This window comes from Pinus tabuliformis, chromosome 8, assembly GCF_031772625.1.
Source record: "Pinus tabuliformis cultivar Carrire ecotype Pingquan chromosome 8, CPIR1, whole genome shotgun sequence".
NCBI lineage: Eukaryota > Viridiplantae > Streptophyta > Pinopsida > Pinales > Pinaceae > Pinus > Pinus tabuliformis.
This window is the reverse complement of record NC_142294.1, coordinates 1,861,020,212-1,861,092,300: the sequence shown is the minus strand read 5'-3', so window position 1 is coordinate 1,861,092,300 and position 72,089 is coordinate 1,861,020,212. Positions and strand designations below refer to the sequence as shown.

The 72,089-nt window shown below is 35.4% G+C and overlaps 2 protein-coding genes across 2 annotated transcripts; both read right to left on the bottom strand.

Moving 5' to 3' along the window:
• Positions 1 to 33,199: 33,199 nt before the first annotated feature.
• LOC149243747 (lipase-like PAD4) lies at positions 33,200 to 36,980 on the bottom strand. The gene is made up of 4 exons (XM_089374610.1): positions 36,825 to 36,980; positions 35,566 to 35,890; positions 34,686 to 35,417; positions 33,200 to 33,978 (listed from the first exon to the last, which is right to left on the bottom strand). The coding sequence occupies exons 1-4, from the start codon at positions 36,848 to 36,850 to the stop codon at positions 33,208 to 33,210; spliced, it is 1,854 nt and encodes a 617-aa protein (XP_089230736.1). The 5' UTR covers positions 36,851 to 36,980; the 3' UTR covers positions 33,200 to 33,207.
• A 1,705-nt stretch (positions 36,981 to 38,685) lies between these two features.
• LOC149243746 (uncharacterized) lies at positions 38,686 to 63,808 on the bottom strand. Its single transcript, XM_089371296.1, has 4 exons — positions 63,724 to 63,808; positions 39,247 to 40,277; positions 38,883 to 39,011; positions 38,686 to 38,763 (listed from the first exon to the last, which is right to left on the bottom strand). Exons 1-4 carry the CDS (start codon positions 63,806 to 63,808, stop codon positions 38,686 to 38,688), a joined length of 1,323 nt encoding a protein of 440 aa, XP_089227422.1.
• Positions 63,809 to 72,089: the final 8,281 nt, after the last annotated feature.

Here is a 72,089-nt window from a genome sequence, read left to right as displayed (position 1 = left end):
TCAAATCTAAGATAGAATTTATATCAAATTATAATCATAATATACCCTTTAGAATTATGAATTAAGTGAATAATTTGATCAATTCTATCATAAAGAATAATTGAATATGCTTGAATTGAAAATTTAGTCCACAGAAAATTTTTATTTCAGCATGATTTACATTGGTAAAGCATGAAATTTTATTTAGGCCTCACATTTAACAAGCATGTGATCTTTAATTTTATGCAGTTGTATAACCTGAAAATTTCTCTGAAATTCATTGTGATATCCCTGAAATTAATGGAGATAACTATAAGGTCTAGAAGGAGAGAGTTCTCCTTCATTTAGGGTGGATGGACATAGACTATGCTATTAGGAAAGATGAACCACTAGCACTCACTGATACCAACACTGCAGCAGACATCACGCTTTATGAATGATAGGAACAATCTAATTGCCTAAGCATGATGTTCATTAAGACTAAAATTTCAGCTGGTATTCATGGTTCCGTTGATTAGCATGAAAAGGTCTGAGACTTGCTAAAATCCATTGATGATCAATTCGTCACTTCAGACAAGGCACTAGCAAGCACCCTAATCATGAAGTTCTCATCCCTAAGGCTCACCAGTGTGAAAGGTGTATGCGAGCACATCATGCAAATGAGGGACACTATGGTTCAATTGAAGAAACTCGAGGTTGAAACATTGGAGTCCTTCCTAGTGAACTACATCCTGAACACCCTTCCGCACCAATACGAACCCTCCAAAATCTCATACAACACACATAAGCATAAATGGTCAATTAATGAACTCATGACCATGTGTGTTTAAGAGGAAGAGAGACTGGTGATGGAACTAGGAGAAAGTGCAATGCTGACAATGCGTGGAAAGGGAAAATCTCAAGCCAATAAGAAAGGGAAAGGTAAAGTACCTCCCCAAGCCGATATCAAGAAGGATTCCAAGTGTTTCTTCTGTAAAAAGAAGGGACACATGAAGAAGGAATGCACCAAATTTCAGAAATGGCTTGCGGACAAAGGTAATCCAATCTCGTTTGTTTGTTATGAATCTAATATGGTTAATGTCAATATTAACACCTGGTGGATTGATTTTGGATCAACAATTCACATTTCGAATTCCTTGCAGGGTTTGCAAAACCTAAGGAAGCCAGTGGGAAGTGAGCAAAGCATCTTATCAAGAAAAAAGATGGGCTTGCATGTGGAAGCTATAGGAACATGCTATTTAACTTTAAGTAGTGGCTTTGTTTTAGAATTAGAAAAGACCTTTTATGTTCCAAGTTTTTCTAGAAACTTGATTTCAGTTTCAAGGCTTGTACCTTTTGGATATTCCTTTAACTTTTCAGAAACATCCTTCAATTTATTTTAGAAATTTGATTGTGTTGGGAATGGTATTTTGTCTAATGGTCTTTATTGCATTAATTTACAAAACAATGTCACTTATGATTCAATGCATGTTCACACTGGCACTAAAAGATGTGTTATTAATGAAGATTCCTCTAAATTATGGCACCAGAGATTATGTCATATCTCCATAGAAAGAATTAAAAGATTAGTAAATGAAGGGATACTTAATACTCTGGATTTTACTGATTTTGAGACTTGTGTGGATTGCATAAAGGGAAAGCAGACCAACAAGTCAAAGGAAGGTGCCAATAGGAGTTTGGATATATTAGAGATCATACATATTGATATATGTAGTCCGGAAATGGACTCACATGGTCAAAGATACTTCATCTCTTTTATAGATGATTACTCACGATATATGTATCTCTACATGCTTCATAAAAAGAATGAAGCATTAGATGCCTTTAAGATATTTAAGGCTGAAGTAGGGAAACAATGCGGCAAACAAATTAAGATCGTGAGATCAGATAGAGGTGGAGAGTATTATGGTAGATACACAGAGGATGGAAAAGCACCTGGGCCATTTGCAAAATTTCTTCAAGAGCATGGGATTGTTGCCCAATACACCATGCCTGGTTCACCCGACCAGAATGGTGTAGCAGAAAGAAGAAACCGAACATTATTGGACATGGTGCGGAGTATGCTTAGCAGCTCCAATCTTCCTAAATCCTTGTGGACTGAAGCACTTAAGATGACAGCGTATATATTAAACTGAGTTCCAACCAAGGTTGTTGCTAAAACACCATTTGAATTATGGAAAGGTTGGAAACCGAGTTTGCGACATATGCGCGTTTGAGGATGCCCGTTTGAAGTTAGAATATAATAATACACAAGAGAAGAAGCTATACCCAAGGACCATCATTGGGTATTTCATTGGATATGCTGAAAGGTCTAAAGGTTACAGATTTTATCGTCCATCTCGCAACACTAGGATTGTGGAATCAAGAATTGCAAAGTTTCTTGAAAATGACTTTATCAGTGGGAGCGATCAAACCAGGAACATAGTTTCTGAGAAGGATCATTCAGAATCTCAACCTTCCACCTCAAGTGATAGATTGGTTATTGTTCACAGCACCCCTCAAGTACAAACTGGTGTTGAACAACCAATTGTTGAAGTTCCACAAGCTGTTGACGACATTCCAGTAGATCAGGTAGTTCAAGAGTTGCCAAGAACTTTTGAACAACGAGTTGAACCACATACTTCTCAGGAAGATGATGGTACAACATTAAGAAGATCTACTAGACCAAAGAGATCAGCAATTCATAATGATTATGTTGTGTATCTGCAAGAATCTTACTACAACATTGCAGCCGAAAATGATCCCGAGTCCTTTTCACAAGCCATCAGTTGGAAAGAATCAGAATTATGGTATGATGCCATGAAGGAAGAGATGAATTCTATAAAGAGTAATGAAGTCTGGGATCTTGTTGAGTTGTCTAAAGGTGCAAAAGCCATTGGATGTAAATGGGTCTTTAAGAAAAAGGAAGACTCATTGGGCAACATTGAGAGATACAAGGCAAGACTTGTTGCTAAGGGATTCACTCAGAAAGAAGGAATTGACTACACGGATACTTTCTCTTTTGTATCTAAGAAAGATTCCTTGCGCGTTATTATGGCATTAGTAGCCCATTTTGACTTGGAGTTGCAACAAATGGATGTGAAAACGGAATTTCTCAATGGAGATCTAAAGGAGGAGGTTTACATGAAACAACCTGAAGGATTCCCCTCTAGTGATGGTGAGCAATTGGTTTGCAAGCTCAAGAAATCATTATACGGTTTAAAACAAGCATCCCGCCAATGGTATTTGAAATTCCATAATGTAATTTCTTCATTTGGTTTTGTAGAAAACATTATGGATCAATGTATATACCTAAAAGTCAGTGGGAGTAAAATCTGTTTTCTTGTTTTATATATGGATGGCATTTTGCTAGCGACCAATGATAAGGGTTTGCTGCATGAGGTGAAACAATTCCTCTTTAAACATTTCGATATGAAGGATATGGGTGAGGCATCTTATGTCAATTGCATTAAGATCCATAGAGACAGATTTCGAGTCATCTTGGGTTTGTCTCAGGAAACCTATATTAATAAAATTTTAGAGAGATTTCGGATGAAAGATTGTTCACCAAGTGTAGCTCCCATTGTGAAGGGTGATAGGTTCAATTTGAACCAATGCCTAAAGAACGAATTTGAAAGGGAACAAATGACGAACATTCCATATGCTTCTGCTGTCGGAAGCCTAATGTATGCTCAGGTTTGCACAAGACCTGACATTGCATTTGTTGTGGGAATATTTGGACGATATCAGAGTGATCCAAGTTTAGACCATTGGAGAGCTGCAAAGAAAGTAATGAGGTACCTTCAAGGAACCAAAAACTACATGCTTATGTATAGATGGACGGACAATTTAGAAGTAATTGGCTACTCAGATTCTGACTTTGCTGGATGTGTTGATTCACGCAAATCAACATCAAGATACATTTTTATGATGGCCGGTGGAGTTGTATCTTGGAGGAGTGCCAAGCAGACCTTGATTGCCACTTCCACTATGGAAGCCGAGTTCGTCTTCTGTTTTGAGGCTACTTTACATGGTGTATGGCTTAAGAGTTTCATTTCTGGGCTTAAAATTATGGATTCTATCTCTAAGCCATTGAGAGTGTATTGCGACAATTCAGCTGCTGTTTTTATGGATAAAAACAACAAAAGTGGGAGTCGAAATAAACACATCAACATTAAGTATTTAGCTATAAGAGGACGTGTTAAAGAAAAGAAAGTAGTCATTGAGCACGTCAACACTGAGCTGATGATCACTGATCCTTTGACTAAGGGCATGCCACCATTGAAATTCAAGGATCATGTAATGAATATGGGACTTGGTTCCATTATGTAGTTTCTCATTGTATGGACGATGTTATTTTAATGAAATTATTAATTATTGTGATGTTTTTCTCATATTTATGTGCACCTTAATTTGATTTGAGAGAATTCATCTGTGTAGGACCAAGAATAAACATAAGGTTTATTCATTAAGAAATTGTTGCCACATAAATTTTAATAGAAATAAAGACATAATAATACATGGAAGATAATACTCGTCATTAGAGGACTTATCACCATGATTCATGTATCTATTACTTAATACAGGTTTTTAATGGGTTTTAAGATGAGACATTAGATTGGAAGTATGGACCAAGTGGGAGAATGTTAAGCTCCCTTTACGGCTCCCAACGGTCGCCGATAATTTGGAAAACAACTGCAGTCATTTCCTTCAATTACGGAAACCAACTGCAGTTAATTAATTTCTTGTTGGGAGCTCATGGAGTGGTCAATTACTCCTTCTGCAATTCTCTACCATGTTATGTGGAACACTTGACATATAGCCAACAGAGGCTTGATGGAAGCTTGGCTATAAATACTTCTGTTTGGTCCCCAAACTCACTAACTCAATCCCCTTCAGCCTTACACCATCAAGTTAGAGTGAGCAGAGCTTGGAAGTGCCACATGGATGAGAGATTTTCGGTGAATTTTTATCTATGTTGTTGCTGCTCCTCATTGTTCGATTCCTGCTGCAGCCTGCTTGGCGTATTTTTCTTAGGCGTGATCTTTGATGCTGTTCCATTTGCAGGCAGCTTGCTTGCAGTTCGTTTTTCATGCACCGCCTTTGTGGGTGTTGCCTTTTCGAGCAATCCCTTTGTTATTCTCTTTTCAATAACCTCGTTTTGTTTTCTATTTCCACTATCATGCACATGCTTTGGCTTTGGCGTTCGAGTCTTTACCGAACTACTAGGTCTTGATTTTCCATATTCGAGCAGCAGGTGGCTCATCTCTCTGGCATTCTAGATGTTCTAGAAAGGGCTCCAGCTCATCAAATAGAGCAGAGAGCAGTTGTTGAGGTGGTGTAAAAGATCTAGGCAGTTGTGTACGAAATACATCAGAGTGCGAGTAGCATCAATAGCCGGAGGTATGATTTATTGGGCATTAAAGTATTTTATTTCGAATCTTTTAAGTGTTTGTTCCGCATTATAGAATCGTTATTATGATAACATGTAAACCTTTTTATACTGGCACTATAGGCAATGATAATTATAGCATAGCATGGTTTAGGCTTGCGAACTGAAATATTCTATGGATCTATCTTTTAAAAGTTCTAAGTATCTTTATAATAATACCTATTTTGAAGTTCTTGTAAGCTATTCTTGATATAATTTTTAGCTTCTAAGTATCTTTATAACAATAGCTATTTTGAAGTTCTTGCAAGCTATTATTAATACAATTTTTAGTTGGAAACAAGACACTCTATGAAATTCAAATAGATTCCCAAATATATATTGAAGGTTGTAGTTGTTTTTGTGTAAGTCATCATACTTCCCGCTTGTTATGTGCATACATGGGAGCATCCAACTGGTCTCACAAAATATTTCTAGAGTTGGGTTAGCGGCTGGAATTTCCCTTGTATATTAGTTGTTGTGATATATTTGTTTCCTAATGCACTTGCTGCAATTCTTTTCTTGTTTCCTTTGCTGAGGCCATATGTAAAAAAATCGAACTGGCACATTTTTACTATTCTAACATGGTGGCAACAAACACGGCTCCATGTTGGAAGGGGAATGCATGAGAGTTTGTTCTCTCTTGTCAAGTACACAACGTTCTAGATTCTACTTGTAAGCAAGTTAGCTTTTAGCTACATATGGAGATAAGGCCTTTGGTTAAGCCTACAAAGGTGATCCTGCAGATGAGTATTGGGACTTATGTATGGCATGAGCTTTTCCCACTAGCAAGGAAGAACATTGGGGTGGTTATTTCAATAATTCTTGTTTATTTCATGGACACACAAATTTGGTATGCCATCTTATCAACTATATTTGGGGCATCTATGATGTCTTTGGCCATCTTGGTGAGATACGAATGTTGGGGATGTTGAGGTCTCGATTCCAATCATTTCCAGGAGCATTTTATGCACGCCTTGTATCGTTTATTTTGGTTTAAATTTCTTGGTCAATCTTAAACAACACTCGTCAGTGGTTGTTGATGGGAAAACTTATCTCAATTGTTTTGGTTTAAATTTATTTGGCAAATCATAAATAGCCTGATCGATTAGTTGGTTTTAAATGTATCAATTAGTTGATAGATAAATATTGTTTTGGTTTAAATTTATTTGACAAATCATAAATAACCTGATCGATTAGTTGGTTTTATATTTATCGATTAGTTGATAGATAAATAACTCTTTGAAAAAACCACCACAGAAATTTTATTTAATGCTTTTCCAGATTTGAATTTATTTATATATTATTTTAATAATAAAATTTGTAATTTAATAAAAATTATAGCTAAAATTAAATTATATAATATAATTTTAATATTAATGATTATTATTAAAGTAAATTTAAATAAGAAATTTTATTTAATGTTTTTCTGGGATTTGAATTTATTTATATATTATTTTAATAATAAAATTTATAAGTTAATTAAGTTAATTAAGTTAATTGCAAAAATTGGTCTGAGGTCTCAAGGAATTGATTGGGTGATGGCCTGCGTTGAGAACGTTCAATACTCTGTCATCATTAATGGATCCCCTTCATCTCCCTTTCAGGCGGAAAGAGGACTTCGTCAAGGATGTCCTCTCTCTCCTCTTCTTTTTATCCTAGTCATGAACACTCTCAGTTCGCAGATCAACAATGCAGTGGCGGAGCATCGATGTGTTCCGATAAAGATTTGCAAGAATATCCTTCTTTCTCATAATCTGTTTGTTGATGACATTCTTTTATTTTCTATGCTCTGTAAATCTAGCTAGTTATGCCTTTCAGGTATCTTTCAGAAGTTCCAATCCGCAACGGGCTTGGTCATTAACAGAGCCAAATCCATTTTATATCACAACGACTCAAATCTAGAGCTGGCGCAATGGATTGCTGCTCTATTTGGTGTCAATGTGGCATCAATTAAAGACGGCTTCAAATATTTGGGCTATTTCCTCAAGCCAAAAGCGTATCGCAACCAGGATTGGGCTTGGCTGATTGACCGGTATTACAAAAAAATCTCAAGATGGGAGCTGCGCTTTTTATCCCTTGGAGGCAGACTCATCTTGGTTCAATCTGTTCTCTCCCAGCTTGCGGTCTACTGGGCTCACCTCTATTTCCTGCCTGCTGCTATTGTTCGGAAAATGGTCTCTTTATCAGCAAATTTTTTATGGGGAGGGCGTTCTCAACATTCTAAGATTCACTTGGCAAAAATGGATTCAATCTCCAGACCGAAGAGGTCCGGCGGATGGGGTCTCTTACATCAGCGGTCTTTTGGCAAGGCCCTTCTCTGCAACTCTCTTCACAGAGGTGTCTTTGGTAATAGTAAATGGAGCGCCATTATTAATCAAAAATATTTGAAGGGTAGATCCATGGTTTACTGGTTCAGAAAGAAGTCTCTTGGCTCAAAAAGGGGGTCCGCTATTTGGCTCGGATTTAGAAAGGTAAAGGACCTCTTCTTTGACTTTCTTAGGTGGCGCTTTTCTTCCGGCTCCAGCATCCTCATTGGCATTGATCCTACTGTATATGGCCTGGAAAAAAAGCTCTCTCCCGATCTGCTTGCTTGTTTGCACACACGGGGTCTGTTCACATGGGATAAATTGATTTCGTCGTGGTCTTCTTCCTCGCCAATCTGGAAGGATGCTGAAGAACTTGGTCTGCCTCAATCGCTGCGACAGTCTTGGGAGTTGGCGACAAAGTATTTTGTTGACAAAGGAATCAAACAGACAGGTAACACTGATGAATTGTCATGGTCAAAGCAGAATTCATCTCAACCAGTTCGCGTCAAGGACTTATATGAAGCTGCCTCATCAAATCTTCAGCCACGGCCCTCTCCAATCTTCCCTTTAAAATTCTGGAAAGCATCTTGCCCGCTCAAGGCAATTTTATTCTCTTGGCTGTTCTTTTCCAATCGGAACCTCACATGGGAGGTCCTCCAACGAAAGGGATGGTCAGGACCAAGCAGATGTGTAATGTGTGGACAAGCGTCTGAATCCAATGTCCACATGTTTTTTCAGTGTCCAGCATCAGCTCTAATCTGGTATGATCTTTCTATATCTCATGGTTTTTCTCTACAGGTTTTCTCTACAGTTCAAGAGGGATTTAAGTGGTGGAGTGCCCAACGCCCAGAATGGCGATCCTTATTTATCATCACGTGTTGGTGTCTTTGGAAATGGAGGAATGCCTGCATTTTTCAGGACTCCAAGGATCCTATTAGCTCTACGATGGTGCACATATCAGCTATGCTCGATCCGGCTTGTCAATGATGGTTCTTCTTCTCATGTTTTCTTTCTATCCCCTCTCAGCTTTCTCTCTCTGTCCCATGCTGATCTTTTTCTACAGTATTTCCCTCTCTTTTTTGGAAGATATCCTGGATGTTTTGATATATTGGGTCTTCACAAAAGGATTTGTTCAGCTCTTTCTTGACATAGGCCCAGATTTCTAGCTTTTGCTAGGCTTCAGCTAATATTTTCTGCATTTTCAGAACTGCAGGCTGACATGTTTTGGCTTTTTTGTATATGCTCATTATATTTTCTTAATATAATACTATGATGATTTTCTCTCTGAAAAAAAAAAATTAAAATAAACTAAACCATATAAATAAATACATTGTAAAGAATTATGAATATATATAAGTATATGGTTTGGAAAAACATTGAGACATTTCATCTCCATGAAATGAGTCCCTGTGCATGCTATCCTTTGTTTACGTACAAAGAATTATGAATGGATTCGATGTTAATTATATAGTTTGGAAAAACACTGAGACAACGTTAAAACAATGCATCTCTATAAGATGGGATACTGTGCGTGTTCTCTCTTGTTTATGTACGCATTGTATTGTAAAATGTAATAGATTTATCGAATTAACTTTATTAGTAAGTTGTTACTGTTATTTAAATTTTAATGTTAATAAGGTAATTTTAATATTTTAAAATACTTTTATAGTTAAGTTAATATATAATTTATTTAATAAAGTTGTTACTATTAGTCAAGTCTTTAATGTTAATAAGGTAATTTTAATATTTTAGAATATGTTTATAGTTAAGTTAATGTATAATTTATTAATTAGTGTAAATTTATATTAATTTCAAATTTGTCATAATTTTTAAATAATTAAATATTTATAATATAATTTTTTTCTTTTATTAAAAAACTAAAGTTCCTTTTTTATATAAGAGATTCATGGTTAAGATTAATTTACATTGCATATTTTATAAGGTAGGAGGTATCTTAGTTTCAAGATTGTTTTTAACGATTTATTATTATTTTTTTTTATCGTAGAATGTTATTTTATCGAGGAAGAGGTGTATTTAAGTTATTTAGTTAGATAGATTTCAAAATTGACAACTCATTATTTTATTTTATGGAGGACAAGGTCAATTCAAGTTCAAGGTTCATCGTTTTGAATGGGCACGCTTGCAGGTTTCAAGGTTGAAGTCGGATCTAGCTTTTCTTAAAAGATGCAGAGACTTCTCCTAGCCGTTGGAGGCTCTGCTCAAAGCTATAACATGCAAAGCTGGATCTGCCTCTTCAACTTGTCTTGACGATGAACCACACTAGTTGGTTCGAAACGCGTTGACAAATGAGAGATCTTGTGATTTACGCTGAAAAATCTCTCATAAACCTAATATGGATCACAGAAGCCTCAATTCAACAATTGAATCCCTACACGGAGAAGCCATGGCATCCAAGGTTCATTGTTTTGAACGGGCACGCTTGCAGGTTTCAAGGTTGAAGTCGGATCTAGCTTTTCTTAAAAGATGCAGAGACTCCTCCTAGCCGTTGGAGGCTCTGCTGAAAGCTATTTAATATGTAAAGCTGGATCTCGCTCTTCAACTTGTCCTGACGATGAACCACACTAGTTGGTTCAAAACGCGTTGACAAATGATAGATCTTGTGATTTACACCGAAAAATCTCTCGTAAATCAAGATATCTTGTTTTTCTAAGATTATAAGTATCCATTAACAAAGTTGAAAAATAGCATTATTCTAAAAGAAGACAACTAATTGGTGTTATCTTAGTCTCTTAAATTAGAGTATCAAAGTGAAAACATTGTCATTATATAAGGAGGAGGTTACTTCAAAGTATCTTAGTCTCTTATATTACAAGTGTTAAATGTTAAAATTGGAAACTTAACATTAGTATACTGAGTAGGAGTTAAAATTGAAAACATATTATTATGTTATTAAGGGGAGTTGTCCAATTGTGTTTCCTTTTCATGTTAAGATCTCTATCGCCTACAATACTAATAGGAACACATTATTTTATTTGGAAAAGAACTATGTGGTTTCCTACTCTCATCACAAGTGAACCTTTCCAATGCCCAAACTTCTAATGACTAGTAGAGATGGCCCTTCTCCATTTCCATTTTTATCCCTTCTCCATTTCCATTTTTATCCATTGAATAAGAGTTTAGGAGGACAAATTCACCTATATTTCTCTCCTCCAATGGTCTACAAGGCAAGTTCACATGTATTTTAATTTCTCTTGTCAATATAGTTTTTAAGGACAATTTCACATGTATCAAAAGAGTTAACAAACCATTAAAAGATTATTGTATGTTCCTTCTATTAAATAGTGCTTCATTCCTATTTTTCCATATGAAATAAAAGATTTCAACACAATTAATTTTCCATGAGGATTGGTCTTCTAGAACCCAAGGTAAGTTGTCTCCTAAGTGCAAAAGTCTCCAAATAGAATTGCGTAAAGGTTCACCATGAAAGGAATCAAACTTTCCCTAAACACACTTGGCAAGGGAATAGAACTAGAAAACATGTTTTAGATTTAGGTCAACTATACCATTGATAATGACTATGTAAACTTTCAAAACCATGAATTTATTATCAATGAGTAAGATGAAACCATGCAAAGAAATATTTTATAAGTCACACTTGTTTCTAGAGGCTTTGCATCTTAAAAGTCATATTTTCAATTTAGACTCTACATTCTAGAGTTTATTGTACAATGTGATTTAGGATTGGCTTTAAAAATAACATGTTGTCCATGTTTGGAGGTTTAGCTTTGATGCAATGATTATTCTTGTTTCAATTCCAATACCTTCACCAAGCTCAAAGCACTTATAAGCCTAGCATGATAAGGGTTGAGTTAGGAAACATATTTTGGAATCCACCAAAGTTATCTTATTAGGGTTGTCTAATGCAAACTTGACATTTAGTCATGGTCATGGAATTCACTCCCTTTGTTATAGCCTATTTTACCTACATTGATTCAAATGTAGAAACCCTTGTCTTGTTGACCTTAATGCATAACTTTTTCCTTTGAGATTTTCTCTTTTACAATAGTGTTGTTGGTTTTCCACTTACAATATGCCACATAACCCTAGTTTATAGTGTATAACTACAATCCTGAACAACTTCCGTAATATGCATATACGACAGCCTCAAGAAGTTGCATAACTTTTGTGTATACATAACTTTCGTATATGCACAACTTTTGTATATGTGCATATATGAAAGTTGTACATATATAGAAGTTGTGCACAACTTTTGTATATGCACAATTTTTGTATATGAGCATATACAAAAGTTTTTCATATACGAAAGTGGCATATATACGAAAGTTGTGGATATCTGGAGAATGTCGTATATGGATATTACGAAAGTTGCACACAACTTCTATATATGTGCAACTTATACATATGTGCATATACAGAAGTTCCACACGTATAGTAAATATGTGCATGTACGAAAGTTGTACATATACAAAAGTTATGTATATACAGAAGATATGCGCAACTTCCCTATATGCACAAATTTTGTATATGTGAATATGCCATATATGTGCAATTTTCGTATATGCGTATATACAAAAGTTGTGCACAACTTCAGTCTCCATATATATATTTATATATATGCAGCCTCCATATATGCGCAACTTGCATATATGCGCATATCTTTTGTATATTCTTATATATTTTGTATATGCACAATTGCACATATACGAAATTTATGCATATACAGAATATATGCGATATAGAAGATGTGCATATATAGAGGTTGTGTGAATTTTTTATATGTGCAACTTCCGTATAAGCATAGCTTATTTTCCATATATGTTCATCTTCTATGTATGCACATCTATCGTATATGCACAACTTCCATATATGTGCATATATGGAAGTTGTGCATACTTTGTATATGCGCAGCTTCGGTATATGCACAACTTCCTTATATGCACATATACAGAAGATGTGCACGTGCGGAAGACCTCATATATGTGGTAGACATTATCTACTAGGCTAGCTAGGAAGGAGTGAGTTCCGCTCCCATCTAGGCATGTGAAAGCAAGCAGCTTTGACACTTAGAAACTTAGAGGAAGACTTAAGAACTTAGACAACATGACCGATTATGAAGTGGAAGTGCATGGGATGAGGGCGGGCTTGCTCAACTTAGCAAGCTAACAACAGAAACAAAGGAATGCTCGTGAGCAGTGTCTTGTATAAGGGTTGGTTGCAGTCGTGCAGTAACAACCGCAGGTCCATGTAGGAATACCGAGAAGGGTTGTGGTATGATTGTAAGAGTTGTACATTGGGAGTAAATGAAGGTTAAAACCGACCATTGTAACATTGTGTTGTATTATAGTTTTGTGTATAATAAAGAAAGGGTTTACCAGGGTGGGGGGTTGGGGGTTTCCCTCCCCTTTATGAAGTTGTTGCACAACTTATTCTTGCACTTGTATGGTTTATGGTGGATGTTAATGTTCTTATGCACATGATGTTATTGAAGTGAAGTGGAAATATGTTTGTGATGTTGAATGCATGTTAATTCCACAAACATAATAGAAGTATATATGTTAGAGGTGTAGTCAAGAAGTGATTAGTTGTAAGTTGGTCAAACTATTTTAGTGAACCTTACTCGTTCCACACCCCTAGGGGACTTGACGTGTCTTAACTCGAATGGATTCCCTGAATACATGAATGTAATGAATATAATGAAAGTTCTTTAACTACCAAAACTTAACCGATTGAACTAACTCTCAAATAAATATATATATGATGTGGTGTCTGTCTGACTATATATATGTATATATACATACATACATATATATATATATATATATATATATATATATATATATATATATATATATATATCAAATCGTCTAATTGTTTCTTTATCAGTTAGGGGCATCTCAAGCAGGGAAACTAATATTTAAAATTCTATACATCCATTAATATACCCTCTAAGAACCTCGAGACATGGGCACTCTGACATCTATTTACCAGTCAATCTATATCAGTAATTTTCACGCAAACACTTTCTGGTTAATAGTTATGGAGATGTGTATGATATGATCATCCATCTTGTTGTTAGTATTGATGGCGATTGAAACATGACGACATGTGTATCATATTCCCATCCATTCTGTTACTCATCCAAAAATTGTTATTGTTTGAACCATTATCGCCTTGACATTTGCACTCACCAGGTCCTGCATACCATCTCATAGGCACCCATACAATCCCTACATCATTCATTTTCAATTTTGTAATTGGGCGCGCTTGAGTTTTGAAATCTTTTTCTTCTGAAGAAGAAATTATGGGACTTACATTTCATAGCCCATCTTAATCAAAGTCTCAGCAAAGAAACATTGTGGCCTCTGAATTGGGAGTGCTCGGGATTTTGGTGCTTAGTCTGCGCTTGGACAGTGAATTCTCTAGACACAATTCTAATAGAAGTGCAGATACATCCCTTGGAAGAGGAATCATCAAGCTTAACACAGTGTCTATGGCTACTGGTTTATCTAAAGGTAATCCCTTGACATTTGAGGACGGTACTTTCTATCCCAATTTACTAGTAATCCCATAGGCTTTAATGTGCGCTCTAATATTCACATTATGTATAAATTTTATTTTTAAATGGTCGCTTTACCACAATCAAATGATTACAGTAAGGTCTTTAAGGGATGTTGCAGAGGAAGTGATTGAATGTCATGGCTTAGATAAATTGATTACATGATTATATCATTCAAGAGAGGAGTGTAGTATTGACATAAGTGGCAAGTGGAGTAGTGGTAACAAGGGTGGTCGAATGGCACTAAAAGCCTCTGTAACAGCCCTGGTGAAAAATTCATGTAATAAAAGTTAAATAAAGAAAATAAGACCATAGTTAAGGGACACTTATTCCAAGCTAAATGTTGGGCAAAGATATCCTAGTGGGCGTCACTGGATGTGTGTTTTGGCTAAGGAAAATTGGCAAAGGCTAAGGTTAAGGCATTAAAAGGCAAAAAGAAAATTTTGGCACATTTATTTATGAAAATAAAGGAAATTAGGAGAAAGGAAGGTAAAAGGTCACAGGTTTTATGTGACGAGGAAATTGAAGGAAATAATGGAAAATGAAGAAATTAGAGGCCTCATGCATAAAAAGGCTTCTGAGGATCAGTTCATGGCTTTTGTCACGTTCAAGTTCGAAGCTCTCTCTCTCTCTTAGAGTTTTCTTGGTGCACTCTAGTTTGGAGCAAGGAAAGGGAAAGCAAGGAGGGGAAAGGAAAAGAAAGCAAGGATAAAGGAAAGGAAAGCAGGATCAGGCAACTTCAGCAGGAATACTTGCAGGTAACCTTTTGCATGTGTGATTTCATAGTTGGTTTTGACATGCATGGTTTTTCATGTTGGTGTATGGTTCTCTTGCTTTCGGTAGCATGGTCTTGTCGGGTTATGACAGTGGTTTTCAGCTTAGCCTAGCCTTTTTTCGGATGTCGTGGTACATTGGGATGCTTATTTTGGTTTTGGAACTTTGGAATTTGCCAGATGGATTTCGGAATTTGGGGCAGAGGTGGTCTCAAGGTTCATTCCCAAAGGCCTAGGAATCCCTTGACCGGTTTTGGCGAGATACACAGTAAAGCCTGAGGGAGAAGTCTTAGTTTAGGGCCTAGTGATCTGGGTTTGGATTGTGGTAAAGCCTGAGAGACAAGGAGACATAAAATTCCTCAAGGATAGTGATGGATTCTGGATGGCATTCCAAGTTTTGTTCGGTTGTGATCGGAGCACCGGTTTTGGTGTGATCACGATTTGGTGAGGGTGGAGGTGATTTATCCTATGGATTCCCTTAGTTGTTCTGGGATTGTTTGTTCTATGAGATCCCACATCCATGCTTGGAATATCAAATGGGGGTGGCTAGCTGAAATAGAGATTTGGTTCAGCCATGTCTATGGTTGGATGGTATGTGGAAGTCCTGAACCTTGTCGGATTTTCCTATGATTAATAAAAGCTAAGTTCTCTTACTTTTTTACTGATTTATATATGGATTTAATGGTTTTCCTATCTCTATTATTTACATGGTTTAATGATGGTTATAAGCATGGTTATATGGTTGGTTTATGTCATGGTTATTTCACGTATTTACTTGTAATTGTTAAATGGATGGATGCAAGACCTAATTGATGATATAGTAGTTCAATGGAGAAGGAGGTGATCCTTCTGATGATGTGTCATAAGTTTTTTCAATCATTTATGCTTTGTCTTGTATCCTAGACCTATAGGTTGCATTGATTCCAAGTGTTTGATAGAATGTGAGTCCTGGATGGGGATGCTCAGGCCTAGTATTGAGGGTGATTTGATTGATCAACATTATTATTGTATTTTTAATTATTTCTGATAGTTACAACAAGTTCTAGGTAGAGGCCAGGATTCTGGGCTAGAAGAGTGGCTCAAATCCCAGAGTCGCTGGCACAAAAATGGAAATTCTGGACCACAATCACTAGCAGGTAGGCATATGAGAGCGAATTTGAGTTGTTGGTTGCTCCCTTTCCCATAGCATGAGAGCGACTGAGGGCTAAAGTTGCAAAATAGCAGTGGAACCTAGGGACACGCTGTCTGAGCGGCTGATCATCTCCTAAGGGGTCTGTTGATGATGTTGGAGGATTGTATGCGATGTTTCGTTGATTCCACTTTCTTAAGGTGACATAGGAGGTCGACTCTGATTGTACTAACCTCTCTTCTCATGTCTGCCCCAGTTAGCATGGTTACTTTGGGTAGACCTGGGAGGGGGTGTTACAGATTGGTATCAGAGCATGGTTATTCTCTCTTTGGATCATATCTAGTGCTACAGATATAGGTGAATGTGTTGTTCATGCATGCATATCAGTTGCATGTGTGGCTCTTACACTTGTGTTCCATGTGCTTGTTGCATTGCATCATATTGATCATGGTAGTAGTAAGGTTATCATGAGGAACTTGATGTTAATTTTATGGAATGCATAGTTAGGAGTATATGACTGGTTATACAATTATATGCAGCTTGATTACATCCTTGTACATTGGGTTGCATTCTTGGTTATTTTATTGCATGCATCAATCTTGTAGGTTGATTACTAGAATTGATTGCTTATGCTCGACTACATGCGATTATGCGTATGTGTAGTTGATTAGGCATTATTTATGTAGGTGGATAGTTGCATGAGGCAATGTGTATACTGAAGTATTGGTTGTTTTCATGCATGACGTCATAGTATGCATTGTTGATATGGCCTTGCATTGATGATTGGACCCTAGTTAGTATGATGGTTATGCATTGATGCACTTATTTATATGTTTATATGTTATAATGGTTATGTTGCACATGAATCACGTTGATTGATGATCTTGTAGACAAGGTATCCTCCTTGAGCTATGTTAAGGTACGTTGATTTATGGTGATTTGGTTTAGCTGACATAGTAGGCCTTGTAAGAAAGAGATCAGATGGCTAGCAAGGTGGTAGACTACATAGAATCTCCCTATGCATCAGATGGGTAGCGTGGTGTGGGGCACTCTTGTTACTTAGCAGACATCTTGAGAAGCCATAAGGAAGAAATTAGGAGTTGCAAAGCAAACAATGACACTATCCGAGATGGTAGGATGTTGGGCACTCCGGATAGGAGAGGTACTGGACACATGTATTTCTCTAGTTTTGGTTTTGACATACATCATGATTGTCATCATTATTATCCATACAGGAGGAATGATAGGGTATATTTTCCGGATGAGTTCAAGAAGGAAAACTCACCTACGTTTGATGGAGAGATGTAGAAATAGTAGGGTGCAGAGGCTTGTTTTCTTGGCATGAGGAAATTCTTTAGATTGCATGATTATTCAGAAAACATGAAAGCAAGGATAACCCTTTTAAGTCTCAAAGGTAAAGTAGATATTTGGTTAGAATGGTTATAGCTATGTAGGAAAAGCGTTGTCGTGGGAAAGGATGTGTGTTATTTGCAGTGCATATTTCTAGTGATAAAGGTAAGGATGTTGAGGATGCATAAGTCTGCAAGGGAGCGACTGTAGTCTATTTCACCCGGTTTTGTGCTTGAAACTATGATATTTGAGTCACTTTTTCAGGGCTAGTCTCAAGACCATTGCTTAGAACTTGATGAAACTTTATAGAATAATAATTGACACTAGAACAAAGCCTTCCATGCAAAACATAGATAATAAGTTGACCTAGAAAGGCCTACCCATGGCAATCATTTCGTCAAACACACCATGAACATGTAATATACATATCATAATTACACATCTGAACATGTGGATCTCATACTTATCTGAGAATTGTTAAGAAGGTCTGATGCCCCCTTAGAATAGTTGCATTATCATCTATTAGGTCATACATTCATTAACCATTCATTTACTAATAAAAACATAACAAGATCCATAACTAGAATCTGTCATAAAACGATGCTTATAACCAACATATAACCAGAATAATAATAGTAATAGAACAACCATCAAAGCCACATCATAACAAGTATAAATACTCATGAAAGACAAGGGGAAAAGAGATCTTATTAACATATGAAAAAGACAACCAAGTCAGGGAATTCCATGTACCACCCGACCATAGATTGCGTTGAACCAAATGTTTCTTTCAACCAGTCACCCCTATGCCATATTCCAAGAATGAATGTGGGATTCACAAAAAAACAACTAGGGTAGCCTCAGGCTTTACCGCATATCCCTCCATTACCAGTAAAGGTATTTCTAGGCCCGAAACCCTCATCTATACAACCAAGATTTAATGCAATCCTACCATTACCAGTCAAGGTATTCCTATGCCAAACAATAAACATTCACTACCAGGCTTTACCGCAATCCCTCCAAAATCAGTCAAGGGATCGCTAGGCCCTAAACAAGCATGGATGCCTCAAGATTTCTTCACCAATACTTTTAGGAATTTTATTGTATCCACCATTAGGCTTTACTGTGTATCACATCAATACAGGTTAAGGGATTCCCAAGCCCTTGGGAATTTTCCTGAGACCATCTCACCTAGTTCCAAAACCATCCGACAATCCATCTCAACCAAAGAAAATAACCCCATCAAACTATGGCTATCCAGAAATGGGAAGGCAAAGATGAAAACCACTATCATACCTAGAAAGAGCCATGCCAATGACCACAAGAGAACCAGATACACACATGCATATACCATGCATGCCAAAACTAGTAAGGAAATCATACATGCAACTCGATACCTGCAAATAATCTCGTTGTAGTTGCTTGATCCAATTCTGCTTTTCTTAATCCTTGGTTTCCTTTGCTTTCTTTTCCTTCCTTTTCCTTCCTTTATCCAATGTTAGAGTGCTCCAAGAATGCTCTAAGTGTGAAAGAGTATGAGAGAGAGAATAAAGAGAGAGATCCAAAAATGAACTAACAAAAGGTTGGGAATTGATCCTCAAAAGCCTTTTTATTAATGAGGTCTCTATTTTCTTCAATTTCCTCTATTTTCCTTTAATTTCCTCCTCACATGCAACCTCTGACCTTTCACCTTCCTTTTCTCCTAATTTCCATTATTTTCACAAATAAAATATCAATAAATGTCTCTTTTCCTTTTCAATGCCTTTGCCAATTTCCTTAGCCATAATAAAACAAATGAATACCCACTAGGATGTTTTTCTGACCATTCAGCTTGGAATACGTGTCCCATGACCTTGGTATTACTTTGATTTTATTAACATTATTACATGGATTTTTAACCAAGGTTGTTACAATAACCCTGTGAAGACGACAATCATTATAGCCATTAGGAATGCCCTCTTTCTTGTATTCCCTTATGCAAAACTACCAAAAGTTTTCAGTTGTTTTGGGAACAATATCGGAGAAGAGCTCCATCTTAATTCGTCATGCTAGAATGGTGCCTATCCTTACGTCAAATAAGACGACATGATTCTTTGTAATTTAAGGCTTCTAGTGCCATTCAATCACCCTTATGTTGATACTACACTCCTCTCTTAAATGATATAATAATGTAATCAATTTATCTAAGTCATTACATTCAAGCACTTCCTTTGCAGTGTTCCTTAAAGACCTTAGTGCAATCACCTGACTGCGGTGAATTTCCGATTTAACAATAAAATCTATACATAATGTGAATATCAAAGCACATATTAAATCTTCTTGGATTAGCAGTAAATTGGGACCGAAAGTACCGCCCTTAGATGTCAAGGGATTACCTATAGATAAACCAGTAGCCATAGACACTGTGTTAAGCTTAAGGATTCCTCTTCAAGGGATGTGTCCGCAATTCTATTAGAATTTTTTCTAGAGAATCCATTGTTCAAGTGCAGACTAAGCACCAAAATCCTGAGCACTCCCAAGTCATAGGCCGCAATGTTTCTTTGTTGAGACTTTGAACAGGTTGGACTAAGAAATATAAGTCCCAAAATTTCTTCAGGAGAAGAAAAATATTTCAAAATTCAAGTACACCCAATTACAAAATTAGAAATGAATGATGTATGGATGGTTTGGGTGCCAATGCGATGGTATAAGGGACCTGGTGAGTGAAAATTTCAAGTCGACGGTGGTTCAAACAGTGACAATGTTTAGATGAGTAATAGAATGGATGGGCATATGATACACACACCTTCGCGTTTCAATGGCCATCAATAATAACAACAAGATGGGTGATCATATCATACACATCTCCATAACTATTAACCAAAAAGTGTTTGCTTGAAAATTACTTATATGGATTGACTAGTAAATAGATGTCAGAGTGCCCATGTCCCGAGGTCCTTAGAGGGTGTATTAATGGATGTATAAAATTGTAAATATTGGTTGCCTTGCTTTAGACGCCCGATGATGATCTCTCTCTCTCTCTCTCTCTCTCTCTCTCTCTCTCTCTCTCTCTCTCTCTCTTCCAAACTACACCTTTAGCACATATACTTCTATTATGTTTGTGGAATTAACATGCATTCAACATCACAAACATATCTCCACTTCACTTCAATGAAATCATGTGCATAAGAACATTAACATCAACCATAAACCATACAAGTGAAAGAATAAGTTGTGCAACAACTTCATAAAGGGGAGAGAAACCCCCCATTGCCCACCCTCGTAATCCATTTCTTTATTATACACAAAACTATAATACAACACAATGTTACAATGGTCGGTTTCAACCTTCATTTACTTCTAACGTACAATTCTTACAATCATATCACAGCCCTTCTCGTTCTTCCTACACATACCTGCAATTGTCCCTGCACTATCGCAACCAACCTTCATACAAGAAACTACTCGTGAACATACCTTTGTTTTGGTTTTTAGACTGCTAAGTTGAGCAAGCTCGCCCTCATCCCTTGCACTTCCACTTCATGATTGGTCATGTTGTCTAAGTGCGTAAGTCTTCCTCTAAGATTCTAAGTGTCAAAGTCACTTGCTTTCACATGCCTAGCTAGCAGCATAATGCACTCCTTCCTAGATCTAAGACTTTTATGATCCATAATGTAGATAGACGTATTTTGGATTAATCGCATAATCATGATTTGGTCAACGTTTCAAACTAACTAATGTGGTCCATCCTCAGAACAAGGTGAAGAATCAATCGATATTAAGGAATGAATAGTATGGATGCATCATTTCCCAGAATTAGTTGTCGAAAACTAGTCGTTAAATTAGTTAATAAGGTAAGTAGGATATTATTAATTAATAAGGTAAGTAAAATATTATTAATTTTTTTTAAGGTCACAGCCAAGCCAGACACCAAACTGGTGTATGACACCCACTTGCTTGTGGGACAAGGGACCCACCTCCGCGCAGCGATTTGACTGCTAAAGTCTACGAAGGCATACATACTCTACCCCCCTTTGGTTTTGAACCTGTGACCGCTTAGGAGGAAACACATGCTCTTGATTATTAGAGGCGGGGAAATATTATATGTTTATTTAGAAATTAGTTGTTAGGAATAATGTTAATTTTAATAATTAATTAAAGTGTTAAAATAATATATATTTATTTAGAGCTAGCTTTTATAAAATATCTTAATTAACATTTCAATTAATAAGGTCAATGAACTATTATATCAAAGTTTTTAAATCTATCTATTTTAATGTTTTAATACCTAAAAAGATATTATTAATTAACAAAAAAAAATCATTGGGCTTACCTTAATCTAAATAGATAAAATATATACTTGAGGTCAAGGTATAGAGTTCAAGCTAAAGAATAGGTTCTATAAAATATAAATAAACAAGAGGTTACTAATTAAAATAAAAAGCTTTATACATATATTACATATATTAAGGGATCTAATAATAATATTGCGAAAAACAAAAGTTAGAGAAAGACTCCAATATTTATAAATTACAAAGCATGAAGGGAAAAAATATAGATACATAAAATGAATAAAAACGAGGAAAGAAGAAAAAATCATCAAGAAATAAATGAACGAAGAAAACGATAGTAAAAGTAAAATGAAAACTTAAAAATAAGCTAGAAATAAAAATAACCGGGGAGCAGAAAGGGAGGAGTCAAGAAGTGAGAGTCAGAATCCAACTCTTACTTAATTTCTAACCATCATCCCTATTAAGATTTTTGGCATGCCTTTCAATCTCAATCGCTTCCCTAAGCTTCCTATGGTCGAAATGATCAACCCTGACAATGACTTTGGATTCTTCAATGCAGACATGGTGTTTTATTTTCTCTGCATGCTTGACTAGGGCTGATGAGCAAGATCGATTGTGTCTAATATCTATAGCATGCTCATGGATTCTCTATCTAATAGACCTATATGTTTCCCCAATATAGGGAATACCACAGGAGCAGGGAATAAGGTAGACGCCCTTCGTTTCCTTAGGGTCAATAGGGTCTTTAATAGATCCCAGAGAATTCTTAATGGTATGGAGAGGCCTGAACGAGGAAGCGACATTAATCTTCCTAAGGATATGGGCAATCCTATCCATGGTTCCTTGGATATACAAGAGATGAACCTTAGAGACAGGATCAACACGAGCAGGTTTAACTCTTGGCACTTTGCACGCCTTGTGAAAGGCCTTGAGGCTTTGAGATCTGTTATACCCATTCTTTCTAAAAACCTCAAGAAGATGAGATTTCTCTTGATCAAGGTGGCTATCATTAAAGATTCTTAGAGCATAGGTAGCAAGAGTGTTGAGAACCCCAAATTTCTAAGTCAGAAAGTGATGAGAGATGGCATGGAGATATTGTTCTGTGTGAGTTTTCTTTTGAAACACTCAGTGACAAACGGAACCATCATCCATCCTAGAAAGGAGAATGTTAAGGAAGGGAAGGCATCCATTCTCTTCCACCTCCATCATGAACTTGATGGAATCCGATTGAGAATTAATGTGGTTTAGAAACAAATCCAATTTCTAGCGACCATGATGGCAGATGATACATGTATCATCAACAAACCTCTTCCACTTTTTAGGGCAAAATTGACCTGTGGCTAAAGCCTTGGTTTCAAAATCTTCCATAAATAAGTTAGCAATGATAGGGGAGAGAGGGGAAACCATCGTAACACCGCAAGTTTGCTCATAGAACTCACCCTGGACACTGAAGAAAGTCAAGGTGCGGGAGAGTTCAACTAATTTGGCAGTGTCTTTTTCAGTGATGCCATTGATGATATCAATGGCCTCTTGGATGTGGATTTTGGTGTATAAGGATATATCGTAAAAAATAACCAACAAATATCCAGGTTCCAACTTGACACCTTTCCACTCTTGAACAAAGGAGGCAGAGTCTTTAACAAAAAAATCAGTGAGCTAAGAACTTGGCAAGAAGATAAGTAGGATTGCCTATAGTGTTAACAATAGGCCTCAAGGGAGCTCCAGATTTATGAATCTTCAGAAGGCCATAAATTCTAGGGGTAAGGGGATTTCTCTCTATGAGCTTACGAGACATAGGATTAAGGGACAAGCTCGACCTGATAGGGCTTGATATTTCCTTAGAAATAGATTTAATGGGATTTTTCTTAAGCTTGATGTAACTTCCACTATTAGAAAGATGGTCAATCATTTTGGAGACATAGTCAGACTTATCAAGAATAACGACAACTCCACCTTTGTCAGCTTTAAGGACAACAATGTCAGGGTTGTCTCTTAGGGACTTAAGGGCAAGAAACTCTGCTTTGCTAAGGTTTTTCTTGGGAGGGCTAGCCTTTCTAAGAATAACAACACAATCTTGTCTTATAGTTTCCTTGACACTGTCTGGAAGGTCCTTGATACCAAATTCAATGTTCATTGATATAAAAGCTTTGATATAATAGTTCATTGACCTTATTCATTGAAATATTAATTAAGGTATTTTATAAAATCTAGTTCTAAATAAATATATATTATTTTAACATTTTAATTAATTATTAAAATTAACATTATTCCTAACAGCTAGTTTCTAAATAAACATATAATATTTTAATTATTTTTATTTTTAATAATTTATTTTTATTTTTTCCTAACGGCTAGTTTTAACCAAATATATTTTATTATTTTAATAAAAAACTCCTCACCTCTAATAATTAATAATATTTTACTTACCTTATTAATTAATAATATTCTACTTACCTTATTAACAAATTTAACGACTAGTTTTCAATAGCTAATTATGGGCAATGATGCATCCATACTATTTTTTCCTTAAGATCGATTGATTCTTCACCTTGTCCTGAGGATGGACCACATTATTTGGTTCAAAACGTCGACCAAATCCTGATTATGTGATTAATCCAAAAGACATCTATCTACACTCCTTCTTAGCAAGCCTAGCAGTGAATGTATACCACACATATGAGGTATTCTGCACGTGTGCATCTTCCATATATGTGCATATATGGAAATTGTGTATATATGAAAGATATGCATATATACGGAAGTTGTGCATATACAAAGTATGCACAACTTTTGTATGTGCACATATATGGAAGTTGTGCATATGCAATAGATTTACATACATAGAAGATGCACATATATGGAAAATATGTGCATATACAGAAGCTATGCTTATACAGAAGTTGCGCATATACAAACTTCATATAACTTCTATATATGCACATATTCTATATCGCATATATTCCGTATATGCGCAACTTTCGTATATGTGCAATTTTGCATATACGAAAGTTGTGCATGTACAGAATATATGTGCATATACAGAAGATATGTTCATATAAGTAGGTTGCATATATATGGAGGTTGAAGTTGTGCACAACTTTTGTATATGTGCATATACGAAAGTTGCACATATATATAAGTTATGCATATAGGAAAATTGTGCATATATGGAAGATGCACATATCTTTTGTATATACACAACTTCCGTATATGTACAACTTTTGTATATGCACATATCTACTGTACATGTGCAACTTTTTTATATGCGCATATACAAAAGTTACGCATCTACAAAAGTTGTGCACAACTTTCGTAATATCCATATACAACAGTCTCTAGATATCCACAACTTCTGTATATGCGCAACTTCTGTATATGCACATATACAGAAGTTGTGCATATACGGAAGTTGTGCACAACTTTTGTATATGCACAACCTCTGTATATGTGCATATAAGGAAGTTGCGAATATACGGAAGTTGCACAATTTCTGTATATGTACAACTTCCATATATGCAGATATACGGAAGTTGTGTTTACACAAAAGTTGTGCAACTTCTTGAGACTGTTGTATATGCATATTACGGAAGTTGCGCACGACTCTAGTTATACACTATAAGTTAGGGTTATGTCGCAGATTGTAAGTGGAAAACTAACGACACTGTTGTAAAAGAGGAAAAATCAAGGGAAAAAGCTATGCATCAAGGTCAACAAGACAGGGATTTCTACAACTGAATCAATGCAGGTAAAATAGCTATAACAAAGGGAGTGAATTCCATGACCATGACTAAATGTCAAGCTTTCATTGGAGAACCTTAATAAGATAACTTTGGTGGATTCAAAAATATGATTCCTAACTCACCCTTCATCATGTTAGGTCTATAAGTGCTTTGAGCTTGGTGAATGCTTCAAGAATGAAACAAGAATAATCATTGCATCAAAGATAACCCTCCAAACATGGACAACATGCTATGTTTAAAGCCAATCATGAATCACAGTGTACAATAACCTCTAGAATCTAGAGTCTAAATTGAAAAACATGAATTTTAAGATGCAAAGCCTCTAGAAACAATTGTGACTTATAAAAGATTTCTTTGCATGGTTTGGTCCTACTCATTCATAAGAAATTCGTGGTTTTGAAAGTTAAAATAGTTATTACCCATGGTATAGTTGACCTAAAACTAAAACATGTTTTCTAGTTCTATTCCCTTGCTAAGTATATTTAGCGAAAGTTTTATTCCTTCCACGGTAAACCTTTACCCAATCATATTTCTTGGAGACTTTTGCACCTAGGAGACAACTTACCTTAGGTTCTAGAATGCCAATCCTCATGGAAAATTATTTGTGTTGAAATATTTTATTTCATATGGAAAACTAGGAATGAAGCACTATTTAATATAAGGAACACACAATAATCTTTTAATGGTTTGGTAACTATTTTGATACATGTGAAATTGTCCTTGAAAACTATATTGACAAGAGGAATACATGTGAACTAGCCTTGTAGACCATTTGAGGAGAGAAATGCATGTGAATGTGTCCTCCTAAACTCTTATTCAATGGATAAATATTGAAATGGAGAAGGGCCATCTCTACCAATCATTAGAAGTTTGGCCATTGTAAAGGTTTACTTGTGATGTGAGTAGGAAACCACGTAGTGCTTTTCCAAATAAATTAATGTGTTCCTATTAGTGTTGTTGGTGATAGAGATCTTAGCACGAAAAGGAAACACAAACACAATTGGACAATTCCCCTTAATAACATAATAATAAGTTTTCAACTTTAACTCCTACTCAATATATTAATGTTAAATTTTCAATTTTAACATTTAACACTTGTAATATAAGAGACTAAGATACTTTGAATTAGCCTCGTCCTCCTTATATAATAATAAAGTTTTCACTTTAACACTCCAATTTAAGAGAGTAAGATACCTCCAATTAGTTGCCTTCTTTTTGAATAATGATATTTTTTCAACTTTATTATTGAATACTTACAATCTTAGAAAAACAAGATAACTTGAATTGACCTTGTCCTCCATAAAATAAAATAATGAGATTTCAATTTTGAAATTTATCTAACTAAATACCTTGAATGGACCTCTTCCTCAATAAAATAGCATTCTAGATAAAACAAATAATAATAAATCCTTAAGAAAAATATTGAAACTAAAATACCTCCTACATTTTAAAATATACCTTCTAAATTAATCTGAGCATTAAATCTCTTATTAAAAAAACAAACCCTTAATTTTTAATAAAGAAAAAAATTATATTATTTTAAAAATATAATAGATTTGAAATTAAAATAAATCTACACTAATTAATAAACTATATAACAACTTAACTATAAAAATATTCTAAAATATTAAAATTACCTTTTTAACATTAAAAATCTAAATAATAATAACTTACTAATAAAAAATTAAATAATAATATCAACTTACTAATAAAACTAATTAAATAAATTTATTATATTTTATAAAACCATAAGAGTTGTTTAAGACTGACTAAGAAATTTAAACGTAAAAAGCATAAAGCTTAAGAATTTCATCCAAAAAATTAAATAAACAATAAATATATAATAAAAAAAATTTGAGCAGTAATTGAGACTAAGGTTTAGATATCATGTAGAGTAACGTTCACAGTTCGAATATTATGGAGCAATTTCGCTTCCGCGATGCACACCCTGAGCTTTTCAAAGGCTCTTTGATTTCCTATTGGCTAATCAACCCTCGCCATTTTTATCGAAGGTCGATAAAACCCTCGCCGACTCCTTTCTGCCAATTGCATTGTTCCAAAACTTTGTTTTGGCAATTGCATTGTTCGGAAGCTTTGTTGTCAAAACAAGGATTAAACTTTCTCTGGAAAACATATGGGAAAAGTCGGTAGAGAAAAACGGTATCTGCTGGAAAGTCCAGAAAGCTTTTGATTTCCGTCTTTAAATCTGCATTTCTTAACCGCACTGAAGGATTCCACGCGAAGACGGCAGATAAAAGGTCGAATTCAAAAGAGGTGCTAGGCTGGGTTGAGACCTTCCTTACTTTTATACCCTTCTCCCCTTCCCGTAGCGCGAATCCAGGTGCAGAAATTGGGTCTTCAAGTGCAAGTACGAGAGATGCTTTTGGAACAATCTCTGAGGACATCCCTAAAGCCCATAATTATAGCACAGTGAGAGATGCTTTTGGAACAATCTCTGAGGACATCCCTAAAGCCCATAATTATAGCACAGTGAGAGATGCTTTTGGAACAATCTCTGAGGACATCCCTAAAGCCCATAATTATAGCACAGTTTGAGCAAATGAATGACCAAACAGAGGAGCAGAAGATGGCTAAAATGTCAGGTAAACAACCCTTTGATTTGCATCTTCCAACATGCGTACAATTCTCAAGGCTTTCTGTAGAGACAAAGAGGCTGTGGTTGCTTTTCTTCCGACATCGATGGTTCTGCCGAGGGCTGTCTCTTTCCAGTTTTGTTACCTGTGGCATCATTGGACAAGCGGCCTAAAAAGATGTGGTTCATGGTTTTTTTTTTTTTTCATGATTCAGTTCTTCCAGTTTTGTTATTTGTACCAATTTTGGACAAGCGGGCTGTATAGTTGTGCTTCATGGCTTTGTCACTGGTCGATAGATCTATCTATCTTTTGTTAACAAGCAATAGTGGAGACTATTTCATAAAGCTCTTTCATCAGTCCTATGTTTTTCTATGTTCTCAGTCACAGGTGTTTGTGAACTATCAATATCTGCCTATTGATACTCAGCGTTTTGGGAGTTTCTTCCTAGCTCTTTCATCTGATTCATGTACAAAAGACATTTTATATTTTCTTAATATAAATCTATCCTGATTTTTTCCTTCTGAAAAAAAGAGGCTCATCCAGAGATCGTGGAAGAGGGTAACTGGATTAATGCAGGAGCACAATCCAAGCATTTCGCTCCCATAATGATTAATAGCTGCTTTCGTTCTGATCAGAAACCTAGGAAGGCCATTCCACTATCCCATGTAAATTGAAATCAAACACAATTGGCGGTAAAATTTGAAATGTAAAATATGGATCCATCATAGTCATCCATCCATGTACAATACGGCATAAGCCATGTCATGGATGATAAATACCTTTATTCGTAAAGAGGCATCAACCCATTGCCTTCACTGTTAACCGGCAAAAGTTTGCAGGCGAAATTATGCGGAATTTTGGATTGACAGTCCAAACAGATTCCCCACGAATGTCCTTATGGTGCATTAATAAGTTTATAGGGTTGGAAATATTGGTTGCCACTGATAGTGGTATGAACATTTCTGGTCAGTCAGCGAGTACATAAAGCAAAATTTCTATTAAACTTTTTCAAAGTCTCAGATTTTTGATTTGTTTAGATGAGATTTTGATTTCACTGAATGACGAAAATGAAAACTTCGAATTGGTTGGGTGAACAGTGTTTGCTCACCTAAAAGTCCACAAAGAAAACGCATATGGATTTAATTAGGGTTTTTTAATTTTATTATTTTTAAATTAAATTATTATTTTGATAAATATTTTTAAAACTACAAAAATTCTCAAGAACCAATAAAAAAAATTGATCTCTAAAAAAGTTACAAAATAAATTTTAATTTTCAAAAATTTATTTGAATATCGATTTTTGGAAAACATTATGAAAATTTAATTAAAAAAATTGGCTTTAATAGAAGTCAAAGCCAGCTCGTCTTCCTCGGAGGTAAGGAAACAGGTTAACGGCCCAAGACCCAGAGGCAAAAGCCTGCTCCCTTACGGACCACCAGCGGGTTATTACAGGTGGCGTGGTTTTCCTTGATAACGGTGATGAGTCAAATCGACATTCGCGGATAGCAGCCAGAGATGGTTGTCCTCACTGTTGGTTTGACACCTGAGTTTGATAGGTTTTGCCACCTTCGGAAAAAAAAAAAAAAAAACAACCTAAAAATGGTAAAAACAGAGATAACCACTAAAAATATTTCTAAAAATATTCTAAAGCATTTTGTAGAAGTTAAATCTCTATCATTTATATAATAATTCTTAATAATTAAACTAAATTGTAAAGTACAACTCCAAAATAAACATCATCACCAATGCAAAAATACAAAGCAGTTTTTGACATAATATTATATGATTTTTAATAATGGCTGGAAAATAACATTATTATTATTTCCAATCAAAATTAAAAAAAATTCAAATAACTGTTAAATTTTTTAGAAATGTTTTTGGCGATAATCACATCAAAATTAATTTCTCCATGCGTTTCGAACAGTGGTTCATCATTAGGACAAAATGAAGAATCAGATAATGGTAACCAGTTAAATAGAGAGATTCAAACAGCTAGAAAAACGACTATTTAGGTCTAATTAAATAGAGAGACCCACCATTCAAACTAGAAAAATGACTATTTTTGACCTAAAAAAAGGCTACAACCAAAGATTGGACGGAGTGAGGGGCAAAAGTTTATTTATTTATTAATTTTATTAATTTATTTAATTATTATTATTATTATTATTATTATTTAATTAATTTAATATAAAATCGTATTTGTTATGATGATGGTGGTGGTGGTGGTTAACGTCCACTGAGACCAAATTTTGGTCTATCACACCTAAAGATAACGAATTATTTAGTTTGATTTAAGGTTTAGGAAGGTCGGTATTGCAACAAAGATTATGAAACTGAGATCTAATGTGGTTGTATGCCGGGCACTCTAAGAGGAAGTGATTTTCATCCTCCATGTTCATATTCCCACAGAGATGACAGATCCTTTCCATCCATAATGTTTTAGGAACCACCCAACGACATGTTTCACTATGGAGCTCATGAGAGTTGGTTACATTAATTTTCTTCTTTGCACTAGTTAAAACCAAGAGATATTTTTTATCTTCTAGGGTGGGGTTAATGGCCGCTTTATATATCTTAAATTTCTTTTAACTGTTAACTCTTTCTCACACCACATTTTTTTTTAAACTTGGAAGTAACAATATTTTTAATGTTATAACATAGAAGGTTATAAATTCTATGTTTAACAAAAAGAAATTAAAAATCTATTAATTAATCATTATATATATTTATTAAAAAAAATTAAGATATATATATGCACGCTTACAATGAAAAACTTACCACCATGTCTATATGTTAAATTTTATTTATTATAGAAATGAAGTTTGAAAATATATATATATATATATATGTTAGAATTTAATTTATATTATCATTTTATTTAACAAAAAAACATATGCTTAATTAAATAAAATTAAATATTAATTATAATGAGATTTTAGCCAAAAATTCTTCTCAAAATATAAATAAAACCAATTTAAAAATATATATTAAAGTGTTTACACGAAGAAACATAATTATTATGGGAATTTTTTCCTAATTTTTTTCATTAATAAAATATATATAAACTTATCCTAATATTAACGAAAGGAATAATATTGGAATTGAAAATAAATCATGTTAATATTAATAATAATAAATATATAACAACGATAAATACTATATAAATAAAAGAAAAAGGAAAAACAACAGATAAATAAAGAAGAGTATACAAGGAAAAATCAAACACTACAAGAGAGGAGGGAGAAAATCCAAATCGAAAAACATCACAGAGGAAAAGGGGGAAAAAAGGAGGGAAGCATTCTAAGAGGAAAGGGCAAGGATCCAACAGTTGCTCATTTTCCATCCCTCATCTTTGTTAAGATTACTCAATGGCCTCCCTAAACTTCCGGTGATGAAAAGGAGCAATCTTAGCGATGACCCGGGAAGGAGCAATCTTAGCGATGACCCGGGCTCCTCAATGCATATATGATGCTTAATCTTTACCGTGTGTTCTGCCAAAACTAAAGACCGGACCCTAGAGCGCCCAGTTTCACCAACATAGGGAGTCCCAGAAGAACACAGAATAACATAGACGCCTTTCATATCCTTAGGGTCAACAAGGTCTTTTACAAACCTTAGGGAACTCCAAGGGTGTTAAAAGGTCTAAATGTTGAGGGAACATTATTCTTTCTTAAGATCCTCTCAATCCTGAGATAGGATATTTAGGGTCTTTTTTAACCTTGGGACCTCTGGCAGCTTTGAGGAAAGATTTAAGACCCTCGTGCCTACTAAACCCTGGGAGGCCATTGAAATTGGAAGGAGGCCAAGTAATCTTAACAAAGATGACGGATGGAAAATCAACAACTGTTGGATCCCTGTTCTTGCTTCCCCCCTCCCTTTTTCCCCCTTTTCCCCTCTTTTCCCCTCTTTTCCTCTGTCTAATATTTTCCGGTTTGGATTTTCTCACTCATCTCTTGTAGTATTTGATTTTTCCTTGTATTCTCTTCTCTATTTATCTGTTATTTTTCCATTTTCTTTTATTTATATAGTATTTATCGTTGTTATCTAGATATTTTCAGGTTTGGATTTTCTCACTCATCTCTTGTAGTGTTTGATTTTTCTTTGTATTCCCTTCTGCATTTATCTGTTGTTTTTCCGTTTTCTTTTATTTATATAGTATTTATCGTTGTTATCTATTTATTATTATTAATATTATCACGATTTATTTTCAATTCTAATATTATTCCTTTATTAGTATTAGGGTAAGTTTATATAGATTTTATTAAATATCTTTTAACTTAATTTTTTTTTTAAATATATATAATGATTAACTAATAGATTTTTTATTTGTTTTTATTAAACATACCATTCATAACCAATATAGTTTTATATTAAATTAATTAAATAATAATAATAATAATATTAATTAATTAATTTTTGTCTTAGGTCTAGTGTCTTGTTATTAAAGCTCAGTCAAATGTAGTTTTTTTTTTTTGGTTAAAAATAGCCATTTTCTGGTCATTTCAATTATCAGTCTCTCTATTTAACTGGTTACTATGATTTGATTTTCATCTTGTCTTCTTGATTTGAAACGCTTGGACAAATCTCGAAAATTTTAATATGAATCATAAAAACCTTAATTCAATAACTATTAAATTATCCATCAATAAATTATTTACGCACAATAATCAAATTCAATAACTATTAAATTATCCATCAATAAATTATTTACGCACAATAATCAACGTTCAACAATCACATTTCTATACATATAAGCCTATCGAATGGCAAGAATCTGTTTACTCAAACATGAGGCACATTCATCAAACATTAAGATTGCAGGGAAAAAGTTCAATTCTTCTTGGAAAAATAGAGGCAAAATACACATTGCAGTCAAAATATTACAGTGATTAAAAAAACAAAAAAACCTTCTGGGAACAGCTCCTCTTCTAACAAAAGAAGCAACCTAATTGGAAAAGGTCTTTTCCTTGGAGATAGAAACAGAAAATGCATATAACCTAACTGGAAGATCATGTTGTAAACAACCTTTTCATTCAGATAACCTGCAACATTCCCATTATCTGCCATAAAGAAGAGCTCCATTCATGAGAAGATCATGTTCCAAACAGCTTTTTGATTCAAATAACCTGCAATTTTTCCATTATCTGGCATAAAGAAGAGCTCCAATCAGGGGATTGATTTTTCTTATACGCTTTCCATTCTTTCCACCACATCATGAAGCTGCTTCCTTCAAAGAAAACATCTCGAGAAATGCTGAGATTCTTTTCCATCTTTGTTACATACTCTTCAAACTTTTCAAGCTTTGGTAGGCTTTCGTGTTGGCCTTGTTTTAGATTTTCCAGGTCTTTCCGAGCCTCTTCTACATGTGCCCAAAGGCACGAGTCCGGGGTGAGGGATGCACGCTTTGTGCGGGGTCGTTGACCTCTTGAACCGCGAGCTTTTTCCTTCGCTTCCATCCATTTCTGAAGAACTTTATGGCGATTGTGTCTTCCATCTGAAAGATAGTTGCCATTGCTGTTTGTGCGATAATAAGATACAATATCCAGAGGCTCTACCAGCTTTCTATATGTATTGCCAGCATTTATCCACTTATTTTGGGACTCGAAATCACTTGGCAGCTCATGACCTTCCCATTTTTCAATAATGTCATCCCAAAACCTAGCGAGCTTCATCCTATTGCCATCAGCATGGATATCCTTCATGTCTTGGTTCTTAAAGGTATCATAATATCCGACGTCACCCTCCTTCTCACAACTCTCTTTATACCATTCAAGCTCTGCCATAGTTCTTTGTTTCAGGCTTAACTCAATAGCTAGCCTATCAACATTTGTGTTATACTTGGTTTCAGTTTCTCCAGCTTTCTGTAGGGCAAGCTGTGCATGATCATTCTGCATAAAGTTATCATCACCAATTCAACAACATTTCAAAGATCAATTAGTGGGCCTGAAAATAAAATTCAAAAGAGTAGGAGAGCAGATAAATACACCGCTACAGTAAAAATCTTATATCGGATCTTACACAATAAAAAACTAGCATGCAGAAAACTCAAAAGGCCAGCATTGGAAGCACAGTATTCACAGTAAAGACAGGTAATTAATTAGACTGCAATGTTGTTCCATCTCAAGAAGGGAGGTGCTCTACATCCATGGCGGGAGAGATCCCTCTGTGTGCATGTTTAGGCTGACCTTGCAGTGAGGTGGGGAGATCTCTATGCATGCACGTTTAGGTCAAAGTTGCAGTGATTTGGCTACTAAAGTTAAAGGAAGTGTACATTCTCAACTCCCTTTGGATTTGAGACTTTGCAGTGAGGTGGGGAGATCTCTGTGGGTGCATGTTTAGGCCAAAGTTGTAGTGATTTGACTGCTAAAGTTAATGGAAGTGTACATACTCTACTCCCTTTAGATTTGAATATATGACTTCTTACCAAAAGAAAAAACACATATGTTCTTAATCATTAGGCCCACCCAAACTATACTTCCATCTTTCTCTTACATTTTAGAAATATTTACTGATATAAAAAATACGTTACATTTCTAATTACATTTCTAATTTCTTGCTCTTTTGAATGCTAATCCAGAAAGGAATTGAGAATTACCTGAGATTCAAAACCGATAGCTTCTAATTGCACCAAGATTCCTATCTTGTAAGAGGATTCGGAATCAGAATTGGCAAATCTTTTACCACTTATGGAGTTTTCTATGACATGTTTCAAAACAGAACCATATCCTATATGCGCTGAAAACCAGTCCTGTACAATATTATCATATGACTTTTCATGGCTCTTCATTGTCAAATAAAGCATCATCAAAATGGTCTCACAATTCTCAATGCAAGCTGCGCCATGGTTTGAGCAAAACATGTAAGTACCAAAAGGTTTGTATGGGCTTCTCTTTATAACACCATCTGATCCCTTTGAGTCAACTCCATGGTATGCCACTGTAGCAGTATACTGCAGGACATTTTCAAGAAGAGTCCTACAAGCATCTTCAATAGAAGAATCAACGACTTTGCCATGCCAATACGGTAAGATAGCAGTCAAAGGCTCAGCAATGGATTCAACCGGTGCAAGGAGCATCCGAGGAACAATATCATGCTGGGAAATCACATGCAAAAAATTGCCTCCCCAATTCTCACGACCAACTGCTTGAACAAGTCCTTCATTTCCCACTAAAGGGCAGCCAAAAGTGATACAAAACGGAGAGCTTTGCCTTAGCCTCTTTTCCAGTACCCATAGTGTGGCCAAGATTGCGATTGCCCCTCCTAAGGAATGACCCACAAATATAATGGGCTTGAGTTTCCTTTGTTTGGAGTCCATATAAATCTGCAGCTGATAGATCACGGAATACATCAACACAATGTTACTTTTCTCTTTGAATTTCTATAATTTCATCTATGATAAGTGAACAAGTAAACCCTCTTTTCGTGAAATTAAGGACACTTTGTCCAGACAGTTGTATCTAGAAAAATCAATTTACCTGTGCTTGCAAATCTGTTTTCCCCATAATATCCAGGAACAGTTTAAGAGCCCCTTGATGGACCAGTGCTGGTTTGTCATCATTACCCTTAAGGGAATCCGAGAATACCTTGTTGTTAGTTTGTATATTGCCCTCTCCATATTTGTTCCCTTTGACGGTGAAACTTTCTATTTTATGAAAGGAAAGGAAGGCAACATATACAAAGCCTTCATGCTCCTTCACACTTAAACTCTCTGAATCATTTGCAAGTTGTGACTCTTCCCAAGCCTTCGACAGTATTTCACATGAAGCAAGAAAAGCTGCAATCTCGTGACCCACAGTGAACCTGCAAGAACACATCCGTAAATTAGTATAGTCTGGGCAAGCGAGTATGGATCCCTCTAGAATTGAGTGCAAAAAATTTGAAAAGTTCTGAGTCAGGGGATATGGACAACGGACAAGTCAGGTCTGAAAGCCTATCAAATCAGAATTGTGTGCATTATATGCCAGTTTTACACATTTTTGTAGATCAGCAGATAATGAAGGAGATGCCCAAATATACAATAATACATTCATTACCTGAGACGAAGATAAGAAGAGCAAGAATGCAAAAACACTGCAGAAGATTAGACATACAGACACAGAGCTTCTAAATGGAATAATTGAGGTATCTAGCACCCTAAAACCACTTAGCTTGCTAAAAACTGCACATCAAAGACCAAATCATTGGATCTGCCTTTACTGGACTAAATCAAACTCCCATTACTAAAACCACCCCTGGCCTCCTCTGCCTGGACCTCAGGAAGAACAGGTTAAAGACCAAATTATTGGTTCTGCCTTTACTGGACTAAATCAAACTCCCATTACTAAAACCACCCCTGGCCTCCTCTGCCTCCACCTAAGGAAGACCAGAACCCACGGCTGTCATAGGCAGAAAATACTCCTGAGCATTAGCGGGGAAATGAATGGTGAGAAGCTATCATCACAGACCCAGAGTCTGGAATGCAAGGAAGAGCCATCCCCAAGGACAAAGACCAGTCTCAAAAAATACTAAAATTTTAGCCACCGCAGAAGTCCAAATTCCCCCCACAGACACCCTAAACTTCCTTAAAACATCCAATCTTCATCTCCTCAAAAATCCCTGCTAAAGGCTAATGCTTAATGCTTTGCCTGACTATCCCTTCAAACATGAACACAAAAATGTCTTTATCAAAATGTAAAGGAAACAACTATATCATAAAAATTTCAGGAAAAAAGAAAGATGCCAAGCTTATCCTTACAGTGGCGTTGATGATTCTTCTGCCATGGTCTGTTACTGCTGCTTGCTTTGTTTCGCTTCACATTGGCTATGTATTTAATCACTGAAATGTATGCAGGCTGTTTCAGAGGGGAAGAAGTCCAGAAGCAACCTACGCGGGAAAAACGCGGGAAGACTCAGACCTTGACCAGGTGTGGAAGGTAGAAAAGGAGTTGTCTATAATGTGATTTTTTGGAGATTCTGGTGACGGAATTTGGCGGAAGAAATTGAGGTTAAATCTTGATTTGTTTCAGTGAAAATGGTTTTTTAACGGATTCAGCACCCTGAAAAACCCCTGGGACGCTTTCATTGTGCAGAAACTAGCTATCAAACTTGCGATTCCAATAAATTCCTGCCGGATTTCGACTGGAAAAACCCATCAGAAAAAACTTTCAAAAAGTCGCGTTATAGACAACTGTCACTGTCAATCGTACTGGTCACAATCGTACTTGTCACTGTCAATACAGTCATAGTTCAGATGGCCGGTGCCGTCAGCCAATGTGAAAAGAGGGAAGTATAGCCAATGGTTTCAAGGAATTTTTGGTAGGACCCACGTTCCGATAATGCGCGATGAGTATCTAATTTTGACAGGGCTGGAGTTATATGATATTTTACTTAACTTTTTAAAGTATGTATTCAGATAATATTTTGAAATAGATCTAATGATTAAGAAAATATATTTCCTGCGAGGAGGATAGATATCCTTCATTAAATTAAAGTAATAAGTTTCTTTGCTAAATGGCGCTTTATTTAAAATATAAAAGGTTGTCAAATTTATTTCATATTTTATTTTAAATAAAAATAATCATTTATTATAAATATAAAAGATATATAATATTATATTATATTTTATTGGAAATTCCCCTTGAAACTTCTTCCCGCGTTATAAAAGTCAGTGGTTTTTTTCCATTAAATTTGATAAGATGGTATACATTTAATAGTAGAGAGTAAACTCTTTCTATTTATACCATTAATTTAGCATTTTTTAAGTAAATAGTGGGTATTTTATTTATATGTTAGTTGTTACATATTTAAAGGCTGTAGTCTAATTAGTTGGAGGAATCGCTAGAAAAGTTATGGAAATTCTGGTTATATTTAGAGAAAATCCGGCAAGGATTTTTGTATCTACAGTCTTACTTTTCTATATAGAAGAGCCAATGGTTTACACCTCGAGAGGTTTGATCCCTCTCATGGCTTGATAGATCCGAAGTAAGCTAGATGTAGACTAGTCGCAGACCAATCATACACTCACATTACTTGTTATTATATTTTTTTGATATAATATAATATTTAGTCTAATTAATTCACACATAAAAATAAATAAATTATAATTAGTATTTTTAATTTGTTTGTAAAAACAATTACCCTAACAAAATAACTATATATATATATATATATATATAGATAGATATATATTACTTGCAAAAATAACAAACCACAGAGCAGCTTTGTTAGTAGAAGAAGGAAAAAAATTAGAAAAGTTTCATTTACATTGAAGAAAAAAGATCTTAAAGATTTGAAACTCATATAAATTTATATTTTAAAAAATAAAAATAATCTATATATTTTTTCCACAATTCATGGACTTTTCAAAATATTCATAAAAAAATTGTGTTAAACATTCCAGAAGGGACTAAGGCCAATTATTACCTTCTATATTTCAATGGTTTTTTTTTTTTCAGAGGAAAAATCAGCATAGTATTATATTAAGTAAATATAATGAGCATTTACATGAGAACCAAAATATGTCAGCGGCCAGAACAGATAGCTGGAGCCTGATTCAAGCTGAAACTGGGACAAATGCCGATAGAGATCATAACAAAATCATATGTGTAGACCCAAAATCAAGACAAAACAGGTAGACATCCAATAAAGATAAGGAGAGGCTGTAGAAAAGGATCAGCATAGTTCAGTGAAAGAGGCTGAGAGGGGAAAGAAGCAAAAAGTTAGAAAAAGAGCCATCATTGACAAGCGGGCTCGAGCATAGCTGAAATATGCACCAAAGTGGAGCTGATAGGGGCCTTGGAATCCTGAAAAATACAGGCATTCCTCCATTTCCAGAGGCACCAACACGTGGAAATAAATAAGGATCGCCATAGAGGGCGTTGAGTGCCCCACCACCGAAAAGCCTCTTGAACTGTAGGGAAAACCTGTGGAGAAAACCCGTGAGCTGAAGATAGATCATGCCAGATGAGAGCTGATGCTAGACACTGGAAAAATATGTGGTCATTGGATTCATACGCATGTCCACACATTACACATCTGCTCGGTCCAGACCAACCCTTTCTTTGGAGGACCTCCCAGGTGAGGTTCCGGTTGAAGAAGACCAGCCAGGAGAATAATATTGCCTTCAGCGGGCAAGATACTTTCTAGAAATTAAAAGGGAAGATTGGAGAGGGTTGTACCTGAAGATTTGATGAGGCGGCTTCATATAAATCCTTGACTCTTACAGGAAGAGATGAGTTCTGCTTAGACCATAACAATTCATCATAAGAACCTGTCTTCTTGATTCCGATGTCATTGAAGTGCTTTATTGCCAGTTCCCAAGACTGTCGCAGCGCATGAGGCAGTCCAAGGGCATCGGCGTCCTTCCAGATTGGCAAGGAAGAAGACCATGACAAAATCAGTTTGTCCCATGTGAACAGGCCCCGGGAGTGAAAAACAGCAAGCAGATCGGGGGAGAGCGATTTTTCCATGCCGTGAACAGTAGGATCAATGCCGATGAGGATGTTGGAGCCGGAGGAAAAGCGCCATCTGAGAAAGGCAAAGAAGAGGTCCTTTATCTTCCTGAATCCAAGCCAAATAGCGGACCCCCTTTTTGAGCCAAAAGACTTATCCCTGAACCAGTAAACGATGGAACGACCCTTCAAATATTTCTGATTAATAATATCACTCCATTTACTGATGCCGAAGACACCTCTGTGAAGAGAGTTACAGAGAAGGGCTTTGCCAAAAGACCGCTGGTGCAAGAGACCCCAACCGCCCGATCTTTTCGGTCTGGAGATTAAATCCATATTTGCCAAGTGAATTTTTGAAAAATGAGAACGCCCTCCCCATAAAAAATTTGCAGATAAAGAGACCAATTTTCGAACAATGGCAGCAGGCAGGAAGAAGAGGTGCGCCCAGTAGACCGCAAGCTGGGAGAGGACAGATTGGACTAGGATGAGTCTGCCACCGAGGGATAAAAAGCGCAGCTCCCATCTTGAGATTTTTTGGTAAAACCTGTCGACCAGCCAGGCCCAATCCTGGATGTTGTACGCTTTAGGCTTGAGGAAGAAGCCTAGGTATTTGAAACCGCCTTTGATTGATGCCATTTGGACACCGAAAAGATCGGCAATCCATTGTGCCAACTCGACATTTGTGTCATTGTGATATAGAGTGGATTTGGTGGAATTAATGACCAAGCCCACCGCGGACTGGAGCTTCTGGAAGATACCTGAAATGCATAACCAGCTGGATTTACAAAGCATAGCAAAAATTAGAATGTCATCGACAAACAGATTGTGGGAAAGAAAGATATTCTTGCAGATTTTTAGCGGAACACATCGATGCAGATTTGTAATAAATTTGTATTCGCAAATAAATTGAGAACTTTTATTCAAGTGGGTAAATTTCTTTATAATCCCACTCGAGGTGATTTAAGTGATGGGGATTTCGTTTTTTCTTGACATTGGTTCCTTTGCAACAATGGTGACATTTTTATGATGGCAACCATTGAAATATAGAATATATTCCTTTGCAACAATGGTGACATTTTTATGATGGCAACCATTGAAATATAGAATATATTCTATATTTCAATGGTTGCCATCATAAAAATGTCACCATTGTTTATGATGGCAACCATTGAAATATAGAATATATTCTATATTTCAATGGTTGCCATCATAAAAATGTCACCATTGTTGCAAAGGAACCAATGTCAAGAAAAAACGAAATCCCCATCACTTAAATCACCTCGAGTGGGATTATAAAGAAATTTACCCACTTGAATAAAAGTTCTCAATTTATTTGCGAATACAAATTTATTACAAATGTAAAAGAAAAATCCCTAGAAACAAACAATTCACTGCTAGAGAGGAATTATAACATGATTGTTTATCTATACATTACGTTGCTAGAGAGGAATTATAACATGATTTTTTATCTATACATCACGTTGTGGTTTTAAGGCAAAGAAATAACTAGTGCGACTACTTGGTAGGAAGCACTTTAGTAAACAAATATAAATCATCATAATTAAAAAACTATATCCCCAATATAACTATATCCTCAATCTTTTAGTTGCAGAATGGAAAGTTCAACAGAACACTGCCAATGCCTTGACTTGACGGCGGTTATCCTACCCACGGAACATCCCAACCCGCGGCCCCTGGGGAGTTCAACCGAACACTGACAATGCCTTGACGTGACGGATTCCTCTCTTCAGGATTTATGTTTTCATCATTTATTTTTCTTATTTAGGACGGACCATATTTTTCTTATTTAGGACGGACTATATTGGTTGGTTTAAAGGATTTATGTTTTTATTATTTATTTGTTTTATTAAAGATGAATTATATTAGTTGGTTTAAAATGTTAATGTGATGGATTCGAAAAAAGAAGCTCAACACAATTCAGAGTATTTTTCTTATTTAGGACGGACTATATTGGTTGGTTTAAAGGATTTATGTTTTTATTATTTATTTGTTTTATTAAAGATGAATTATATTAGTTGGTTTAAAATGTTAATGTGATGGATTCGAAAAAAGAAGCTCAACACAATTCAGAGTATAAGTTTGTCAAGTGTTGTGCATTTCTATTGTTGCATGAGTTTTCCTGGAAGCTCAACACAATTCAAATATTCTATCAAAGAGTATAAGTTTGTCAAGTGTTGTGTATTTCTATTATTGCATGAGTTTTCCTGGAAAAGTTGCGCCTATTTCTTCCTTTGGCTCATTGTTGTTAAATGCATTTAGCTTTTGGGAGTTGAAATATAACTACTTAATAGTAAATCTAATACAATGGAATTAAATAAATAAATTCCTCAGCGAATGACAATCTTGAAAGAGGAATAATACAATGATTAAAATAGTTTATGACATGTTTCTCAAATACATAAACAAATATATGTATAGAAAAAATATAAATGATAACAAATATACAACAAGAAATTCAAAGAAAGCTACCACTATCAAGAAAATAAATAACCAACAATATAATCTATGTGAAAAGGTGAAGAAAATAAATAACCAGCGATATAATCTATGTGAAAAGGTGGTTCAACTATTGGTTGCAACTTTAGGCTGAGCCTCTAGTCTAAATCAAATAAAGTATCAAATCGCTAAAGAAAAAATAATCTTCGTAGTAGATAAGTTGAAATAGTTGATCTCAATTGACACAAGTGCATAGATGGAGCACAAAATTCGATGAAGACTAGATAAAATCTTGTCAATGTGATGGGATGGTCACATGGTAATGTTAGGTGGGAAATCCTTGTTTAGAAATTTTGAATGTTTAATTTAGGGGGAGTTTTTATTTATTTTTAATAAGTGGAGGAGATATTTTATGTTGTAAATATGGTTTTTTAGTTTCCTTTGTTTTGTAGTGAATATGAAACGATTCATCTCTTGAGAGTCTTGGTTGTCCCATGCTATTTTTTGTTTTAAGAGAATGAGCTCTTGGAAGAAAAAAAAAGAGATGAGGAGAAGAGTGTACTCATTTCTTTCTTTGTGAAATTGTAGTCATGTAGTTTGCAAATCATTGTACTTTCCTTTTGTGTTACAAGGAAGTGTTTTTTGTGTGAATGGTGTAATTGAATGGCCAATGGGACTGTAAGTTGGTGTGGTTTTGAATTGAATCGAAATCTGGTGTTTGAAGCAAATCAATGTCTGCTTATGAATTGTTGCTAATCACAATTTTATTCCTGTGTGTTTATTTTTAAAAATTGCACTTGTTTAATCGAATTACACTAAGAATATGAGCATTGAAGCCCTAATTGTTGTGGCTTGTTCATATATTTTGTGTATTCTTATTAAAATGTTCTCACAACCCTCAGAGGAATGTGCCACAATGTTTAGGAGTGGGAATGTGAGTTCACAATGTTCAAGAGTGGGAACATGAGGTATTTGCAGTGAATTGAGCATTGAAATGGAGTACCATGTTTTGAATGTGCAGACATCCTTTGAATTGAATTTTTGACCATGAAATTTGAGCTAGCATGCAATCCTTGATGAAGAAAGGTGAGTGGGATTATTCCCTATGTTAGGAAGTAGGCCAAGTCCGTGGAAAGTTGATTTTGCAGAGAGTTGAGTCATTTCACCTTCTTGAAATTCACAATACAAAATTTTTAAAGAGCGCTGCGAAATTTGTTCATAGAGAACAAATCTACGAAGTTATTCTATAGCAGCTCAACAATGAAAATTAAACGGATGCTATGAAATTATTTTGTAGCACTGGAAAAAAAGAAGGGTAATTATCTAAGAAGTGAACAAGTGATTTGAGTCATGTAATTACTTTATTTGATGCATCATTATGTTGAGATGTTGCTCATAATGCTTCCTCTGTCATGTGGTAAGAGGAACTTCTCAAATGCTATAATGCTAGACAATAAGATTAAAAAATAAACCATGCATTTATGACATATTCCATAGAACCAATCTATTCCTTGAGATAGTTGTGATTCTACATTAAGCTCTTTAACTTTATATTGTATTTTGTAGCACCAACCAATTCTATATTTCAATTTTCCAACATAAGTTTGTCAACAACATTCAACATGAAGCTAAAGCAAAGGATTTCTCAACCTTTTGTATAATTGGATTTGAAAACATATTATTCCATGACATATATATGGAGGAAATAAAGAGCTTAGGATAAGAAAGTAGTAATTCCAATACATTAATCTACTTCTATAGTTAAACTTGAACCTCATAACCCTTTATATTAGATATTTGCAATGGTATGGTTGGAACAGTAGGTATAGTATCTAACCTTCTTGAAAAGAGCCACAAGGACAAGTTCCCACAACAGTACAAGTCATAGTGAGACAATTTGGAGTTGGATGGCCATACATTATCATAGTTAGAACAATCCTTTATTATTATGATTTGTTTATATTTGTGTCCACCTAAAGGCTCTAGAACTAGGAAAGCACAACATATTATTAGGTTGTAGGATTAGTATCTTATAAATCTATTTTAGATGGATTGGTTGGCCATGGAGTAGGCCATTCATGAAATGGCTGAAATTGAACAATGACATGTTAAAATTTAGAAAGCCAACAAAGTTGTATGTCTAGCTAGGAAAAGTCATTTTAGATAGAGACCTCACACTTTGAACATGGAAGTAGGTTGAAAATAAGTTGGAGATGGTCCAAGTCCACTTATAGGACATGTTGTACGAGTTGAAAGCGTTGGATTTTGAAACTTTTTACTTTGTACCAAACTATCTACTTTTAGAATACTTGATATTATTTGTGAATCATGGAGGAAGTTGTGATAATAAAACATTTTATTGTAAACTAAGTTGGTAAATGAGCACTCTTAAGGAAATTAGCGGTTATAAAAACATAGGGATATGGTTAGTCTCTTGGTTGCTAAGACACAACATTTGGGATTAGTTGCACAAATCCACTAATGAAAGTCGAATAATACACATTAAAGTGGAAGATTAGTAGGTCTTTTGTAGTAGTGCAATCAATGAATTAAGGAACTGTGAGAGAATATTCAATAACTGAATTTACCTAGTGCTTTAACTAACACTATTGAGTAGTAGGATAAATTCAAATAAATTCAATTTATCGATTACAAATTATTAGAGCTAGATGATGTAGTTTTAAAAGACAAGAATTCGCGTAGAGAATTGTAACCAATTATGAAAAGAAATCTACTTAGGGCTTAGGTGGCTTAAATTTTTTGTTGATTCAATGTGGAAAATCATCAAAGAGATGTGTCTAGTACATCTAGAATATGTGAAAGCTCAATATTTCATTGTTTTAGCATCAATTATATTCAATGATTGGAGCAATTGGATTAGAAACAATGTAAACTTTGAAACGGAAACTATAAACTTAAAATGAGAACTCTGGCCAAAAAATCTCGTAAAAACATAAAAAACAGTGCTAAAAACGAAAAGTGTTGATGCTGGAATAACACCTTTTTTTTTCTAGGGTAAATTTTCAATATGTTTTAAAAATGGCGGTGAAAACCAATTTTTTGTGCAAAAATTATTCGAAAAACGCCCTCAAAACAAAGTGTTGATGTTCGAATAACACCTTTTTTTTTAAATGGTAAATTTTGTGCAAAAAATACCCTCAAAATGAAAAGTGTTGACGCTGGGACAACACTTTTTTTTCAATGGTAAAATTTCAACGTTTCGAAATAATGACGTAAAATATTTTATCATGACCCCGAAAAACATTAAAATTTCAAAAAAATAATGAAAACATAAAATTAAATAAAAAAAATTAAAACAATGAAAAAACACAAAACAAAAAAAAAAAGTTAAAAAAAATAACAAAACATAAATTAAAATATATACTAAAAAAAATTCAATTAATCATGAAATTGTAAAAAAAAAAAAAAAACCTATAAAAGATAAGAATTAAAAAACTAAAAAAATAAACAAATAAAAAATTATAAAAAAAAAATAAAAAAAAAATGGAAAAAATAAAAAAATAAATATCTTGTAAACCATAAAAAAAGGCATAAAAAAATAAAAAATAAAAAATTAAGTAGGCAAAAATAGAAGAATTTAAAAAACATTAACAAAAAATAAAAAAAATTAAAATTAAAATTAAAAGCAAACTAAATTAAAAAAATATATATATAAAATTAACCAAAAAAAATTAGAATCTACTAAAATTAAGATTAAAATATTGATTACTTAAAAAAAACAAATATAAAAATATATATAAAAAGGACAAAAAAATAAAAATAAAAAATGTTAAAAAAATATATATCATAAACCATAAAGAATTTGGAATATATATATATATATATATATATATATATAATTTTCAATTTTTTTCTAAACAATTTGATTTTTTTATTTTAAAAAATAAAAAATAAAAATATTTTAAACAATTTTTTTTTAAACAAAAACAAATTATTAAAAAATATGATTTTTTTAACGATTTTTTTTTAAATAAAAAATAAAAAATACTACCCTCCTGTGGTGGCGCGGCCCTGGGCAGACATATATATATATATATATATATATATATATATATATATATATATATTGTTTAAAATATATATATATATATTGTTTAAAATATATATATATATATATATATAGTTTAAAATATATATATATATATATATATATATATTGTTTAAAATATATATATATATAAGAAAAATTGTTGAATTGAGGCTTCTGTGATCCATATCGTTTATGCGAGATTTTTCATTATTGAGGAGCTCAAGGACATTAAGCTTGACCCTGGGGACATTCTTGTTAGTTTTGATGTAGTCTCCCTGTACACTTGCATCCCTATAAATGAGGCCATGGAGGTGATCAACCGCTTAACAGATCCTGATACCGTTCAGTTAGTTGAGATCTGCCTCACTTCCACCTTTTTCAGTTTTGAAGGGGAGTTCTTTGAACAAACTTGTGGAGTTGCCATGGGCTCACCCCTATCCCCTGTCGTTGCGAATTCTTTTATGGAAGATTTTGAATCCAAGGCTCTAAACTCGGCCCACCTCCTGCCTAAACTTTGGAAAAGATATGTAGATGACACTAACATCATCTAGTCTCATGGCCAAGAGGAGTTAAGTCTCTTCTTCAATCATCTCAACAACCAATCCTCGGCCATTAAGTTCACCATGGAACAGGAAGTCAATGGTTGCCTCCCTTTCCTTGATATTCTTATTTCCAAGTATAGTGATGGTTCCCTATCCCACCAAGTGTTTCAAAAGAAAACACATACGGAGCAGTATCTTCATGCCAGTTCCCACCATTTCCCAGCTCAGAAGTTGGCTGTTCTCAACACCCTCGCTACTCATGCCCTAAGGATCTCTGATAAAAAGAGCTTCGAGAAAGAGAAATCCCATCTCCTTAATGTCTTCGTTGAAAATGGTTATAGTAGATACCTGGGTCAGAAAGCTTTCCTCAAAGTTGCCAAAAATACGTTAACTAAAAGAGAACCGAAAGAGTGGGTCCCAGGTGTCCATCTTCTGTTTGTGTAGGGAACCACTGATAAGATGGCAAGGATTCTTAAGAAATATAATGTCCCCTTGTCCTTTAGACCCCTTAACACCATTCGTAAGTCCCTAAAATCAGTGAAGGATCATATCGACTCTAAGGACATGAAGGGGGTTTATATTATATTATTCCTTGTTCCTGTGGAACCCCCTATATTGGTGAGACTAGATGCTCCATTAATCAAAGGATTAGTGAGTACGCAGCTAACCTTAAACATAGGAGAACCAAGTCTTCCACTTTAGCAGAGCATGCAGAGAAAACCAAACATCATGTTTGTATTGAGGAGGCCAATGTTATTGCTAGAGTTTCGCAATTCCATCACCGTAAAATTAGGGAAGCCCTTGAAATTAAAAAAAGGTCGAGCAATCTCAATAGAGAAGACGACTGGAAGATCAATAGTTGATGGGTCCCAGCCCTCACTTCCTAGTCGTTCTTCACTTTCTGCCCTCCCTCTTTTTATAGCTTGTTCTATTTTTTTATTAGTTAGTTTGCCCTTGTTATCCCCTCTCTCTTTTGCCTTTGTTTTTTGATGGGTTGATTATCTAAATATTTTAATAGCATTTATTTTATGCTATATACTAATAATTCAACTTAATTAATATAAGAAAAATAATTTCTTTAATATTGAAATCGTTCTATGAGAATATGTTTTATTGGTTTATTATTAAAATAATTTAACAATTAAATAAACAATGAAATATTTTTAAAATTTAAAATATTAAAGATTTATTCTTAAATTAATATATATATATATATATATATAAATAATAGTTAATACTTTTTATGTAAATTCATAAGTCCCATTTACTTTTAATTTAATAATAGTATAACTAACTATTAATTTAATAATTATTTAAATCCATTACTTTAACTTAATTTTAAAATATAGTTTTGCTCCCCTTTTCCCTGTGGCCGGTCCAACTAGTCGTTTCCTAGTTTAATATAGTTGTTAGTTAGTCAATATAGTCGTTGCCTGGTAAAAAATTATAGCCGTTGGAGTTTCTACTCTGACTATTTAACATGCAATCTAGATCTGATTCTTCAACTTGTCCTGACGATGAACCACACTGGTTGGTTCAAAACGCGTCGACAAATGAAATATCATGTGATTTACGCCGAAAAATCTCTCATAAAAGAAAAATTGTTTTAAGAAAATTAATAAATTTTTTTTTAAATAAAAAAAATGTTTAATTTTTTTTTTAATTAAAAAATGTTTCTTTATAAACTTTAAATGTTTTTAATATTAATTTTACTAGTTTTTAAATTTTTTTTTTTGGTTAATTTTCTATTTTTTTTTTAATCTAGTTTGTTTTTAATTTTTTTTTCCTAGTTTTTGTTAATGTTTTTTTAAATTTTTCTATTTTTACTTATTTAATTTTTTATATATATTTTTTTAATTTTGTTTTTTTTTTTTCCAAATTCTTTTCTGGTTTATGAGATAATTTTTTTTTAACATTTTTTTGTTTTTTTTTAACATATATTTTTATATTTGTTTTTTTAAGTAATCAACATTTAAAAAAAGAAAAATAAATCAACTTGAATTCGTTAAGTAATCATAATTTAAAAAAAAAATGGACATAATAAATTTTAAAATGTGAAAAATAAGTCCTCTCATAAAAAGGTACGCTGCATCAACACATTTCAAAATCAGCATGAAAATCACTAACATATAAAAACAAATATTTATATTTGATACATAAGAAAATTTAAAGTGTCAAAAATATGCTCAAAAAAAGAAGAAGTGTTTTCTGCATAACCACTTTTCAAAATCGGGTCACGTTTTTACTACCCCTACGAAACGGGTAATCGTATTGGTTATTTAAAGTGCCAAAAACTATGTTCTAAAAAAATATGTATGTTATGCATTGCCCATTTTCAAAATCGGGTCAATTTTTTGCTATCTCTACGAAACCGGTAACAGTATCAATTCCCATTTCAAACGTTTTTTAGAAGGCACCTAGGCAACAACATTCACATTGAGAGAGATTCAAAATGTGTAGTCAATGATATTTGGATATTTATCTATATCTGGGATTGTTGTATAAAGGAATATTGGATAACATGACATTTGGAAATTTTCAACTATGATAAATGGAGTCTTTAGACAGAGGCATAAGAAGTGAAAGATATCAATTTTGTTTCCTAAGTTCGTTGTTAATATTGATGTAATGGAATTCATTTATTTAGATAGCTAGGTTAGTTAGGTATTGATGTGCTTCAACGTTAGACCTCCATGCTTTTCCCTCTACATTTCGAATTACTCTACACTAGATCATGCCTTTCCCTTGGGAAAAAACAAATGGAAAACCAACTTGTTCCTAAGAATCAATACAATAATTTATCTTGGGAGTTGTGGGATTTTCCAAAGTGAAGGATGCCCCTAGATCAAACCCTAATGTCTTCTTTATACAACGAGTATTAAGAAAGTAGAGCTAAGTGTTTTTAATATCTTTGTTGATTTCTTAAATTCTTCCAAAAGCCTAATTAAAGTTTTACCATGCCACCCATTTGTGTAGATTCATTTTGGATGTTATCAAGAATGGATTCCATTGTCAATTGGGTTTAACTTAGGTGTAGGAATTTACAGGGTAAGTTCCTCAGAAAGAACACCAAAAGGACACCGCTCACAACTAGATCTCAAATCAATACACCAGTACTTTTGACGTGGTTAAAACCCTCGAAGTGCAAGGAGGGAAACAGTCCACGGCCTATCCCAACGTGGGTTCTACAGGCAATTTATTAATCAAAGAATGAAAATTTACATAAGCTTCTCTCATGCACGGATTACCTGAACAATGACCCTCCATGCGCTTTAAATAGAACTCATGGACCAATCGGGTGTCAAGCCACGGATCAAGTGTCGGTAATACCGAGGTGAGAGTGAACCGTCGGATTGTAAGTTACAAAATGTACAACGGTAAAGAAACACACTTTACCTAACTCTAACCTAACTCTATACTAGACCAAGTTGAACTTAACTATATCCTATGTGTCGGAATATCCTAACATCCCCCCTTAAGAACAACTTGGGATAGGATTGAAGGATTTACAAATATGACACAATAGGAGAAGGAAGGAGGCACTAGAGCCTATCCCCCCTTAGTGACAACTTCCTGAACTCCAAGCATATATCGAAGTTTAGTGAACTTCGCCTCTGTGAGAGCCTTTGTGAAGATGTCTGCAACCTGATCATCTGTTGGACAATATTGCACTTCAAGAACATGGTCATGAATGAGCTTTCTGATGAAGTGCATGTGTAGTTCAATGTGTTTGCTGCGCTGATGCTGGACTGGATCTTTGCATAGCTGAATGGCACTTTGATTATCACACCAAAGTGTGGTTGGATGCTGCTGCTCAAAGCCAAACTCTGATAGGATCTGACGAAGCCACAAGGCTTCCTTACTAGCTTCCACGGCACCACGATACTCTGCTTCTGCTGACGAAAGAGAAATGGCAGCCTGTTTCTTACAAGCCCATGTAATAGGTCCTGAACCAAGAGTGAAGACATAACCGGCAGTAGACTTCCGATCATCAGGGTCACCAGCCCAATCAGAATCAGTGAAACCAACTAACAGAGGAGCTGCTTTGGCACTGTAATGAATCCCAAACTGTACTGTACCTCGAACATAACGAAGTATTCTTTTAGCTGCTTTCCAATGACTTTCACGGGGGTTTTGCATAAAACGAGCAACAAGGCCAACAACAAAGGAAAGATCAGGACGAGTATGGGTTAAATACAAGAGTTTTCCGACAAGTTGACGGTATAAGGTAGCATCAACTTCAGGAGAAGTACAAGAGACTGAAAGTTTGACTCCAGACTGAAAGGGAGAAGGGGCTGGCTTACAGTCTTCCATGTGAAAATGACGAAGAATATCACAAGCATACTTGGACTGGGAAAGGAAAATACCCTCCTGGGATTGCAAGACTTGAAGACCGAGAAAATAGTGTAAGTGTCCTAAGTCTGTCATTTCAAATTTCTTTTTAAGGCTGGACTTCACATGGTTTATAAGGTTGGGATCACTACCAGTAAGAATAAGATCATCAACATAAAGAACAAGGATGATAAGAGAGTTGCCCACTTTCTTGGTGTAGACAGTATTGTCAGAATGACACCTAGAAAAGCCAGATTCTAAAAGAAAGCTATCCATTTTGGCATACCAAGCCCGAGGAGCTTGCTTGAGGCCATAAAGGGATTTCTTAAGTCGACAAACAAGGCTGGAGTCTGTTTGTATGAAGCCAATGGGTTGTTCCATATAGATTTCTTCCTGCAAGTCCCCATGCAAGAAGGCAGATTTAACATCCATCTGATGGACTTCCCATTTTAAAGAGGCAGCAAGGGAAAGAACAAGGCGGATAGAGTTCATTTTGGCAACAGGGGAGAAGGTTTCAGTGTAGTCAATGCCTTCAACCTGTGAAAAGCCCTTAGCAACGAGACGAGCTTTATGTTTATCAACTTTCCCATCTGGTCCATACTTGGTTCTGTAAACCCATTTACATCTAACAAGTTTGCGTCCCTTTGGTAGAGGAACAAGATCCCATGTATCATTTGTCATCAATGAATGATATTCTTCATTCATAGCTGCTTCCCAATGTGGATGGCCTGAAGCTTCTGCAAAAGTGTCAGGATCATGATTTACTGGAGCTTGAGCCAGTAAAGAAGAGGCTCTTTCAAACTGAGAACGTGTACGTCGCTGATCTGTAGGATCACCGGCAAGATCACCTGCTGCATCCCGAGTAGCACGGACCCATCTTGGAAGTTGAGGATCCTGAGAAGGTGGGGGAGGATTATCATCCTCGCTTTCATCATCTGAAGAAGAAATGTTTTCAAAAGTAGAAGAGATAGGAAGAGGTGGCACATCCGCCGGACTAGGCTCGCAGGCCGATTTATTTTCATCAAATTTTACATCTCTTCTAATGATAACATTTTTGGACTTAAATGGAATAAGTCTATAACCTTTTACATCTTCAGAATATCCAACAAAAGTACATTTCTCACTCTTAGGTTCTAAAGCTTTATGCTTTTCATCTGGAATATGGGCCCATGCTTCACTTCCAAACACACGAAAGTGACTTACATCTGGTTTAATGGAACTCCAAGCTTCTTCTGGAGTGATATTCTCTAGAACCTTAGTAGGAGTGCGATTGATTATATAATTTGCACAATTAATTGCTTCGGCCCAAAAACTAAGACTGAGTCCTTTAGATTGCAGCATACAATTAGCCATTTCCTTTAAGGTGCGATTTTTCCTTTCAGCTACACCATTTTGTTGTGGAGTGTATGGAACAGTATGTTGCATTTGAATTCCATTTTCGGTGCAAAAGTTGATGAATGTGTTTTTAACATATTCTCCACCATTATCAGTTCTTAGCTTAAGAATTTGATGTCCAGATTGTTTTTCAACAAAGGCTTTGAAGGCCAAAAAGGTGTTAAATACTTCGCTCTTGAGTTTTAAGAAGTATACCCAAGTGCGTCTGGAGAAATCATCAATGAAAGTTAAGTACTTGCAGCCAGAGAATGAAGCAACAGGAAGAGGACCACATAAATCACTGTGCACAAGCTGTAAAGGGGCTGAGGCGTGCCAAGAGGCACGTTTGTCAAAACTGTCCCGATGATGTTTTCCGAGTACACATCCGGAACAAACACCATCTCTGCAAGATACCATAGGAAGACCTGTCACCATATTTTCTTTACATAGATGCTGAAGGGAGCGATAGTTTAAGTGACCAAATCGCTCATGCCAAAGTTTGCTCACTTCATCATTATGAGCAACAAATACTGAGGGAAGATTTGATGACCCAAAGTTGTGAAACTTATACAACCTTTTGGAATCATCAGCAAGACCAGTAGCTAGAATCTGTTTAGGATCTTTTAGATCCTTGATTACAACATCATGAGGTGAAAATTCAACAATTTTACCTTCACCTGAATGAGTTATCTGATAGACAGATAGAAGGTTGCAGGATAAGGTTGGAACACATAATACATCATTAAACTGACCATTGTCTAGATGAACAGTTCCAGTCCCTACAACATTAAGAGATCTATCATCACCAACATATATATTTTTGGTGTTACAATCATTTAAAGAAGAAAACATGGCTTGGTTTTTGGCCATGTGACAAGAGGCTCCAGAATCAATGAGCCACTCATGAGAATGAGAAGAAGAAGAAGATACATTTAATGCATAACCAGACTGAGATGATTGACAATGACATGCAGAAAGTGCCATTCCGGAAGTTGAAGTTGAAGTAGGCTCCACATGGATGTTATGTTTCTTCATTGCGGCTTCCAAGGCTTCCATCTTCTTAAAGCATTTAGATTCTAAGTGGCCATCTCGATTACAAAAGTTACAATGTCTATCAGTCTTCTTCCATTTGTTTTTATTGGTCTTATCATTTTGCTGAAATGATCTTTCATTTTGAGGCTGAGATGGTTTAGGACCATTCTTTTGAGGATATGACTTCTTAGGATTCTTTGAATTTGGTTGCTGCTGGGCGGCTAACGCTTTCGTGGAAGAGTTTCCAAGATTAAGAAGACCAAGGTGTAAGAGTTTTTCTTGTTCTCTTATTAAGGAATCACAAAAGGAGTCAAAGGAAGGGGCCTTGTAGTCTTTTCCTTGACAAATGAAAGCTTCCCTTGTAGAATGGAAAGTGGAAACAAATACAGAGTAGGCTGGTCCCAACTTAGTAAGGATGGAATAAATAAGGTTACCATCTTCTTTCTTAACTTTAACACCTTCCAAGAGATATCTAAGGGTCTTGAATTTGGACAAGAAATCTTCAATGCAAGAAAAATTATTAGGATCCAAAGTAAGCAGCTCATTTTCAAGTTGATGGGCTCTAATTTCATTTTTAATCCCAAAAACTTTAGCGAGTTTTTCTAATGCTTCATGAGGAGTCTCAAGTTCTGCAATGTGGAATCTAAGATCAGGAGAAATAGACATCCCTATCAAACCACGTGCTTGATCTTGTCTATTTTCCCATTTTATAGCCTTGTCTTCATCTTTTGGTTTCTTCTCTTGGTCTGTGGCTATTCTGAAGAGACCTTTACTTCTAAGTAAATCTTCCATGTAGGCTACCCATTGGAAGTAGTTAGTGCTGTCAAGAATGACTTGGCATGGACTTTCCATTTTTTAAAAAAACTGAAGCTGAAGATGCTGAAAGTAAGTGTTCCAATGGATAGATCTCGAAAAAATAGGCGGTTTTAAAAAAAACGGCTCTGAAAAAGGCTTCCGGATGAAGAAGTTATGGCTTTTTGAAAAAAAATTGTTGACGTTGCCGGCAAAGTGCGCGAATGTGCGGGAATGAAAAAATCCGCCCCCACAAAATGGAGACTTGAACCCAAGACCTCTACTCTCTTAAAATAGCTTTGAACCAATTGATCTATACAAAAAATTTGAGAGAGAGAGAGAGAGAGAGAGAGAGGGGGGGGGGGGGCCTTGGTTTGCGTGCTTGCCTTGAGAAAGCTCTTTTTCCCTACAAAACACAAAACACAAAACCCAACACGAATATGCAAAGAAAAACGAACCTTGCGGCTCGAAGTTAGCTTTAGCCAAAAAACTAGAAATTAAAAAAAAAAAATCTCAAAGTTAGCTTTAGCCGAAAAACTAAATATTTTTCTCAATGTTTCTGATTTTCCGAGATCACACTAAGGTGCAGGGAAAAGAGCATACGCATGAGAAAAATCCTTCCTTTCTGTTTCTGATTTGCCCAGATCGCACAGAGTCGCAGGGCAAAGAGCATACGCAGAAATGAAAGGTATAGATCCGGTTAAAAAAAAGGCTAAATAAACTGAGACCGAAATAAGCAGAGAGAAAATAACAGTAAACTGCAAAAAACACTGTATACCTCCCGATCTGAAAAATGACGCAGCTAGGGCTACCGGAAACCTTTTCGCGTGAAACGAAAGGGGTTCCTCACTGGAACAGATGCTCCGAATGCAACAGAGCAGTCCTCTCGGCCCGAAAGCAGTCAGAAATAGCAGATCTAGGAAACGACATCCGCATGCAGTTCTACCGGCTTCAGATTTGGATCACCAACGGACGCGGCCCTCAAATAGCTCTGATACCATGTAGGAATTTACAGGGTAAGTTCCTCAGAAAGAACACCAAAAGGACACCGCTCACAACCAGATCTCAAATCAATACACCAGTACTTTTGACGTGGTTAAAACCCTCAAAGTGCAAGGAGGGAAACAGTCCACGGCCTGTCCCAACGTGGGTTCTACAGGCAATTTATTAATCAAAGAATGATAATTTACATAAGCTTCTCTCATGCACGGATTACCCGAACAATGACCCTCCATGCGCTTTAAATAGAACTCATGGACCAATCGGGTGTCAAGCCACGGATCAAGTGTCGGTAATACCGAGGTGAGTGTGAACCGTCGGATCACTACATATCGTGACCGTCGGATTGTAAGTTACAAAATGTACAACGGTAAAGAAACACACTTTACCTAACTCTAACCTAACTCTATACTAGACCAAGTTGAACTTAACTATATCCTATGTGTCGGAATATCCTAACATTAGGTGGTTGGGAGGAATAGTGTTATCGTCTCCACTTTAATTTAATTGTATATTATTTTAATGACTTTAAGCCCATGCATACTGAGATCATGATAAGTCTATTATTTTTAAAATATTTAGTTAAATAGTATTATTAAGTTTTATATAGAAAACTTGCACCACTTCATCTTTATTAATATTTAATTAATTAATTTTTAAAATTTTCATAATATTAATAAAAAGAATTAATTAAAAAAACCCTTAGCTAAAAATATGTAAATAATAACTTATCTCAAAAAGTCCCATTTCACCCTATCAAATATTTAAATTGATCTAATTTAATGAACATCCCCCATTATAAAGCTTGTTATTTCATTAAATAATCTTATGTAATGATTAGTCATCTTTCAAACGAGTATTAAAAAGTTTAAAATTAAAATTAAATGCTTTTAACCCATAAGGTTTAGTTTTAGCTAGGCCGTGGATTCAAACCTCATGGGGAGGGATTGAGGATGGAAGGCACTTTGAAAGAATTAATTTATCTCAAAGGGTGCCTGGGCATAACTGAGTCTTGCACAATACTTGTGAATTAAAAATTTGTTTCTTGAGACTATGAATCATCTAAGAAGTGAACAAGTGATTTGAGTTATGTAATTTCTTAATTAAAAATTTGTTTCTTGAGACTGTGAATCATCTAAGAAGTGAACAAGTGATTTGAGTTATGTAATTTCTTAATTTGATGCATCGTTGGGTTGAGCTATTTCTTAGCATTCTTATTCTATCACATGATGAGAGGCAGTTCTTGACCCCTATAATGCTTGGGAATAGGATTTAGAAATAAAGCTTGCATTTATGGCATATTCCATAGCACCAATCTACTCCTTGAGATAGTTGTGATCTTACATCAAGCTTTTTAACTTACTAATGTATTTATAGCACCAACCCATTCTATATTGAAATTCTTCAACATAGTTTATCAACAAGATTCAACATGAAGCTAAAGCAAAGGATTTATCAACCTTTTGTACAATAGGATTTGAAAACATATTATTCCATTATATACATGAACAATACCTCTTAATTATGTTTCTCATGAAACCTAAATATCTCATTGTTGCGATCTCATAATTATTCCAAATATATCAATTCACTACAAAATGCAATGTAAATTAAAATGGCTAATAATTGGTAACTACATAAATGATTAAAGCATAGAAAGGAATATTTGGAGGGATTATGGAAGGAAAAGGAATCAAGAAACAATAGGCATAAGTAGATTATTTAGGGTCCCATTAGATACTAATAGGTTATAGAATGGAGATTGTTTGGTAGGAATTGATAGTAGTGAGGGCCCCAAACATCCTTGTTTGGGTTTAAGTTTTGGTTAGTATTTGAATGATCCTTTATAGGTGGAGGATATATAGAAGGGGGAAGCAAGAGCTTAGGATAAGGAAGTAGTATATCCATTACATTAAACTAGTACTTATATAGTTTATAAAAAGGTGATTCAGATTCTCCACAGTGTAGTTTGAATTTTGTCCACGTTTCAAATCCCAACGGGGATCCATCTTCAGGATAGACAATGAATGAATGAAAGAAGAGTCAAAGAACCAAAAGGAAAGATGAATAAATAGTGGAAGAATTCTTCAGAAATTGTAGGTCAGCGACTCTTCTTTCAATATTGATCCTTGATTTTTCGAGAGAACATATCTCACTCCATTTTTCCCCTCCATACATCGAAATAATGTTAGATTTGAAATTTATGTGGTATTTGTTTATAAAAAGATGATTTAGATTCTCCACAGTGTAGTTTGAATTTTGCCGACGTTTCAAATCCCAATGGGGAACCTCATAATCCTTTATATTAGATATTTGTGATGGTATAGTTGGAATAATAAGTATTGGATCCAACCTTCTTGATAGGAGTGGCGGAAGCCAAGGTTCCACAATAGTCCAAGCCACAATGAGAGAATTTGGAATTGGAGGACCATACATTATCACAATTAGAACATTCCATTACTATTAGGATGTCTTTATATTATTGTCCTCCTCGAGGCTCTAGAGCTAGGAAATCATAACATATTATTATCTTGTAGGATTAGTATCTTATAAATCTATTGTAGATGGATTGGTTGGCCATGGAGTAGGTCATTTATAAAGTAGTCAACGTTGAACATTGACTTTCGAAATCCAATACAGTTGTAGGTATATCTTTCCAAGGTCATGTTGGATAGAGATGTCCAACTTTGAACATGGAAGTAGGTTAAAAACAAGTTAGAGATTGTCCAATTCCACTTATAGAACGTGTTGGATGACTTGAAAGAGTTGGATTTTGACATTTTTTACTTTGCCCCAAACTATCTACTCGTAGAATGCTTGAATATTGTTTGTGAATCATGGAGGTATCTATGATAATAAAACATTTTATTGGAAACCAGGTTGGGAAATGAGCACTCTTAAGCAAATTAATAGTTGTAGCAACATATGGAGAAGGCTAGTCTCTTGGTTGATAAGAAACATAACATTTGGGATTAGCTACACAAATCCGCTAGTGAAGGCCAACTAATATGCATTAAAGTGGAATATTGGTGGGTTTTTTGCACTAGTGCAATCAAATATGAGAGAATATTCAATAAATGAATTCACCCAATGTAATAACGAACCCTATTTTGTAGGATAAATTCAAAAAAATTCAAGTGATCAATGAAAAATTAGTGAAGTTAGATGATGTGGCTAGAAAAGAAAAAAAATCCCATAGAGAATTCTAACCAAATACAAAACAAACCTACTTATAGCTCAGGTGGCTGAATTGTTTGTGTTATTCAAAGTGGTAAGTCATCATAGAGATGCATCTTGTACATCTAGAATAGGTGAAAGTTCAATCTTTCATTGTTCTAGCATTAGTTTTGTTTGGTGGTTGGAGAAATCAAATTAGAAGGCACTCGAGCAAAAATATTCACATTGAGAGAGATACAACAATTCTAGTGAAGGATTTTTGGAGCTTTTATCTATTTTTTGGATTGTTGTATAAGAAAGAGAAAGATTGTACAACATGCTAAATTGAGTCTTCACATATTTTCAACTATACTAAATGGATATTTTCAACTATGTTAAATGAAGTCTTAGATAGATGCACAAGAAGTGAAAGATAACAATTTGTTTGCCTAAGTTTGTTGGTACTATTGATATAATGGAATTTCTTTATCTAGAAAACTAGGTTAATTAGGTCATGATGTGCCTCAATCTTACCTCCACACTTAAGCAACACCTTTCCCTCTACACCTCTTCCATGCTTTAACCTTCATACTTATTCCAAGCTTTTTGGTCTATATGTATTCCATGCTTTCTCTTCTACCTTGATCCAAGTGCTATTAACATCCTTGTTAATTTCTTAAATTCTTCCACAAGCCTAATTGAAGTTTGACCATGCCACACATTTGAGTGGATTTCATTTTGGATGTTATTAATAATGAATTTCACTGTGAATTGGATTAATCTTGGGTGGTTGGGAGGAATATCGTTATCCCCGCTTGAATCGAGTTGTATATGTTTTAATGAATTTAAGCCTTGCATATTAAGCTCTTAACAAGTATATATATATTTTTTAAAGCAATTTATTATTGTTAAATTTTATATAAAAAAACTTACACTAGACCATGTTTTTTAAAATTTAATTATTATTTAAAAAAAATAATTATAATAATGAAAGTAAAATTAATTAAAAACACCCTTAGCTAAAAAGATGTAAATCCTAACCTATGTTAAAGAGTCTCATTTCATCTTGTCATATATATTTAATTTGATCTAATTTAATGAGCATTCTTTCAAACAATTATTAAAATGTTTAAAATTAAAATTAAATGTTTTTAATGGCATAGATTAATTGGTTTGAGTGGGGTTTTGGGTTCCAACCTCATGGGAGAGGTTAAGGATGGAAGCCCCATTGGAGGAATTAAACTATCTCAAAAAGCATGGAATTAATCTTAATAATAACATCTTTTAGTTTTCTTAATCATTTTTTAACAAATTTAAATTAAATCCAGTGTTAATATTGTGAAATCTGCATAATTTAAATTTTACAAAATGCTGAATTTATTTATAAATTCTAAATTCCATATTAAATAATAATAAATTACGATATTGCCCCCACCCCGAAAATATATCACAATATTGGTGAGAAAATCGGAACAGATGACACCACTCCATGTTGAATGATCCACCCAACATTAAGTGAAGGACCTCGGAAAATTTAAGGAAAAGGAAAACAAAAAAAAAACTTCATGATACCACATTCAAATTTTGATTAATGACAAACGACATATTCTATTTTGCAAACCCATTCCAGCTGCAGTTTAAAAAACTACTTTGTGCACTTCTCTAATATGGGTTCCATTAACATACTATTTGTTTCATCACAAATTATCTGTGAGATGTTATAGAGAAACATCTTTGGGATGTTAACGAGGATAATTTCTCTTCCTTTTGGAAACGTAGATTCAGATTTTTGGTTATGTTCATGATGCGGGATCCTAAGATTTGGCCAGGTCCGTAATAGAATTGAGTTTCTTTCATTTCATAATGTCGATCAAAATTTAAACGACACATAAGGGAAGCGGACCCACACACAAGGGTTAGGTTATTAGGGGCATCAATCCTTGAATCAAAACATAGATACTGGCATTTGTTGAATCAAAATCAATAGCCACCATCGACGATCTTTGTTGAAAATAGCAACAAGAAATGATAAAAATATAATCTAGAATAATCCAATTTTAATTTGTCGTTGAATTAAAATTCGAATTTAGTCTCATGAGCTGCTTGGAAATAATTAATTAATTCATTATGGATTAATTAGTTGGAGAAATTCAAGTTAGAAGTATTTCTGCAATCATGCAACAATTATCCCTTAAATTAAGGAGATAAGCCTTAATTAAGGAGATAAGATTGAGTTATAATTGAGTTGTAATTAGTTAGCTCAGTTTAATGAGTTAAGTCTAGTTAAAGTAGTTCCAAACTGTTTGAGGAACAAATTGTGAGTTATCATTCAGTTGATGCATGCGTGCACTCAACTATTGTACTCCAGATAATTGAAGATTCTCTCATCAGAAACTCATGCATATCTATTCTAAGAAAGACCTAGTTGAGCTAAATGTCAAGGAAAGGTTACTATCAGTTGCATGTGTTTTCCGATAAAGGAAACTCATGCATGCAGTCAAGGTAAGGTTCCTTGAGGATTGCACAGTTCTCATAGTGTGTTAGAGCAGTGTGTGAGAGCAATGTTACACTGGGTGAAGGAGATCATCCCAGAGGTAACTGCGAAAGGAAATAGGATCTTGGAGGGTAGAGGAGAACGCTTGTGAGAAGCTTTGATTCCCTGTGAGCATCCAGGAGGATTGTACTGAGAGTTGGCTAGCTATGAGAGGTAAGTATTTGTATAATTATGATGTATTTCCACCTTGTATGATAATACATATAGTGGGGTTTTTAGTTGAGGTTTCCCCTGAGTATTTTATGTGTTTCATGTGCATTGATTCTTCTTCTTCTTGTTATATGTGTTCAGCTTGATCTTGCTCACTCTTTAAGCTTCCATAAATAGATAGTAGAAGTAGATTATAGTATTTTGCTTTGATATATTGCATTATCGGGTTAATCTACAGTTAGATTTTCTACATGGTCTTAAAGCGAGATTTGTAGAGAATTTGCAGAATTTCTACATGGTATCAGAGGTAGCTGATCTATAGAGAAATTTCTACATGGTATCTGAGACAAGTTTATCAGAGCATAGTTTATCGGAGCTATGAACAGTATACAGAGAAGAGAAGTCGAAGTTTGAAGTTCGGGGTTGCAGGTGCAAAATCGAATTCTTATCATACTTCAAGGTTGGCCAATGGCGTTCTATGGCTTGAGACTCGAGTATGCCTTGGAAGGTAGCTCGAATTACATATCATGGAAAGATCGCATGGAGGCTATATTACAAGACAATGGCTTGAAGGATTTCATTGATCAAGAAATCCCAAAGCCAAGTTCAATTAATGAACAAGAGTTGGTTGAGTGGAAGAAGTGTGTGGTGAAGGCGAGATGAATCATCCTTGAGGGAGTTCAAGACCATATTGTCTCGAGTCTCCATGGGAAGGATACTCCATTTCCAATGTGGAAGACATTGAAGGACCTCTACTAGAACATTAGCAACCAGAGGAGATTGGCGCTCAAGGATAAGCTTTGAAGAATCAAGATGGAGAAGGGCGATACTATTTCCACATATCTGAACAAGCTCACCACCTGTAGAGATGAGCTTATCAGTGTGGGAATAACTACTGTTGATGATGATATGGTGAGCCTTGCTCTCCTTGGCCTTCCAAAGAGTTGGAATAACTACCAGGACTCTGTGAATGGAAGGGAGAAACTGCCAGATTGGGTACGACTGTGGTCAGATCTGATGTAGGAGGAGATCAGGAGGAGCACATGAGATGGTTCTTCATCCAAGGATGATGATGAAGGTAAAGGGATCACATGTAGCATTACCTCCAGGTGTGAGGTGGGGTGATGTGAAGTGATAGTTCCAAGAAGGCTGAAATTGGGGAGGGTCCATTGAGAGGTTTTATCGCATGGATCGTACCCTGCTACGAGAGCCCAAAGTACATAGTAGTGGGAGGAATCAATGGGATTGATGCAGTCAAAGATCAAAGTGACAGAGGCTAGATCAGTCAGATATTGGAGAGCGTAGAGAAGGATTGACAATAGTGCAGAAAAGCAGAGTCAGCAGAAGCGCAAAGTTTTCAGTTGATAGAGGCAATAACAGTCAGAGACTTTGATGACAGATGCATCATACTGATTCAGGTTGGATGCTTTTTCTTTGTTTCTGGAGTTGCTAGAGCAACAACACTAGAGAGAAGTGTTACATGCATAACATTCCAAAGGTTCACGATCAGGATCGAGTTGAATTCCCTTCTTGTTGAGAGGGAGTGTTGAAAATAACAACAAGAAATGATAAAAATAGAATCTAGAATATTCCAATTTTAATTTGTCCTTGAATTAAAATTGTGAATTAAAATTTGAATTTAGTCTCACCAACTGCTTGGAAATAATTAATTAATTCATTATGGATTAACTAGTTGGAGAAATTCAAGTTAGAAGTCTTTCTGCAGTCATGCAACAATTATCCCTTAAATTAAGGAGATAAGCCTTAATTAAGGAGATAAGATTGAGCTATAATTGAGTTGTAACTAGTTAGCTCAGTTTACAGAGTTAATTCCAGTTAAAGTAGTTCCAAATTGTTTGAGGAACTAATTGTGAGTTATCAGTTAGTTGATGCATGCATGCACTCAACTAGTGTATTCCAGATAACTGAAGATTCTCTCATAAGAAACTCATGCATGTCTATTCTTAGAATGACCCAGTTGAGCTAAATGTCAAGGACATGTTACTATCAGTTGCATGTGTTTTCCTATAAAGGAAACTCATTCATTCAGTCAAGGTAAGGTTCCTTGAGGATTGCACAGTTCTGACAGTGTGTTAGAGCAGTGTGTGAGAGCAGTGTTACACTGGGTGAAGGAGATCATTCCAGAGGTAACTGCACAAGGAAATAGGAGCTTGGAGGGCAGAGGAGAAGGCTTGTGAGGAGCTTTGGTTGCCCGTGAGCATCTAGGAGGATTGTACTGAGAGTTGGTTAGCTATGAGAGCTAAGGCTTTGTATAATTTTGATGTATTTCCACCTTGTATGATAATACATATAGTGGGGTTTTTAGCTGAGGCTTTCCCCTGAGTATTTTCTATGTTTCATGTGCATTGATTCTTCTTCTTCTAGTTATATGTGTTCAGCTTGATCTTGCTCAATCTTTAAGCTTCCGCAAATTGATAGTAGAAGTAGATTATAGTATTTTGCTTTGGTATATTGCATAATCGGGTTAATCTATAGTCAGATTTTCTACTTGGTCTTAGAGCGAGATTTGTAGAGAATTTGCATAATTTCTACATGGTATCAGAGGTAGCTGATCTATAGAGAAATTTCTACAATCTTGTTTATCCATGATGGATGCAAAGACTGTCGGAATATACCACGACTTACTAGGGAGTTAGATTTCACCCAGGACTTTGGAATATTTTTTGAAGGCCAAAAACCCACGAATTACCAAATTTAATATTGGATCCACTATAACTTTTGATTGGCCAAACAACTTTCCAGACATCCTTTCCTGACTTTGCCTTTAGCAGCTTCTTCCTGTAGGAATGAAAACAAATCTGGGTCTGAACGTTGCTCTTCCTCTCCCATTATAGTATAAATGAACAATTTTGGGGATCACTTGGCTAAAGCACTCCACTCAACTTCCTTTAAATGTTTAAATCGTTTGGTATATATGCCTATCTAAAAAACATTTATATTCATCAGCTATGCCCTGATAAATTTTATAAGATGCAGTCAAATATTTGGAATACTCAGGAAAATTTGAAAACATAACATTGTAACTATGCATAGACATTAACGATCCCATAAAAAAAATTGTTACTATTGGGTTAAGGTGCAAGCTAAGGAAATTTTTAGCATGGTTATTATAATATTAAGAATATAATGCTTAGTTCATTCTATTCTAGATAAATTTATAAAAATCTCACACCAATTTTTCGAATGCCATTAAATCATGGGTTATTTTTTTCCATATTAACCAACGTTTTAGCTAGATTGCTTGATTGTTAAAAAAAAGAAGTACTATTACTCCCCATATAAAGCTATAAATAAGAATCTTCAATAGAAATTATACCATGAGTAAATAAAGAACACTTATTAAAATAGGATTGAAAATAATAATTATACAATGATGAATGTCCAATGAATATGGTGGTAATGCACTTTATCAAGCCAAACCAAGAGTGGAATCATAGAAGATAATTTCAAAATACAAACAGTCATCTCATCTTATCTAAAGAGAGAAATGTGTAATAAAACTTAAAGGATGATGGCGGCTCCTCCTAAAACGACAGCTCCAAATATAGCCATCTTCTCCAAACACGGGGTAGTGACAACCCCGTTTTTGGTGCTCAGCACAGAAGCGGTGGCTGGGCCTTGAGTCGAGGGGCTAGATGCTAGACTTTGAGCTGTAGGAGAGGTGGTTGAGGATGGTGGAGTGGCAACTTTAGAAGGAGCGGACGAAGCAGAAGAAACAATGGGAGTTGTTGCTGTATGAGGAGAAGCGGGCAAGCTGATGTCAGAGATTGAATTGGCGAGTCCCAAACCACATAACCATGTGCCACAAGACAATTTTAAACGAGACTCGAAGGTGGAGTAAATGAGTCTCGAAAAACCATGTACATGATGAACCATGTGTTAAATTGTGATAGAAAAGAACAACGAAAATAGAGCGAGGAGATTGGCTAGGTTGAACAGTGTTTGCCCAGCTAACTCCATAGAGAAAATACCTTTCGGCGTAATTAAAGAAATGTCACGACTCACAACCTATAAATAAGAGGAATTTTTCATAGTAATAGCATGTTATTTGTGCATTTGAATATCATATTATGAATGGTGAACACCTTCTTAATCCAGGTATACTAAAACTTTATTATCTATATTGATAATATCATTTTTGTTGTTAATGGAATATATTGAAATAATATTAATTTTATGTAAATGTTATTGTATTTAGAGTTATTGTAATGGAAATCTTAATGTTGTTAATTGTCGCCTTGTTCTTGAGAGATTTTTCGTTTCAGGATTATATTAGTTGCTAGAAATACCCTCATCTTGTTGTTGTTGCTACAGATTTGGTAAATAAGGGAGAACTTCTTTTGCAGCAGGGTTCTTCCTGCATTTAATTTGAAGCCATTGCTCTAGATCTATTGAACTTTTCAGTCTTTTTGAAGCCAATCTCAGGGGGTACTTTATGTATTTAGGTAAAATCCATCAATCTTGTCTCTACACTCACTTCTATAATTCAAGATCAAACAGGAATCCCCTCCATCTTTATATGACTTCTACATGGAGGTAGGAAACTTCAACAAAGGAATTAACTCAAATATTACGTCATAGAAAGGACAATTCAATCTTCCTAGTTTCAAGATTAAATTGTGGAGCCAAGGTTGGGGTGCACCCTTTGCTTCTCAGCCTAAATACTTTAAGGATGCTCTCAAATCAGGGATCTCACATCCAGCTCCCAAAGAATTCTCAAGGCCAACCTTCATTGTGGATCAGGGAAAAGATATTCCAAATATCAAAGTGGATCATCCTCAATCCAATGATTCTTGCATGGATTATTTGAAGCATGCCAGTATTTATTATTTTAATGGGTTATGGCCATCAACATATGTGCTTCAGGAACAAGTGCATCAAGCCTTGTCCTCGAATATACATATGTTTTTTTTGTTCGAAGGGTTTCTTTGTGGTGTATTTTAAAGATCTTTAGGATTATCAAAGGTTTTTTTTTATCAAGGACCTTAGTTTTGTGGTCGTTCTGGGCTCTTTTGCAGGCCATGATTTTACCCTCTTTCTATGCTCACTCTGGTCACTACAATTTGGGTAAGACTCCTTAATATGCCCCTTCATCTGCTACATCTTCATATCTTAGATTACATGGGAAACACTCTCAGTCGTTTCATTAAGGTAGACATAGACAAGCTTGAGAGGGGTATTGTAACATTTGCTTGCATATGTGTTGAATTGTTGAATTAGATCTCAACAAAAGGCTACTACACAAAATCCTCCTTAATTGGAAGGGATTTATTTTTCGCAACCGGTGGACTACGAAAACACATATTTCTACTACAATATCTTTCAACATCCCATTCATCTACAAAATGTTTTCCCCTCTTATCAAGGACTCTCTCCCCATCTAGATGCTAAGAATATGTCCCAATGATGGAAAGATCCAAAAGATCCAAAAGGATATAAGAATTCTTCATCTTATAAGCTAGATAACATGAATCAACAAAAAGCTTCTACAACTAAGTTGAGTCCTTTATCCTTAGCTTAGCCACATTCAATGCCATCTCATCCCTTAGTTGTCGGGATCTACCCCTTAAAAGGAGACGCAAGAGACACAACTATGGCCTCGGCTTCGTCAATCATGGGGCACAAAGGCTTCCATGAATCAAATCACTCAAATAGTGATAATGAAACAAGTAACATAACAGAACCACTGGATTTGGAATTGGCTCAAGGAAATGTAGTCATTGTGTCTTCTATATCTATTCCTAACAATTCCTCATAATGAATTGATATTTGTAAGAACAAAGGAAAAAAGGACCTTCGAAAAATCCCATGATTATTCCTAGGGTCAATTACCAGGACAATTTTAGGTAATCTTATCTTTTGAGTTTGGTTTTGATTGAATTCCCCTAGAACTAACCAATCCAAATTCCCCAGTTTTCATGCAATCAGGTTAGCTTGTCTTTTGATATTCGATTTGGTTGGTTTTCCCCTAGGATTTAGCAAGCCAAATTTCCTAGTGAGCATGTAATTAATTGATCATAAGGTAAAAAAAATTAATTCACACACACACACACACACATATATATATATATAGAGAGAGAGAGAGAGAGAATCACACACACATGCACACATACATATCCTAGTCAGATAAAATAAACTAATCCTAGTGTGATTGTTTATTTTATTTGACTAGGATATGTATGTGTGCATGCATGTGTGTGTATGCATTTGTTTATATCAATTAACTATGATGAATATCATTGAATAAATTTATGATTTGTTTATTATCATGTTCAGTGAAATGTTACTTGATATCATTTTCATTAATTATGGATTGAATGATTCAATATGATATTTTTTTTGGAACTAACAAGTATATTAAGAAATGATGAGTATAAATTTATCATCTCGTGATTGTTTATATATATAGATATGAGATTGTTTATTTTATCTAACTAGGATTTATATGTGTGTATGCATTTGTTTATATCAATTGAATAGGATCCATACCATTGAATGAATCTATGAGTGGAATGTTACATGATATCATTTTCATTAATTATGGATTGAATGATTCAATATGATGTTTTTTTTTGTGTAATTAACAAGTATATTGAGAAATTATGAGAATACATTTATGACCTCGTTATACACATTGAGTTAGGTTATATTTTGGGAGTAACCTCGAGTAATATTAAGAATGTGGTGGAAGCTACACATAGAGAAAGATTTTTTTTTGTAAGCTTTAGACATATATTTATATTACACAGAAACTCATATTACATTGATAGTTTTTGGTTCCCAAAAAGTCTATGGGATCTGTTGGCACAAAAATGTGATCAGGGAAGGACCCTGGGTTCAGGCACAAGGGTCCAATAAGGGTCCGTTGTAATCTAGGACAACATCGACATTTTCACCTTACCCAAAGGGTAAGGAGTCTCACCCGAGGCGTGTCATGACTGAAACTAAGAAGGATTTAGAAGGATATCAAGGATGACCTAGACATTACCTCATACACATCTTAAATAATACATTCATCACAACATCTCATATTCATCCGAGCAAAGACCATTAATATAAATTGTTTTTGATCAAGTCTATAAATCAGAGCGATACACTTAAACACAATGCCATGCAACTGGTTCATTCACTCGTTCATATTAATTCAAAGGAAGGTTCATTACAACATACATTCGACATAAATACTTGATCAGATACATAAAATATTGTGGCCATAAGATGCCTTAGAGCTCAGGCCAAGCCTAGCTCTGACCTCTCTGTAACTGCTCCGGTCCTCGGATTCTATTCCTCTGTGCTTCTGGCTCCTACGAGATACCCACCCTTCTTCGTGTTGTCTTCTCCTTTTATCTACTCCTTTGCTGCTCGCACTACTAGTTTTGTTTGGTTGTCTTTGCCCTCGGTTTCTTCCAGTCCTCCTCCTTCTCCACTCAACTATCTCTAATTTCTCTCGACACCTTGCCGCAACTGCCCATAGATTGCATGGTCTTTCTTCCTTTCCCAGTTGTCCTCTCCGCAATTTGACTGTTGCTCCTGCCACCTGTTTTCTATCTTAATTCCTTCAAAACTTTCAAAATTCAAAATGAAGGCCCCAACAGGCCTCGTCCACAGTTCTTTTACTCATCCCCGAGTCAATCTATCTCAAGCATTGTGGGTCATTTTGCTGAATATGCGGGTATTTCTTCCTGTTTCTGCTCTGGTCCTTCCTTCTGAGGGGCTACTACTTCAGATACTTATTCCATATGTTGGCCTCCTTTTCCAAACGAAGGCCACAATTCAGGAACAACTGTTATTGTTTCTTTCTTGAAGTTGTTGTATTCGTTGAGTATTGTTTGACATGCAATCACTATGGAGTCAACCTACTTGATGAAGTCTTCTGCCATGTTGGATGTTGGTTGACTCAACCTACTTCTTTGTAGTTTGTTCCACTGTTCTTGAATATTGTTGCATACCTACTTAAGAGCAAGAACATGTGGACAGACTGGTGGTCTAAGGTCTCAAATTTTCTTTTTAGTTTTTGCAGACTTCTCTATCTGTTCAACTTGTGCATGATCGGTGGCGATTTCTTCATCAATCTTTTGCAATCAAAAGGAGTCTGTGCATGTCTTGTTGTTGGAAATTAAAATTTGGAGTTGTTCTCGCAAAGGATAGACATGTTGATTCTTTTGGGTCAGGCTACCCGACCAGTTGTGCACTTTCTCTATTAGGGCAAACCCATATGCAAGTGCTTCAACAAGTGATTTTTTGTGGTGGTGACGGTGTTGATCTTCTCATCTATTGATCAGGCGTATATCTCAATCGAATTAGTTAGTGCCGATTTGACTGTCTCCAACTTCTTTTTCATATCTTCATTCATGGCTATCAAACTCGAATGTGTTGCCTAGAGGTGGTCACAGCAGTTGACCAACGTGCAGGATGTAAAAACCCTGGGAGTTTCTATGACAACATCTGATATTGTTGGCCAAAGGGACCGAAATTTATCTGTAACCTAATCTACCTGTTCCGGCAGATCATCGTTTGCTTGTTTGAGTTGATCCATTTCTTCTATGACCTCCTGTAATTGTCTTTTCTACTACTCATGTTCACGGACGAGGCCATCGTGTATTCTCTATGCTCTCTATGCAGCTTTTTGGATCAATCTAAACAACTGTGTTGATGACTAGAGATGTAGAGTCTCTACCTATATTGTGTTCGGATATGGGAAATTGCTCTTAATGGGTAGGTTGTTGGCAATGGACTTGTCTTAGTGGGATGGGGGAGGTGGAATGATAACTAGGTTTAGGATGAGCAAGAAATTTATAGGGAAGGCAATTTGGTAATGTTCAGTTCCCGTAGACTGTAGTGTGGACACAATCATCTCTTCCCTAGGTAGTGGGCCCGACCCTAGAAGTAGGGATATCATTGAGGATGTGTGAGCGCCATTGCCTTGGAGAGACTCATTATACTGCTGCGTGGAGTCTACTTCCATCTCTTGTGTTGTCGCACGCGTACCAGTGGGAATGGATTTAGACAAGGTCGCAGAGGTGGAGGCTGTATGCAGCGGTGGATCCCGCGACCCTAGTGAGACTCTGGATGAGAATAGAGGATTTTCTTCAACTATGGATGATGTGGATACTGATTGGCTGGCCTTGTCAGTGAGGTCGACAATCGAGACTATAGGGGTTGTCTTGGGTTTCTTGGTAACTAGCTTTTTAGTTCCCCTTTTCTATTTAGGCTTAGGAATTGGTGGCTTTGATTGTGCATGAGGGCCAACATGAGGAATTACTACAATTAAAGTGGTGGTGATAATCAGATTAAATAGTGTAGATCCTTGAAAAGTTATGGATTGCATCATCTCACTTGAGGGTTCTATGAAATTTGCAATCGTTTGCTTGAGGGAAGACATTTGTTGCACCATTTGAAGAAACATGGGCTCCAAATCATCCTCTGCCTGTCTCTTCATGTTGCTTCCACTATTGACGGTTACGGTCTCATTCCTTCAAATAGGTACCTGTATTTTCCCTCCGTGATCTCACATGCAACCCATGGCCATGAACCAACTTCGGTGTGGAATGCTTCTTCTGTTAAGGCAAACTTTTGTGGCCTCATTTGGAATGTTTCTAGATGAACACATCTTGGCCTGATGTATGTGTGCCCATGGGTAACCCCAAACTAGATATCCTACAAAAAGTCATCCAACAGTTGTTTGGGTATTCGCTCTGCCTTCCTAATTGTAATTAGCATCATTCCATACTAGTCGCTGAAGGTTGCCTCACTGATTTCTTCGTTATTGGGGTCCACTTAGGCTCTCCATGGCTTGTACCTGAGTGTTATAGGTTGATCATCTCTAATTTTCATCATGTCTGTTCCTTTCGGCGATTGCCATTTCCACATTGCTAGCGTCATGAGTATATAACCAAATATGAAATTGGTGCTTCTCTTATATATGTCTTCACAAGCTTCAAAGAGTTCATTCAGTATGAAGGTTGACTAGTTAAGCACCTCCCCTTTGCAGTAGTGTTCCGCAACTGATATTGCATCCAGGGTACACTCATTCTTGGAAAAATGCCTCATTGTCTTCCTTGCTATTATGTAGCAGGCGAATTTTATTTCTTCCTTGCTGATGAGATCAATATTTGCGCCTTTGCCTCCGTGCTTGGTCTTGTATTTTTCATAGTAATCTTTGTCGCCTTCCTTCTTGCTCACTTTGTTCCTCCTTAGAACGTTGTAGATACTGCATTTCCTCCTGCTGAGAGTCCTGTCAGTCGTTGTATATCATCGACATGAATTGGGTACTCTTTTTCGAGCCATAGTGATCCACCATGCATCTTGCTGACAAGGAGCTTAATGCATTGCGTCGCAGCCAATTGTGTGTCAAAGACTGGTAGACTTCTGAGATTAATCAATGTTGATCGTTGGAGGCCTCTGAAATCATCTTTAACCTTTATTGTCATGGTGCCATCTCCCGTTGGAACCTCTTCCATGTATACTTCTCGCTTCAAAGCTGGAAATTGGAAACAATTTGAGAGATCATTGTCCACTAACGTTGCCTTGTCATATTTTCCATACAAATTTTCTAAAACTGTAATTCGTTCTTTTGGTCCTTCAGGACTGAGATAATTTCCTTTGTCATCTTTTTGCGCCTCTAAGAAAAGATTGTTATCAAAGGCTTATCATTTCTGCGTCTCTACGACTACTTCTCAGACTAAATTTCAAGTTCTCTTATTACCTGTGTTTGAGACTCTGTAACTCCTTGCATAGCCATGTAGATTAAGTAGATCAAATTTGACACAACGTTTCTGACTGGATTTGGTAACTAATTACTACGACAACTTTTCCTATGCAACTTAATTGTGTTATGTCGTCGTCAATTGACCCGGATCTGAATGGTACGTCGTAGCACAGGAAAGGATGATTGAGCCGCATGGTTAATAAAGTTTCCATAATGGTGGGTAATAATTAGCTAATTTCTTCCCCAATGGGAAAATATTTTATGAAAATCTGTGTGACAGGTGTATTATTGCTTACTTACTTTGGAAAAAACTGGTAGTACGACAGAAAAGACTCGTAGAACATGTGTATTGGGCATGGAATCCCCCCAAGGCATGTTTTGGAGATCAAAGCCCAAGTTTTG

Bases quoted from the DNA above. Each gene is read 5' to 3' on its own strand.
- LOC149243747 (XM_089374610.1), bottom strand. From the start codon at position 36,850: ATGGCAGAAGAATCATCAACGCCACT. The intron at 35,418-35,565 runs GTAAATTGATTT...GTGATCTATCAG, and splicing joins AAACAGATTTGCAAGCACAG to CTGCAGATTTATATGGACTC. The intron at 33,979-34,685 runs GTAATTCTCAAT...AACTTTATGCAG, and splicing joins CTATCGGTTTTGAATCTCAG to AATGATCATGCACAGCTTGC.
- LOC149243746 (XM_089371296.1), bottom strand. From the start codon at position 63,808: ATGGGAGAGGAAGAGCAACGTTCAGACCCAGATTTGTTTTCATTCCTA. The intron at 40,278-63,723 runs GTCTGGAAAGTT...TATGCATTTCAG, and splicing joins AGGCAAAGTCAGGAAAGGAT to GTATCTTCCAGAAGCTCCAG. The intron at 38,764-38,882 runs GTATTTTTCAGG...TTCCCCTCTCAG, and splicing joins CTGGAAATGGAGGAATGCCT to CCTCTTTCACTGAACTATGC.